Raw genomic sequence first — 72,089 nt, 5'->3', positions numbered from 1 at the left:
GTCCCCTTCCCTCTGCTCCCCAAGAATGTTTCCAGTTGTGTGGGTGCTGCTTCTTCTCAGGGCTGGCCCACTTTCCAGCCCACTGTCTTCTTGCCATCTCTTCTGTGACAGATTTCTCCCTTTTTTAGTGCAACCTCGTCCATGGAGGCCACAAAGTGAGTTTGTGTGTGTGTGTGTGTGTGTGTGTGTGTGTGTTGGGAGGAGTGAAGTGGGGAGGAGCCTCACATCGCTTGGAAATTAGCAAGCCCATCATCATGTTTCCTAAGGAACGGATAGAGTTTTCTCTAACAGAAAGCCTCACTCCCCCAGCAGTCAACTCACACCATGGCCAGCTTCAACATATTTTTAAAATAAAATATCCTCTTATGACATATGATGGCTGACAAACTCACCTTTCTCTCCTCCCTATTACTATCTCTTCCTATTTTTTAAGAAGGCGGCAGTGAGCTTGAAGTGTTCTTAAATCAATCGCACAGGGCCCTGGTGGTACCGGAGGTGTTGTCACGACACCTAACAGTTTTAGTCTGATTTTTAACAGATTCTTGGACACCGGAGGTCCAGGGAAATGTTATCTGGAGGCAGGTCTGGGGTGAAGGCATGACCCTGGAGCCAATCTGCAGGATGGCTTGAAACCGTGAGCCTGTCTCACGTGGCTGGGACCCCATCGCAGAAAGCACTCACTACCCTCCCAAAGATTCTAGTTTCACAAGAACTCCCACTGAGAAATATCCACAAAAGTACCTCCTACCACCAAACTGCCGGGATGCCAGCAAAAGGCTCCATATTGTCCCCATCCGGGTCCACAGCCTGCGTCTCAGCTGTGAGACTGGAAGAAGCTGGGGTTGATAAGCAGCCCTGTGGGAACCAGCTATAAACGCACACATGGAGACAGAGGAGCACACAGGAAAATGGAAGAACTTCACGGCCAGTTTATTTGTAACTAGAGCCAAAGCCTTGAGCCAGCCATGCCAGTCAACGGTCAGCTGAAGTCGGCCTCACTGCGCAGCAAGAGCTGTGGCCGCCACATCATGGAGGAGTGGGAGGGCACGGGATGAAGAAGGGGAAGATGAGAATCAGAGGGGAAGATGAGAATCAGAGCCAAATCCCCGTGGCTCCCCCAGGCTGTGAGGGCGCATCCCTGTGGGTCAGTTCCAGGCCCGAGCATTCCCATGTGTGGGAACCACATGTTTATTAAAACGTCAAGTCACCCAGAACACGTGTGTTTCTGTGCTTAGGTAGCACATTATAGACCGTGTGTTATGAGCCACGCGTGGACTCCAGACTCATCACCAAAGTGGTCTTAAGCACCAGGGTGGTGTCTGGCAAAGGTTTGGGAGTTTAGCCTTCTCTGAAACTCCTAATAGCACAAAGCCATTTACACAGGCTGATCGGGTTCAGGGGTGGTGACTTGGTATAATTTTCCTATCATTGCATGATTCTATTTTATGCCTTTATGTTTTTTAACAGCCCCCGTTTCCCCACCTTACGGAGTTTCTTGATACCATTCCAGAAGGCGCTGTGGTTTGTACCTTTTCTACCATATCCACTCTGCATTCTTCAAACACTTCATTTAAGGCAAATTGATTCTCCCACTGCCGCCTCAGGTTAAGTCTGCTGAAGTCAAATTGCTCAGTCCAAATTCCAAGGTTTCTCCTAATCCTTTGCCACACGCCCTGCAACTTTATCTCTCCCTGCGGCCAGAGGCTTCCTCATGACCTCACGGCTGGGGCATCTGCTCCTGGGCTTTGCTCAAATCCTTCCAGACATGGGGCAACTGTGCAAGCAGGGAGTGGCCCTGTTTAGAGGGCGTCAGAATCAAATTTGCTTTCTCTGGTGATTATCTGTCGGGTAGAGATCGAACATCAGCATGGTAATAGAATCCAGCCATAAAGGCATAAAATAATCCAGCCTATTTAAATTATTTTATAGCTGGCCAATATCAATGTTACACACATATGCCAGTCATCAACTTTTTTTTAAACTAAAGCTTTTTACCTTAAATAAGCCTCATCCTCCATTTCTACTAGATTCTTGTCGTGCAGATAAGAATAAAATACTCAGCTTGTACCTAAACAGAAGTCATAAACGAAAATAACTGATGTTTTAACCAAACTGTCTTCTGAAAGATTGGAAATGTCTAGCGAAAATATTACTGGGGTAGAAGAATGAGGTCTGTGGAACTGCATTTCAAACTCTTTTTAAAATATTTTCAGCCTAGGTGAACAATGACAGTTTCTGCAAGTGTCCAGAATTGTAAAATTTACAAAAAAACAAAAACTTAAATATAAAAACTTGCAAATATCTAAATACAAAAATATCTAAATATAAAAAAGGATGGCCATTTTGGATATTGTTCTTATATAAAATATTTAAATAATACAAAATTATAACCTGGATCCCAGGACCACAGGATAGATCTGTAGTCAATAAAGACTGCTGTGTGAGACATCGTTAGGCATACAGTTTAGAAAGTTCCTCCTTCGATATACAAAAGCAACAATGGAATCATCTTTTCTTCTATTCATACACAGCGACAAATAGAATCTGTTTTTAAAAATATTTGTTCTATGCACCACTTAGAGAAGGAGAATTAGCAGATCTAATTGATCCAACTTCAAATTCTGCACTTCACCAGCCAAGTGGCCCCAAGGAAGTCACTGAATTTCCCAGACTCACTGTATTCTCTGCTGTCTCACAGGTAAACTGCCTGCTTAGACATCCACACTGCTCTTGGAAGTCTTAGTGAGACAAAGAGGTTGAGAGCACCTTGAAAACATCACCCAGGAAACATAAGGACTCTGTCGCATCCCACATTCATTCCTAAAAGTCTTCATGTCTAACCTAGAAAAATGAAATCAATGTTGGAAAGATGAACCAAAGCTCTGTGCTTTCAGCTTTCAATTGATGTTAAGACTTTCTTAATATACGTTGGTATTAAGAAGAACTCAAGTGGGTCACAGACAGAAGATTAATCTTTATGTCTGTTAGGAGCCTCCATTGGGATCTAATTTTGCCTCCAATTACATGGCAGTGTTTTATCAACAGAACACCTTTCTCTTCATCTAGACTGTTTCTCTTTGAAGATCATGGGGCTGTGACTTTAGCTTGATCTACAGGTTTGGCCAACTATCTAATCAGTGAGTCTGATAATGCTTACATCATCACTTTGATAAAGAGGAGAAAAGAATAGCTGAATTTCCCAGAAACCAAGTCTGATTAAAATAAAAATGTGTTACATTCCTCCTCTTTAAACAAAGGTCCAAGCAAAAGAAATGGTGTTGATACCAAGAGGAGTAACGCCATGTCTGGCTGCAGGAAAAAAATCCATATATGATGTTGTGATTCCTACAACATCTATGATTCTTTATTGAAATGTCAGTGTTTTTCTGTTAAAGTCTCAGTAATGGCACGATGAAGGGTCTTGTAATTTTTAATTCACACCAAACATTGTGTTTATTTTAATTGGCCAAATGTAGATCAAGAAACAGAACTGCTAGTCAAATGGGAGATGAAGAAGTAATTCCAATTATGTCATGCCAGGCATGTGGATACACACAGAAGGGGTTCAGATGCCTACACATCAAAAGTGGTGATAACTTGATGTGTTCAGAGAAAGATGGCTTTTTTTTTTTTTTTTTTTGGTGGGGTGGGGAGGAAAAGAGGCCCATATATGTTCATGTAATTTTAGCAGTTTACATCTCCACCTTCTCTGACTGCAAATCCCAGAAAGAGGGAGTCAGAGAGGCCGGTCTCTGAAGCTGACAATTAAATGACGTCCAGGTATTCTTCAGGAAGAGATATCATCCTTGGATACTCTCCATGGAATTCATGAAAAATAACGCAAATTTGTATAAAATACAAAAGATACTGAAGGCATCGCAAAATCGCAGAGCTGATCATCTTCCTAAATATATGGGGTTATATCATGCTTTGAAAAGGAAGGCCCTGCAGTAGGTTATCTGCATTTCAGCACGCATTCTCCTGTCCTGTTACTAAATCTACCTCTGACTGCGTGTCTCCTGACTTGGGGTGTGCATGGACACTAACTTGTGACCCATCAAGAAGGAAGCTACTTACACAACCATTATGTTCACATCTGTCTAGCACAGGATTTGAATGTCACGTTGACGTCTACCTAAAGAATGGCCGTGAGAAAAAAATCTTCATCTTATTGATTTAATATATACTATAAATTTTTAATAAATTTCCCCATAGTGGCATTTAAGAGAATACATTTCAAAGGGAATTATTACACCATTTCATGGGAAAGGGATTCTCGTGTTGACCCCAGATCTATGGAGAACATGAACTCAAGTCAGCTTCCCACTGGGCTCTGTCCACGGTTAACCAGAATCAATTCCTTAGCTTGGAATTCGCTTTGTTATGGTTGTCTGGTTATCTGGTCTTTATCTTTAAAAGATCTTTTCCGCCATAAGATAAGTTTGCAGGCATGGAGTCTGGATTTGTGGTTATTGTGAGTGGGAATGCTAAAGGCCAACATCTATGAATAATATAAATTGAAATGGCCAATACTGGAAATCTGTGTTTCCAGAGATAAAGGTTATTAGAATTTATATGCCTAGCACACAAGGAGAGAAAGTAACTTTTTCATTTTGCTGAGAAACTAGAAGGTTTCAAAATAAGTGAAGTTTGTACTCAGTCATGGATTAATTCAGGGAGCACAAACACAATCTACCGGGCACTCGTCTACACAGAGAGGAGACAGAGGTCGCCACAAGACCCCTGAAGGCACTGATCGATGACTTCCCATGATATCCCCCCATCTCTGACTGCATCAGAATGGATCTTGCAAATGTGCATTTTCTTTTTCTTTTCTTCTTCTTCTTCTGTTTTTTTTTTTTTTTTTTTTTTTTTTGGACAGAGTCTCCCTCTGTCACCCAGACTGGAATGCAGTGGTGCCATCTGGTTCACTGCAACCTCCACCTCCCGGGTTCAAGTGATTCTCCTGCCTCAGCCTCCCAAGTAGCCGGGATTGCAGGCATGTGCCACCATGCCCGGCTAATTTTTGTATTTTTTAGTAGAGATGGGCTTTCTCCATGTTGGCCAGGATGGTCTCGAACCCCACCCCTCACGCCATCCACCCACCTCAGCCTCCCAGAGTGCTGAGATTACAGGCGTGAGCCACTGTGCCTGGCCAGATTTGCATTTTCAAAAGATGGGTTTGAACGATCTGAACCTTGGCAGCAGAAGTGAGATTGGGTTATGTGAGGCAGGACCTTCCATCTCCCTATCCAACACTCCTGGAGGATATGAAATTTCTCCCCGTAAACAGCCTCACTTGGGAAGCCTTCATAGCTACCCACAGCCTCCACGATTAGACCCCAGCTCTTCCACGGGACAGAACCCATGCCTTTAACATCTGCCTCCCTTTAGCTGAACTGGCCTGAGCATAGCCGGTCGAGAGCAAGAAGCGCCGCCGCAGAGAGGAGAGCACGTGCTGAGCACTCAGCATCGCCCAGCCACGCTGCACCTGCGCGTCCGGGGCATCTTCTCCTTTCGTCAGTCACCACCGTGCGCACATCAAGCCGGTATCATTTTTGCGATCAGTGCCGTGGAAGCGTAATTTGTGTACTCTCAAGTGCACTCACCTTCAGGGCACAGTGTAAGGAATTTTTTCTTTCTTTTTTCTTTTTTTGTTTCTTTCTTTCTTTTTTTTCTTTTTCTTCTTTTTTTTTTTTAGACGGAGTTTTGCTCTTGTCGCCCAGGCTGCAGTGCAATGGTGTGATCCCGGCTCACGGCAACCTCCGCCTCTCGAGTTCAAGTGATTCCCGGGCCTCAGCCTGCCAAGTAGCTGGGATTACAGGCGCCTGCCACCATGCCTGGCTAATTTTGTATTTTTAGTAGACACAGGGTTTCATCATGTTGGTGAGGCTGGTCTCGAACTCCTGATCTCAGGTGATCAACTCACCTCGGCCTCCCAAAGTCAGTGTGATGAATTTTAAGAAATGCATACCCCTACCCCTGAATAGCCATCCCCAAATCTGCAACCAACACTTCTGCTAACACAGAGCCTCTGCCTGCAGACTCCCTTCCTGCTCTGCCTCCAGCAAGCCTTGATGGGGTTTCTATCTCAAAAGATGAGTTTGGCCTGCTCTGGCTGTTCACGCAGTGAAATCGGACCCCACCTCTCTTTGGTGTCTGGCTTTTTCTGCTCAGCATGAGACCAAGATTCAAGAGCCACTGGTATGCACTGGATCATTTTCCCACCAGATATTGCTGTTTTATCAAGTAGATACTGAACATTTTAATTACATTGAAATTCCATTCATGACTTAAGAAAACAAAACTATTTAACACAGTAGACACTGGGAGGGAACTTCCGGTTTAACTTACTAAATGGGTAATCATCTAGCAATCATTTTGCAAATGATGAAATATTAGAAATATAACATTTAACAGCAGAAATAACCATCTAAATCTTAACCATATAATATTTGCTGAAAGACTGAAGTTTCAGATCACATACAACTCTGCCCCCTTCTTATTCAGCGCAAAGAAAACCTAAGGTTAAAACATATAAAACATACCCTTTTTTTTTTTTAGAAATACAAGTATGTGGAATGAAATGACCTCTAACTCACAGGAAGTAAATAATGATGGCGGCCTTCTTCACGTCCTGACCGAGGGTGGAAGGAGGTTTGTGGGCCCACAGCAGGAAAGGTGCTGCTTTTATTTCCATTTGCGTGGAGAGACTGGAGCCTCACTCAAGAAAATAACCTGATTACAGTAGCAGAGCATCATGGTCAAATAAACGTCAGCAATAAAATACATTCTAATCTGGAAGCCCAGTGTACGCATATGTGTGTTTACGTACACACACACACAGGCCTGCATGTACACACACGCACACACCTGGGTGGAATAAAGCCAGGCTCCTCTCAACGAATTTACTAGTAACTATTCTGCTAGGAGACCTCCTTCATCAGCACTAGCTGGGATCCTGGATGGGGCATGTCACAGAAATCGTGGTCTCTGCCCATGGAGGCAGAGGACAGCAGGATCCCAGACCCCATGGGATCTGAGGAAGGGCCCTGCCTCCCTCTGGATGACTTCTCAGGCTCAGGCGCTGATCTCTCCTGGGGCTAGCATTGCTTTCTGCCCTTACATTCAGCATCTTCCAATATAAACTTGTCAGCGAGTTTGCTTGCTTGTTTTAACATGATTTGAGCAGGTTTTGTTTTGTTTTGTTTTGCCACCAAATATCCCAGACCAAACCACATGCTCAGTTGGTAAAACGGAATTTTTCAGCTAAAAAGCTATGTCAAGGTATAACTAGAACTCTGTCTGGCGTTCTTCTGCAAGGGAAGACCGTGTGGAAGCACTGTTGTTCTCATTGTGGTCACACTCTTTCCCCGACAGAAAGGTGCTGATGCTGTGGGGTTGGAGCTCTAGTTGAAGGTGTGGCCTCTGATGCCAGGCTGTCACCATCTGGAAGGCTTTTTTGAGTAATCCAGGAAGAATGCAGCTTTGCAGAGATTTTGTGGAAATTAACAAAGATCAGTGGCCCCCGCTCTAAAGATTAAAGGAGCATTCAAGTGTGCTTACATCATAAACTCACTTATTTAACTCCTATCACCTCTGAAAGCTCGAAATCATTTTTGTCCAACTCTCTACTTCTCCCATTGTGGGTTGGACCACTGGTCACCATGGTGTTGTCCTTACAGATTTTGCTCTTGCTGAGCCACATTTTGAAGGTGACATCAGATAATGATCATTGTAATTGGAGCTGGGATCATCTCAGTGCAAAGATGGTTCTTAAACACACAGGATGACAGAGATAAATGGTGTTCACCAATGGAGGTAGTTGTGATTAATAGTACTTCTTCGTGCACTGTCAACAAAGCTGCAAGTTCAATAGATTCCAGTCAATTAGGAAGTAATAGTGATAGATCCAGGCAGCCTTCCAATAAGCGTGCGGGCAGCGTGTTCACCAGTATGGAGTGAATTGAAGTGTTTGCCTTAAGTCTGATTGAAATCTTTCTTTGAACCCTTCCATTGGGCCTCCATGCGGTAGGCCTGCCAGAGACAACCAGCCCAGCCAGACCCTGTGACACTCCACAGACGTAGCTTCAAAATATGCAGTCAATATTGCTAAGGGGTCGTAATGAGCTCTAGACTATGTTTATCCTGGAGATAAATGTGCTGGAAAGCCCACTTCACTCCAAAAGGAGCATAGGCGCTCCCTGTGAAGATGTTAGGAAGCCATGATGTGAGATAAGGATGTGCAGGTATTCTAGAATGTTCCTAGGTGGGGCTATTTGGAATGAGATGGGGTATACCCCTGAGAGCACGAAAGTGTGATCCAAATTGATGGTTGATGGTTATTTTCCTAACCATTGTAATTTCCATTAATCTTCATTCTCTTGCTGAGCAGTGGAGTCTGTTGTTATTTTTTATTTTTTGAGATGGAGTCTTCCTCTGTTACCCAGGCTGGAGTGCAGTGGTGCGATCTTGGCTCACTGCAATCTCCACCTCCAGATTCACGCAATTCTCCTGCCTCAGCCTCCTGAGTAGCTGGGATTACAGACATGCGCCACCATGCCTGGCTAATTTTTGTACTTTTACTAGAGACGGGGTTTTACCATGTTGGCCAGGCTGGTCTCGAACTCCTGACCTCAGGTGACCCACCAGCCTCGGTCTCCCAAAGTGCTGGGATTACAGGCGTGAGCCACTGTGCCTTGCCGGAATCTGTTATTTTACAGTATGTTTACAGATGTCCCCAAATTTCTGTGGGGAGCTGTGACTTTCTATGTCTAGAAACTTTGTGACCACAGGCACGTGGGGATGGCATATGATGGAATCCCTGAGTGTATTTTTCAGCATCAAGGTCTTCATGGATTACGGTGGAATCACACTGCTGGCTGTTTCTCCTCCTTGTCCTGTGGTGGAAGAGAGGTCTTCAGAAAGAGAAACAATGTCACAGAGGCCTGGACAGCTTGAGGATCTAATGATTAGAAACCTTAGAGTGGGAATGGACCTGTGCTTAATACAAAAAAGAAGAAGAAGAAGAAGAAGAAGAGGAAGAGGAAGAGGAAGAGGAAGAGGAAGGGGAAGAAGAAGAAATGAATGAACACATTTTTTTTTTTTTGAGACCGAGTCTCGCTCTGTCGCCCAAGCTGGAGTACAGTGGCATGATCTCGGCTCACTGCAACCTCCACCTCCCAGGTTCAAGCAATTCTCCTGCCTCAGCCTCCCGAGTAGCTGGGACTATGGGCGCATGCTGCGGTGCCCGGCTAGTTTTTTGTATATTAGTAGAGATGGGGTTTCACCATGTTGGCTAGCTAGGTCTCGAACTCTTGAGCTCAGGCAATCCGCCTGCCTCGGCCTCCCAAAATGCTAGGATTACAGGCGTGAGCCACCGCGGCCAGCCTGAATGAACACTCTCTATGTGTCAGAAGTCCACCCACCCCATTTCCCCTGATGTGATTAGTCCTCTTCACATTCCTGTATCAAATTTTCTCATGTAACCCAGAAATATATAAGAGAATCGCTTGAACCCAGGAGTTAGAGGTTGCAGTGACCAGAGATCATGCCACTGCACTCCAGCCTGGGTGACAGAGTGAGACTCCATCTCAAAAAACAAAACAAAACAAAACAAAAAGCCAACAACAGCAAAGAAGATGTCAGGAAAGACAAGGAACAGGCGAACAGCTGCCTTATGTTTCAATCTTTCCTTAAAACTCAAGTCTATAGAGGGGATGGGGTGAAGCTGGATCTCTGTGCACTGTTGGTGGAAATGTAACACAGTAGAGCCACTGTAGAAAACAACATGGAGTTCCCTGAAAATATTAAAAATAGATTTATCATATGATGCAGCAATTCCACTTCTGGGTGTACATCCAAAAAAATCGAAAGTAGGGTCTTGAAGAGATATTGGTGCACATAAGTCTACAGCAGAATTGTTCACAATAGCAGAGAGGTAGAAGCAAGCCAAATGCCCTTCAAGAGATGAATGGGTAAACAACATGTGGTACATACACACAGTGGAATATTATTTATCCATGAAAACAGGAAATGAAATTCTGACATATGCAATAATATGGATGAATGTTGGGAACATTCCACTAAGTAAAATAAACCCATCACAAGACGACAAACGCTGTATAATTCTGCTTATATGAGGTACCTAGAATGGTCAAGACATAGAGACAGAAAGCAGGATGGTGGTTGTCAGGGGAGAGGAAATGGGGAGTTACTGTTTAATGGGTATGGAATTTCAGTTTTACAAGGTGAAAAGAGTTATGCAGAGGGAGGGTGGTGGTGGTTACACAACACTGTGAATGTATTAAATACCCCTGAACTGTACACTTAAAAGCGATAAGACAGTACATTTTGTGTTAGGTGTTATGTTACCACAATAAAAGATAATAATTTTTATTTAAAAAAAAAAAAGCTTTAAAAAAAACCCCCAGAAACTCAAGTCAAAAACTGGACAAGTAACTGAGACTTCAGGAATAAAATACTTGTGGATGTATGTGTAAAAAGGAGTGAGGCCAGTAAATTCTACTTCAATGTTCATCTCCCAGTAGAAAAGTGACTCTATGGCTGTCACTGAAATGTTCTCTAAAGCTAATCCATGAGAAAAGTAATTTATGTTTACCGTCAAAAGCCTCCTACATAAAACTGAATTGTAATTAGCAAATATTGACCCCCCCCAACCCGACACGTGTGTCATATCAAGACACAGCACCTGCCAGTCCAACAGCCCCAAGTGGACAATTTCCATGGCTCATAACAACAGGCTCTGATTATTTCAGTTCCGGTATGCAGTGCTTACAGACAGTTTCTGTACAGCAAGCATTTGACAAAAGCTTAAGTCAAAAGTGTGCAAGGAATTCTGCTGAGTAGAAGTGGAAGTTGGTTCATAGACAAGAGAGACCAGGCATCATGGAGCACTAGGCAGGTCATTGCACTTTTTGAGCTTCAGTGTCTGTTCATTGGAAACAGAATAATCTGTACAACCCTGAGTTGGAATGAGAATCATAGAGATAACATAGTTTTCGAGTTCTTTGTAATCAATGAAGTGATATCAATGCCTCATTATTCTGTGAGCAGAATTTCTATGGGCAGGTTGACATAAGAACACATCTCCACACACTAATGTCAAGTTGGTCACTTAAAAAAACATGTAGTTTAATTGGGAAAGTGCATAACATAATATTCTTCACAACTGCTTAAAAAGTACCAAATTATTTGATAATTCTCCCACTGGGATGTAGGGGTCTATGATTTTTTTTTTTTTTTTTTTTTTTGCTTTGACCCTGGCTGAATGTGTGACTCCTTCAACCAACAGATTATGTTGGATGTGACACTATAGGACTTCCAATATGAGGTCAGAAAAAGCTGTGCAGCCCTTATCCTGTACATGATATGCTTGAGATGTTTGCTCTGGCAAAAGCTAGCAGCATGTAATAAGTCCAATGACCTTGAGACCACCTTTCTGGGAGGTTGCTGTAGGTGTTCCAGTCAACAGCCCCAGCTGAGCTCCAGCAAACAGGCTGCATCAGATGCCCAGCCTGTGTCTGAGCCACAGTCCAGCCTTCAGATGACAACAGCCCTGGCTGATACCTCACCGCAATTGCATGACAGACCACAGCTAAGAACCGTGCACTTGAGTCTTTCCCATGGTTCTGACCCACAAAATCATAAGAAAAAATAGAATTGTTGCTTTAAGTTACTTAATTTAAGGGATAACTTGTCATATGGTGTCTTTGGTCTGCTATAACAAAATATCATAAACCAGGTAGCTGATAGGCAGCAGAAACTTATTTATCTCAGTTCCAGAGGCTAAGGAGTCCAAGATGAAGACACTGGCAGGTTCTGTGTGGTGAGGGCTGAATTTCTGGCTCATAGATGGATGGCTCCTTCTCACTGTGTCCTTATATGGTGGAAGGGGTGAGGATATCCCCCTGACCAGTGTTTTAGGAGGGCACTTATTCCATTCACGAGCACTCCACCCTCAGGTCCTGCTCACCTTCCAAAGGCCCCACCTCCTAATACGATCGGGGGTTAGGATTTCAACATAAGAATTTTGAAGGGGACGTAGACACTCAGGCCATAACTCAAAGCAATAGTGACTAGCAGGGGTTAGCATCATAAACATAAAAAAACATGAGAGTGCAGCAAACATCTTTCCTTAACTAAGGTTCTTCCAGATGCCAGTGGGAAAAGGGTACAGATAACATCCAGCCTCTTGGGATTCCTTTTAAAGAAAATGTGGAAATATGGAAGAAAAAAAGTAAAGGTAACAGATTCAGTGCTATTCCTAGAACATGCTGCTATAAACCCGGCTTTAATTCCACACCCACATGTCTTAGAGCATCACCTTGGATGATGATGCTCTAAAAAAAAATAGAATTTTATATGTATATATATATATATATCCTATGGATTGAACTACTTCTGGATCACCTTGGGGATCACCTTGTAGATCACCTGTCAAGGTGATCTGTTGTGGAGTTGGGTTTTCCTTCTTGTCCCTCTGTTAGTTTTGGGTTGCACCCTGATGAAGGTGGAATAACACTAAGTCCTTTAAACTGTCTGAGTGTGTAGGAGCAGATGCCATGTCACTTACACAGGTGTGCCTTTCACCATGCATCTCGCACTGCACTGACGTGAAGAAGCAAGAATTCAAAAAACAGAGTAGTTCGTTTCAGGGAGTTGAGATTACACCACTGCACTCCAGCCTGGGCAACAGAAATAGTCTCCATCTCAAAAAATAAAAAATAAAATAAATAAAAAAAAACACAGACTAGTAGATTCTTTTCAAATAGCTTTTTTTTTTTTTTGCTCTGTGTATTTGCACAGCCAAAAAAAGAAAGCAAAAGAAGCACTTCTATTCACTCGTTGCACGTGTGACTATCTTGCAGCAATAGAAAAGACCTATAAGGGACTTCTCAGAGCACATCCTAGTATGCTAAAATATTCTACACCAAAAACCACATCAAAAAATATCCTATGGGCTGGGCGCAGTGACTCACACCTGTAATCTCAGCACTTTGGGAGGCAGAGGCTGGTGTATCTCTTGAGGTCAGAAGTTTGAGACCAGCCTGGCCAACATGGTAAAACCCCATCTCTACTAAAAATACAAAAATTATCCAGGCATGGTGGCAGATGCCTATAATCCCAGCTAGCTACTTGGGAGGCTGAGGCAGGAGAATCACTTCAATCCGGGAGGTGGAGGTTGCAGTGAGCCGAGATAGCTCTGCTGCACTCCAGCCTGGGCAACAGAGTGAGACTCCGTCTCAAAAATAAATAAATAAATAAAAAATAAATAAAATAAATAAATAAATAATAAATAAATAGACTATATTTATCCTATGGATTGAACTACTTCTGGATCATCCAAGAGTGTTTGCATTCAGGATCCTCGAATGTTCTGTGCATGAAAAATGAATCTAGTCATTATGTTTTAAGTGCTTCGGTGAATCTGGCCAACGAGACAAAGTCAAGTGGCCAGAGCTTGTGTCATTTAAGAAAAAGCAGGTGATCAAGGCTCCCCTTCAGGGAGTGCCCCATATGTCCTGGCAGGGCTAGATGGGAGGGGAGGAAACCATCAGCGACAGAGACGACGAGCTGTGGAAACCAGGCCGCTGGCCTTGGGAGTCAGCTCCCTTGAGCTTGAATTCTGATTTTGGACTTTACCAGCTGTGTGATTTGGGGAAGATTTCCTAACTTCTCTAAGTGTTGGTTTCCCTCACATATAAATCAGAAATAATAACAGATTCAAGAGGAACATATTTTAATTTCAACAGCAGCAATTTCTCTCCAACCTCATGAGTCACCAGAGGACTTGTGTGGCTTGATCATTGTAGTGTGCGTTCTTGTAGTGGCTTAAGCCTTAGAACAAACACTCCTCAAATGCGGCAGATTTGTAAAATCAACGCCCTGTGTCCACTCCAAAATGCAGTTGATGTGAGTGCAAACTGATGTCACTTTAAGCAAATTTGAGAAAATATATAGAAAGCCTTAAAAACGTATGTGTCCTGTCTTCCAGCACTTCTAATCCCAGCCTTCCCCATCAGCAACGGGGATAGTCACTGTAAGCCGAGTATGCATTCATACATTGTTTTCATACAATTATGTAGACCTTACAATTAAAGAAATAGATATTAATTCATTGATATAGATAATATACAGGCTACATTCTTAGAAGAATTAAAACAGTATGGTAGACACTATTCCACCTTGATAAATTAAAGATGTGTGTGACTGTGAAAATAGACAGCTAGATGCCCCGTGAGCACCCCAGGGGTCCCAGCAGGGACTGGAGGGGAGGAAAACATCAGAGATAGAGATGACGAGCTATGGAAACCAGGTCCCTGGACTTGGGATTCAACTCCCTGAAGCTTGAATTCTGATTTTGGAATTTACCAGCTGTGTGATTTGGGGAAGATTTCTTAACTTCTCTACATGTTGGTTTCCCTCACATATAAATCTGAAATAATAACAGATTAGAGAGGAAGATATTTTAATTTCAATAGCAGCGATTCAACCTCATTTCTCTCCAACCTTCAGTGTTAATAATGAAGGTATGAGGCATGAGTAAATAAACTGGACACAAAACCACTGATCTAGAAGCCTCTGTTGAAAACTCTCCTGATAGTGACCTACACAACGGCCATGTGATGACACAAGAGAACCAGAGTGTTAACAAGCAGAACTCAGAACCCAGTGTCCTTTGGGATCTAGGGTTATGCTGTTACCTTAACCTGCAATTTCCCTTAGAAGAGGAGTCAATGTACCTTCATTTGTATTAATAGAATTTTTCAAGATACTTTGCACATTGTAAATACTTATGTATTTATTACGTAAAAAAAAAATCAGTTGCCTGCATTTTGAAGTTGCTTCAGAATTGTTCATGTCCTTTCTTGGTCTCCTTCACTTTCCACCACTGGTACTTACTCAAAAATGCTCCGTACATATTTCTGATACACCAATATGATTGACTTTTTCTTTCCTCTCCAGCTAGGAAGAAACTGATAGGCTTATACAGGCTGAATATCGCTTATCTGAAACGCTGGGGACCAAAGGGTTTCGAATTTCAGGTTTTATTGAATTTTGGAATACGTGCATTATAAAAAGGCCACGTGAGCATCCCAAGCCTGAAAATCCACAGCCTGAAATAGAGAATGGACACCTGCAAGCTGCGTGCTCTGAGTGCTCACAGTGGTCATTGCATCCACAGGTTCTGCAGATAACGTCGTCTATTAGGGAAAAGCATAATGTTTGTCCCCCCTGCCCCCGCCCCCCATCCCCCAGGAGCCTCTGCTTCACAGGAGTTAGTTCTGACTCTCATCCCCTCGGCCAGGTGCTTTTCCCAGTGACCAGTTACGTTTAGGTTGTGAGTAGAAGTTAATTTGTAGGATCTCCTCTTTGTTTAGCTGTATTTTCTAATTTTTCTATGCCAAATAAATATCACTATCTAGCTTTTTTTAAATTGGGCCCTGAAATGCTCTTGTGTTACTTGTCAACCCCCGTCAGCACTGCCTTACTATCCCACAGAATCAGAGTCGTGATGTTAAGTTTGGGGTTGAGAGAGCTTGGCTAGGTGCCCCTATGTAATCGCAGCCATCTGTTGCTACTGTGGGACCTGTCTGGCAAGTTGGTTGCTGTCTGTTAACGTGACCTGAACAGCACAGAATCGCGAGCTGGATGGAAATCACCAATGGGCGGCTGGAAGCAAAGAGAAAAGCAAGTCAGGAACGTACAGGACATGTCCATTTCTTATCGACCAGGAGCATGGGCTGATTTGTATCTAAAGTAAGTGGCTCTGTCTTCCTCCAAATTCTTTCAAGCAAAAATAATACAATTTTGGTTTTTTGCCTGGGTGTATGGCTAACAAGATATTAATAAATTGTCTTTTTGTCCTGAGCTACACAGGAAACAGTGTCTGGGGAAATTACCTAGACCAAAAATATGCCTCTCCTGCTGGAAATGTAAACATACAAAGTGACATGACAAGACTGCATAGACAGAGAAGAGGTGGAAGAGCAGTGTCATGATGGTGACACTCTCAGGTTTCCACGAACTGCTAACGTTAATTAATATAAGATAAACTCATGTGCAAAAATTCACTATCAAATCAATGAGACAGCAAATTCCTAGGATTTCCATCTATGGTTCCGTATTTTGATGGCATCAGCCCTTTTCATCTGGCATAGCTACGAGTGCATAACAAATTATCCCTTAATTAACTTAATGGCTTAAAACAGCAAATATTTATTATCTTGCAGTTTCTGTGGTTCAGGAATTGATATGCAAGTATGTTTTTCTCCTACTTAAATGGAGAGAGTACAACCTTTTCCTGGAGTCTTTGACAACTTAAGCCTACTAATTTGAACTGTTTGGACCTCAGATATTTTTTGGAAAGCAAGTGAATTTCAATCTGCTCCAGAAAACACACAAAGAAAGAAAGTTGGGTCGCAGAGCCAAACCATGGTCGCAGCTGAGTCTATGCTTCCTGCTGTCAATTATCTGTGACAATCTGTGACCACCATCCCAGATGTTTGCCCTCTAACAAGAATCACACCAGGAAGAGTTAAAGCCAGCTGAGAAAGACGGACTGCGTAAGAACTTGTGAGAAGATGTGGTAGCTACGTTCGAAAGCAACATAAACTCATTGCATCACTCTGATATCATCCTCCTTTTCTCTCTTACATGGGCTTCGAGGGCTGGGGAGGCTATAAACACAGGTGAATGGATTGTGTAGAGCAGGCCTGTCGTGCTCAGTGACAGCAGACCCCTGAAAGAGAGGCCAGAACCAACGACCAAAAAGAAGCTTCCCATGTGCAGTGATGGACTCCTCTCAGGCAGAGCTTGTTCTCTTTAGCCATCTAGAGACATCATGATTACCAGCACAGTTGAAACTTAGGAATTACAAAAGGCAGCAACAGGAGATAGATGGGTCGGGGGGGCACTATTCTGACGGCAGCATGATATGGTTTGGTTCTGTTTCCCCCCCCCAAATCTCACTTCAAACTGTAATCCCTACGTGTCAGGGGAAGGACCTGGAGGGAGGTGATGGGATCATGGTTTTCTCCGATGCTGTTCTCCTGATAGTGAGCGAGTTCTCACGCAATCTGATGCTTTAAATGTGTGGCATATCAATAAAACTTCTCTTTATAAATGACCCAGTCTCAGATAGTTCTTTACAGCCGTGTGAAAATGGACTAATACACAGCCCCAATCCAAGAATAAGGGTGAAGAGCTGCAGAATGAAAACCAACCCAGCACATGGGGTCCTGAGTGCTTATGAAACTGCTATCATTGTCATCTACAACAATGAACCAATTGGCTTTCTGTAGTGCTCAGCGTAACTGCGACGAGGGGGCAAATTAATTCAGGAGCCCAGATGACAGGTCAGCACACAAAACGTCTCTGGGCAAGATGTATCAACACAGGGCCCCTTCTGTAAATGAAGAGGTCCAGTCCTTAGGACTTCTATAAAATGGAAAGAAATGTTAGTTCTTATGTATCTACAAGTTTTAGATTTATGGGCAAAGGCTTTTAAAAATTAATTTGCACAAGTATTTTATCATTATGTGCAGCAGTACTTTGTGTTTGAGGAGTCTGAAGTAACCTACGTTGCAAGGCAGTGTCCCAACGAGGTCAGAACTCGGGGAGGGTTGATTCCTCAGAGTGACTCTTTCTTTCCGCTCCAGCGAGGAAAAAGTTGATGTCGTTCTGCCCCATGAAGTGGTCCGTGGCCTTGGTGAAGAATTATTGCAGGAATGAGAAGTGTTACTAATGAAGATATGAGGCATGAGTGGATAAAATGAACACAGAACCACTGATCTGGAAGATTCTGTTGATAACTTTCCTGGTATTAACACAACGGCTATGTGACCACACAAGAGAATCAGAGCATTTACAAGAGGAATCGAGTGTCTTTTGGGAGCTAAGATTATGCCATTACCTTAATCTGCAATTTCCCTGAGAAGAGGAGCCAATGTACCCTCATTTATATTAACAGCATTTATCAAGATACTGTGCACATCATAAATACTTACATATTTACCATCTTTAAACAATCAGTTACCAGGCCAGGTGTGGTGGCTCATGCCTATAATCCTAGCACTTCGGGAAGCCAAGACAGGAGAATCACTTGAGCCCAGGGGTTCAAGCCCAGCCTGGGCAACATGGCAAGAACCAGTCTTGGAAAAAAAAAAAAAATCAGTTATCTGCATTTTGAAGTTGCTTCAGGATTGTTCATGTCCTTTCTTGGTATCCCTGACTTTCTACAACTTGTACTTACTCAGAAATGCTTGGTACATATTTGCTGGTATATCAGTGTGGTTGACTTTTTCTTTCCTCTCCAGCTGGGAACAAATAGATAGGTGTATATAGGTTGAGTATTGCTTATCCAAAATGTTTGACACCCAAGTGTTTCAGATTTCAGATTTTTTTGGATTTTGGAATGCTTACATCATAAATGTACCATTTGAGCATCCCAAATCTGAAAATCCAAAACCCGAAATGCTCCAGTGAGCATTTCTTTGGAGCATCATGTCGGCACTCAAAACGTTTCAGATTTTGGAGCATTTTTTATTTCATAGTTTTGGATTTGAGATGCCTAACCTGTACTATCTTCTAATTATTATCATAAACAGGCGAATGAGGCTCTCAAAAGTCTGCCATACATATTGACTAAGAAGGCCTGCGCCAATGGCCTTTGTGACTGGAATTTCAGCACGGTTTATTTCTACATTAAGGAGAAGAACTTGAATTAACAGGAAATTTTTTTTTAAGTCCTGCCTCCTTCTAGAATTTGAAGAATACAACGAGAGTTTCTTTCTTTCTTTTTCTTTTTTTTTCTTTTTTTTTTTTTTTTACAAAGAAGCGTGCAGTCTGTAAGCTGCACTCTTTTAACAAGGGCTGAGCTCCAAGGAGCCCTTGGATGCATCCCACGTGATTTAGAAGAGGAAATTCATGGTGGTCTCCAGAGCAGCCATGCCTGTGAGGCCCGGAGATGGGGGAGGATCACCTTTAGAGGGAGCAGCTCCCTGGCGGGCATGACCACCACAACTAGGGGAAATGTCAGCAGAGAAGATAAGTTGAGGACTCCGTGGACAACGGCTTGGGGAGCCAAGAAAGCTGTCAGTGGATGGTGGAGGGAGGGTTGTGGTCTTTGGGGGGCTGGTTAAAGACTTAAATCCCCGAGATTTCCATGGGAACTGTGGCCGAGGCATTTCCTCCAGTGCCCACACTGCACTTGGAAGCTTCTCCCCACTAGGCAAGCAGAAGTTGTCCTGAGTGAGAGGGTGATGAGCTGAGTTAGGAAACTGACTCCTAAATACTCAGCGTCCCCTCCTCTGTTCTACATAGGCATCTCTGAATAGATGATTTTTGACATTTGACAAAATTGATGGCAGAGAGACAGGAGCTGAGTATTGAAAGGTGCAGCGTTTCTCTGCACCCAAAATGTCATAGTACATGTGTCCTGAAATGTGTGGGCATCTCATCCACAGGGAAACGTCCGACGTCACAGCTGCACCTATGCCTTTTATAGCATGACTTTCTACCCCAGCCCCTGCAGGTTAGCAAGCCTTCTGGAAACTAACTCTGACACAGCACCATTTTAGAGAATGTTTTTCACTTCTTAATAATAATAACTCTCTCATGGGCCAGCCATTCCCCGCACAGTTCTGCATGCTGAGTTCACTGAAATTGTCTGGCTCTGTCACTGCTGGTCATGGTATTTTCCTGCTAGGAGTTTCGGTTTCTGTTACAGACTGTGTGTGCCTGAGGTTTGCTTCTCTTGGCTGCTCTTCCACAGTGGAATGTTCTTTTTGAAATCGATGACTTTCAAGGTGATCATTAAGTGCCAGAGACCCCTGTGAGCTCCTTCAAAACACCAAATTTGGACTCTCCCCAGCTCCTGAGCTGGCTGTCAAGGGTGTGAGCTGACAGTTTAGATGATTAAGCCAACTGACATCATGCCAGGAAATGCCACAATTTAGAAATTCATTTCAATGCCCACTCCTCATTCTATGAGGAAGGTCATGTGCAGTTTGCCAGAAATACTATTGAGAGGCACTAAATAACTAGCATTGATGAGTCTCTATTAAAATAAGATAACTTGCTATACATTTCTTAACATATTTATGTTTACACAGGAAAAGCAAAATCATTTGACATTAGTAAGACTTTAATTTTACTCTTTGAGCAAAGCAAGTTATATAACTAAGCTAAAAGGAAAGCAAAGACAATTTGCAAATATAAAATTGCTTTAAGGAGTCAACGTAGAGAATGATGCTATTAAGATTATCATCAGAATTCAATTACAATTTCACCAGTTTTTAGTTATGAAGAAGGAACACATCCAGAAGTGCTGTGCTCGCCAACTGTTTAATATTAATTAGTGAAAGCAGTGTTTCCTGATTTAGCCATGAAAGTTAGTAAAGCGTTTCATTTCAAATAAATTTTTATTGAAAGCAAATTTTAAAACTACCTGGGGTTGTGTTTAGCAAGGCTTGGGAATTTGAACTTTTTCACATGTGAAAGTTTAAACCTTTTTCTTTTCCCTGTTGTGTGCAAAAATCTCCTTTTGTTTGTTCTCCTGTGGAAATCGTTACTTTCACCCATATATGGCTCCAAAAATATAAACCATCTTAGAGCGGCTGTTGAAATTATTCACTCTTGGCCTAGAGCTAATTGTGGCTTTTCACTCCTAACAGTATCTTATGAGAAAGTTGTAAGTGAAAATAGGGTCAAAATGCACATATGAAAGCTGTGTAGCATTCTCAGAAAAACCACACATGGGCTGTTTTTTCTGTTGTTGTTGCTGGTTTTTTTTTTTTTGGAATATCTGTTTATCAAAAAGCTGCCCATGGTGATTCAGAGTCACATTTTTCATCTGTGTGTATATACTGGAGAACTTTGACCACGCTTGCTGATTTCAAAGCAAGGCAATATCTTTTCAATGACATCAGCTTCCACTCCCTGTACCGGGAACTCACCGTTCTCTGAACTGAAAGTTGGGAGCTGGTGCCAAAGGTTGTCTCACCTGTGAGTGCATTTCCTGTAAGCCCAGTTCACCCTGGCATGGGCCTGGCCGATTCTGATAGTGACACACACCTCCACAGTTCTCACAAGCAACAGCCCCAAGACTAACGCTTCAGTCATCTCCAGACTATGACCCAGGCCATGGAGAGCAGCCATACCTGGAGAGGAGCCTGCCCTTGCTCTCCTGGGCTGTCCTGTCACTGGCAGTGAGAGTAGAACTGTCTTCCCTTCAGAATCACTGAATGATCAATAAAAAACACTCGGCAGGGCATGGTGGCTTACGCCTGTAATCCCAGCACTTTGGGAGGCTGAGGAGGGCAGATGACGAGGTCAGGAGATTGAGACCATCCTGGCTAACACAGTGAAACCCCGTCGCTACTAAAAATACAAAAAAATTAGCTGGGCGTGGTGGCGGATGCCTGTAGTCCCAGCTACTCGGGAGGCTGACGCAGGAGAATGGTGTGAACCCGGGAGGCGGAGCTTGCGGTGAGCCCAAATCGCACCACTGGACTCCAGCCGGGGCGACAGAGGGAGACTCCGTCTCAAAAAAAAGAAAAAAACACTCTGCCCCTGTGGGCAGGAAGTGAGCCCTGTAGGTTAACACGTGTGTGTGCCGCAGCCAGAAGCCCCCGTGCCAGCCCCTCTTCATGACATGGTTGGGGCTGCAGTTCCTAGGGACACAAACACATGAGATTCGGGGCCACAGGAGACCCCTACAGTGAAATGACAAAATGCCTCCCTGTGCAGCTCAGGCAGCGGAAACAGTGTGATAACGAAGAAATGGAAATAAAACCACCGTTTTTTGTTTTTTTTTTGTCCTGTAGCAGGAACGTAGGTGCCTGCAAGGCAGTGCATTTCAGAAAGGGTGAATGATAGTGGATTAAAATTATCTCAAAGTGTTAATCCCCACATTTACATTGTGCTTCTACTGTATTGACAGACTTCTTTAGTAAGTATAAGGGAAAATTCTCTCCTGGGATTCAAACGACCAGCCTGCTCAGAAAACAGAGTAGATAAAGAATTACAGACAGACACAGACACACATACAAACACACACAGACCATACACACATACACACACGCAGATATGCAGGCAGACACACAGAGAGACTCACAGACACACATGTGTACACACACACAGACATACATACAAACACACACAGACCATACACGCATACACACATGCAGATACGCAGGCAAACACACAGAGAGATTCACAGACACACATGCGTACACATAGACACACAGACACACATGCAAACACACACAGACCATACACACATGCATACATGCAGATATGCAGGCAGACACACAGAGAGACACCTACAGAGAGACTCACAGACACACATGTGTATACACAGACACACAGACATGTACAAACGCACACAGAGCATACACACACACGCAGATATACAGGCAGACACACAAAGAGATTAGCAGACATACATGTATACATACAGACACACATATACACATACATGCACACACACAGATACACACGGACATACACATATATACACATGTACATACACAGATATACATACACACGTACACACATGCAGACATATAGGCAGACACACGGAGAGACACACACAGACACACATACATACACAGACCTACACACATGTACACACAGACACTGGGATATATAAGTACCTATAGACCCTGTAGAATGATCTTAACCATTCCTCTCTTCCTCCAATAATTCACATTTCTAAGTGACTCTGATTTTCTTTAGCTTTAAACGAAAAAGCAAAATGCTTTCTATAAGACCTCTTTGTTTGAAAGTATATTTTTAAAAAGATTCTGAATGGAAGATATTTTTTTCAAGTCCTCTCATCTTTTACTTTTCTGCTGGTGATATCCTCCCTGAGTCCATTTGGACAAAGACCGTGGAGAAGCCACGAGCGTGACACCCGGCATGGAGCCTGCCCTTTCAGAGCAGGTCAGAGCCAAAATAGACAGCAAAGGAGAACTAAATCCAGGTTGAACAATGCTGGCCCAAAAATAGCAACAGCGTTTATGAGCACAGCAGCAGGAAAGGCTGCTAATCATTTGCCAGGATCTTTTATTTGGGTTTGTCACTACTGAGAGACACTGGGGACTTGAGGCCCCTGTTGAGTACACAAGTCCAGAATTCCAAATATGAGACTCTAATAATAATATCTGGTGCAGAACCGTCCTTCCATAGAGAACTAAGGAGCCAGCGCCTCCCGTGCTCCCCAGGAGCTGGCAGGAGGGTTTCCTGGGCATCTGCTCTGCAGGGGCATCCCACCAGGCTCTGGCATGAATCCTCCATTCACCCTCACAGCTCTTGTTCGTAGCTTTCAGTGCTCCATGTTACCAATGAGGAAACTGAGGCCCAGAGAGTAAGACGGCCCAAGGCGACACAGCTGGAAAGCTCTTCCTGTCACACCACGGATCTCAAGTGTTCTGTGCGGTAGGGAAACAGTCACCTTAGACACTCTTAACTACAGAGCGTGGTGCAGCCGAAAGTGTAGATCGCAGGGTAACTCTCCAAGAGCACACCCACAGAGTGCAGGAGGCATGCAGAAGGGACAGAGCTGCATCCCCTCAGGGATGGGTGGACAGAAGTGGCTCTCCCAGGTGGTCTGAGCTCTGTGGAAGGCATCACCCTCATCGGCAAAGGCAGCCAGCAGGACAGTCAGTCCATATAAAAAACAAGCCAGAAGGAGAGAAGTGAGTTTACAGCTCTTGACCACACTGTGGGCTGGGATGCAGACGGATATGGCTGGAGCTATGGGATGTTATAGGGAGGCAGAGCTAAGTAAGCCTGGAGGGGGCTTGAGGTTTGGCAATTCACAGCCAAGATTCCAAACCAAGTGATGCTGCCTGGAGGGATGAGATCTTAAAATGGGAAGTGAAAGCAGTGTGCAGGCATCGATCAATCTATGGCAGGAGGATTATTCTCCTGAAGCACAGAGCAGACTGGCAGAGAGAGGGCCTGGAAGGGAGGACCAGCTGGAGACAACTGCAGAACTCAATTATCAGTCTGATTTGAAGTGAAGCAGGAATGGCAACCCTAGTTGATATCTAGCCACAGACATTTGATGAAACAAAGCAATTCAGGAGTAGACTCTGCATTTCTCGTGGTCTTCGTCGCACCCAGAGACCCTAATTGGTTCTAACTGGTAGGGAAGGATCAAGTCATTCTGAACTGATGGAAACCTCAGCATCAGCCTGGGTCCTCTTCGGCATGCTCGCATTGGGACTGACCCATGGCCACAGAGAAGCAGATTGCAAGCTCATTCCCTGAGGGTGGTGCTTCCTACAATACTTGCAAGTCTCTCCTTGGGAACATCAGGTTGAGCAGCAAACAGGGCATTTGGAAAGTTGTTAGTGGTCACATAGCAGCATTTTCTTCAACAGGTTTATGTAACTGAGTTTCAGGTAAAGCAGGCTGACCACATGGGAGTGTTGGAACTACTCACAGGTCCACAGGACCGTGATGCATGAGACCAGTGGTGACGGCTTCACTGATTCAGCTGCAGTCACACGTAGTTTATAGAGAAGGCAACCCTGGGCTACGACAACAGGAAAACAGGGCCGTGCCCATCCTATTCATTCTTTATAACCAACGGCAAATATTTACTTAGCAATCATACAACGCCCATCACCAGATTAGACACTTATGTACAACTTAGAATTGTACTGAATGCAAATAAGATGTTAATTATTACAACTGAATGATGCCTTTATAGTTAGACTCTAGATGCATTTTTAAGATACACTTGAGGGAGAAACGTGGCCATAATGTCATTCATTATGAGGATTTTGAAAGAGAAATTGTTAGGACCCATATGCTTCCATATAAGCAACAGGATTTTAAAATTCGGGCAAAACCATGACTCGGTTTTGCTCTAAGATTCCTTTTCATGGCAGGAAATTCCCCTTCCTTCTGATAGGATGTTGTTTCCTTCTGGCTCTAAAAGGAATGTGACACCCAATTATTTGCCCAGTGGCTTCCTTCAGGACCTGGAAGGTCCCTGAAATGCCTCTCATTCTAATGAGAATCTGACCCAAACCACATGAACCTCAGAGACAGCCTGGGATGGTGTTTCAGAGGTGGTCAGACCGGAGGCCTCAGCCCCTTTCCTCCCAAACCCTCCCTCCAGGTGTGTCTGCAGAGAGCCAGCTGATATCTTCCGGCCGATGTCACCAGGTGCAGGGTCTCGAGTCTGCAGCTGTTGAGCTGGAGTTATTTGTAAAAATGGTAGCAGCAAGACAATAGATAGACATCTCATCCTGAAGGCAGCAGGGCAATGACTCACGCGGATGAATCATTTTAAATTAGTCCAGTGGGTCTCGGGGGAACCAAATTCTAAATTCAGGAAACATCAGGCTCTGACCAAGCAAAGACTGCCAACTTAATTTCATGATTCTAGAAAAAGAATTAAGAGAGTTTTTCGCTAGAAGAAAGCATAGAGAACATGTTATTCAATGGCATAATTCTGTAGATGTGAAAACGAAGTCCAAGATCCAAAAGTCACTTAGCAAAGCCAGACAAAACTGCAGGTCTTCTGATTCTCGGCTTGGGAGTTCTCTCTGCCATGCCATTGGGGAGCACTGCTCACTCTTTGGAAAACTATCGCACAAGCGTGTGAGAGCTCTGGGGTGACATGAGCAAATTATGAATTCCTCAGAGAAAACTGAGGCATTATTTTATGTAGCTAGGCAAGCATTACCCTTCCATTAGGGAAGCATTGGTTACAGCATAAATAATAAACAAGGCCACAGCCAGAGCCAGAACTGCTCACCAAAAGTTTCTTTTTTGGTATGAAAACTATGAGTGTATTTTCCCTAAGAACTTTCTGGCAACATGTACAAATAAAGCCACATCCACAGTGACAAATTGTGCTGGTTAGAGTTTAGCAGATGACACTCTTGTTATTGAAACAGGAACTGACTCAGCCTCAGCAGCTACAGATCATATATTTTATTCCGTTGTGTTGTCTCATTTGAAAAAAAACCTATCACATGGCAACACTGTTTGTTTTCTAAATAATACATTTTCTTCAGAGTAACATGTAAAATAGAGATAAAGCCTTTGAGATTTTAATTAATGTTTTCTAGGAACCAGGAGATAATTTCTCATTTAATACGTCAATATTTAAATACCGCAAAATATGTTTTCACAAATAAAATCAAATGAGTATTTTTCAATGAAAGTAAATACATGTTTAATGTTTTCGAAGGACATAGATTCTAGTGTTTGAATCTGGTTGTAAAACCTTTTATAACACTGAATAGTAGCATTACTGCTATTAACTAAAAATGGATTTTTTTAAACACATTATAATGTACTTTTTAAGGATTTTATTAACTTCAGAAATTTTGTTCATTATGACCAGGGCTGGGCTGAAGTTTGTCTTTGTCTATTAAGCTTTGACATCTACACAGTGCAAACTGATAATCTAAAAAATGTATCTCAGGACAAGGGCTTAAAACACTTAAATTTTCAGGTATACACCCAAGGCGATTTGCCTGTTGCATACTGAGAATCTGTTTACAGTTCACGGGCTACTCCAGAACAATGCCTGTGCTGCTGAAAAGTGCTGAAAATAAATAGAAAAAGATTCTTTAAGTTCTATGATTAGATGTTCACTAGTACACCCACCCAGACTTAAATGATTCAAATAGCAAGGCTTTCCTGTCTCCGTAGTTAGACGTGTGACATTTCTTGCAAATCATGGGCTTCCCTAGTGAGATAAGTCTCTGCCTGACGTACCATTTATTTTGTAGCGGGGTCTCCCACTGCTGGAAACTATTGCAAGACCACGAAAGATCAGAGACCCAGGGAGGTGATGGCTGTGGTGTCTACGCACAGAAGCCACAGAGGCCTCCCTGAGGCTGAGACTGTGTCAGAATCAGGCCCAAACCCACAGCACATCTTCCTCGCCTGCTGGCTTCTCTCTGTAAACACCAGCTCCCTTTGTGTGGTTCAGTTATCTGCAGTGTACGCAGCCATTAGAAAGACATGGACTTTTTTGTTGTTTTTCTGCTTTTCCCTCCATAAATCTCAGAATGAATAGTTTCCATCTGTAATTGTTGGTTTTATATTTTTAAATAGTGAACTAAGAAACATAATGTCTCATTATCTCTGAAATGATTCGAGCATTTGCTGCGTGCAACTCTGTCGATAACAGCACAATACAGTCATTTTACTTTGTCTGGGGGAGGGGAGATGCTTCAAGAAAGTTCCTTTTTTTTCCTCTACTAACTCTGTATTGCTAGTTATCTGCTGTTTCCACACTCTGCATAGATCTAATTTAGGTATTTAAAAAAAAAAAAGATACTCCAGACATTATCCTGGATTGGCAGTTTAGAAAACACATGTGGCTTCAAGCCTTCGTTGCAGATCTGAAGCAAATTATTTCTGTAAATGTGTGAAAATTTGACTTTCCTAAAAAATGGCTTGTGGTGCATATGTGCTCAAATCTATTCAGAAAAACCACAGCGCCTGACATTTCTTCTCCATTATTTTCCTTGAGACATGAAGAGTCTTGTATAATTTTAGTTTTTTTAAATGACAGGTTCCGTCAGTTTGCTTTTTAGAGTAACATGTTTTCTTGTGCTCTGTCATGTAAGATTTTACCTGAAAGCACTAAGGAAGCAACTACCTGCCCTGCCATCTGGTGAGGGCTTCTCGACTCGTGAGAGTGACTCGGGATTTCTCACCACAGAGGCTGCAGTCACTGTGGGAATGTGTTCATTTCAGATAGGGCCAGTCACACCTTAACATTTTCACGCTACTATGACAACATGCTACTTTAAAGCACCTTTTTTTTTTTTCTTGGTCAGGCGGTTCTGGGATTTAACTCCCAAGCACATGCTGCATTTGAACAAGATAACCTTTTAAAATAGTGTTATAAATAGCACATCACCAAGCGGATTTTCTTTCAATCGCACGGTATCTGAGGACAGGAAATTCTAGCCAAATGTTTACTGTCTACTCAGTCCCCAAAGTTAATCATTAAAACTAAGACCTGGCATGTTTTTATTAATCTGTTAATCACAACAATACTTTATTTGAAAATAAATCTAAAGCTTTTAGGTTGGCGCAAAAGTTTTGAGGATTTTGCATTAAAAGTAATGGCAAAAACCGCAGTGACTTTTGTACCAACCTGATAACTCATGCAGGGTATAATTTGCCTTCAGCCAGCTGACAGACTCCAGCATCTCATGAACTAGTGGCCACAGTAGCCACAAGGCCCTCTTGGGTGTGAACGAGTGTGCTTGTGTTTGTGCCTGTGTGTCTGTGTCTGTGTGTGTTTGTGTCTGTGTGTGTGTCTGTGTATGAGTCTCTGTGTGTTTGTATATATTAGTGTGTTTGTGTGTGTCTCTGTGTGTGAATGTGTGTATCTGTGTGTGTCTATGTATATGTGCAAACGTGTATGTGTGCCTCTGTGTGTATGTGTTAGTGTGTGTATGTGTCTGTGTGTCTCTGTGTGGGTAAGTTTGTGTGTGTTGTGTCTTTTGTGTGTGTTGTGTCTGTGTATGTGTGTGAATATATATGTGTGTGCCTGTGTGTATGTGTCAGTGTGTGTATGTGTCTGTGTGTCTCTGTGTAAGTCTGTGTATGGTGTGTGTGTTGTGTCTGTTGTGTATGTTGTGCCTATGTATGTGTATGAACATGTGTATGTGTGCCTGTGTATGTGTTAGTGTGTGTATGTATCTGTGTGTCTCTAAGTTTGTGTGTGTTGTGTCTGTGTATGTGTGTGAACACGTATATGTGTGCCTCTGTGTCAGTGTGTGTTTGTGTGTGTTGTGTCGGTTGTGGGTCTGTGTGAGTATGTGTCTCCACTCCCAACCAGGATGTTTTCTAGGGGAGGGGGGAATCAAGCACAGAAGTCTATGAAGATAGTCTATGTTTGAGACCAGGTGGGAAGAACAAGTGCCGAGTCAGAAGGAGGGGTTGAGTGGAACTTCGGGGACACAATCCTGCTAACTGTCTCCCCCTAAGACCAGGAAGTCACTGCTGTTGAGAGGGACATTTTGGTAGATCCCTGGGGCTTGTGGGCATCTCAAGGACAATATGTGACCCAGTGGATCGATAACCCAGTAGAGATGGAAATGTAGAAAACGGAACCAAACCAAGTGCCTGTCCTCCAAGTATTTGCCCCGGCTCTTCACCCTCATGGCACCCAAGGGAAGAAAAACCCACCGCTGTCAGCAGGTGACACCACCACCCAGTTTCACATATGCAGGATCTTCCAGGGAGCAATTTGTCACCATGCTGTGAAAAAAACAACAAAAAAGAGCATTTACATTTAGTAGAGCTTCTATTATGAGCTGACCATACATCATTTCACTTAATCCTAAACCAATCCTGTCAGGTCAGCACGTCTTTAGAAGAAATTAAGAGTTGGGGAACATGTCTGCTCTCGGGTGGCTGGTCAAATGGCAAAGGTCAGCCTCAAGTCCAGGCTGGCCTTCAAAAGCAGGTCCTGTTTTGATGGCACCGAATGACATTGAATAATGACATCAGTTTAATGTCTGTTATGAGAGGTGATGGATCCCAGGCTCCACAGGCGAGCTTCCAAGTTCTATGACAGTCAATAGGGAATAGCAAAAACTCCTCAAGCCCTTTGCTGTCAATTCTGTTTCTGGAGCATGATGCCTGTAACTCTCATCTCAGGCCATCTTTCCCCCAGAGCCCTTCTAACGTGTCAAGGGACCCTCGAGCTGGGAAGGAGACACACGATTCCCCGTCAGTTTCAACTTTGCAACTCAGATGTCGCTTTGAGGTTTGGAAATGACCATGTGGACATCAGGGTGTTCTGGGCTTTTGTGAGACCCACCGGACTCCGAACTGTGAGGATTTCCTTGTTTGTGTCCAGCCACAGTGAGACAAGGAGGGATCACCAAGTGAATCAGAAAAGACCTGAGCATACACTTCCACCAAACCTGCACCAGGCCAGCTTGTGTCTGGTCCACGCACCAGAGCTTTCGCACCACAGAGACAAATACTGGGGGACATTCCGGGAGGAGGTGCTGGCCTCTCTGGAATTCTGTTTCTAGGAGAGCTTCCAGCAGGACTTGGGGTGTTCTAGGCTCTTTATCTGATCAACAAAACTGTAAAACGGGGATGTTGTAGTGGCCGTAGGATTGTAAAATATACGAGAGCTGAAGGGGCTTTTGAAGTGGTAGAAACTGCTCTAAGCAGTGGCTGACCGGCTCTCCTCATCAGAGTCAAGTAATCTTCCAAGGCACTGGAATAGAAGGCCCTCCCCATGCACGCATGAATGCTGTGTTTTAAAAAACTTATTTCTTCCAAGAAGTTCTACATAGGTCCTCATGACCTCCCTGCAGTTTATATTTGAGGTTACCTACAAACAAATGTTATCTAATAAAAAAATTGCAATGTGTACATAAAGAAATACCTCAATGGATATAAAATCCCTAAATATCTTTTAAAATTAAGACTAAAAGAGAAACTGTTTATCACTTTGATAACTACATCCTGCCCACACTTCCTGGCAGATAACGCTACACCTCACTTTCAGCCATCGCCTCACTTTTCATTTTTAACTCAAAAAAAATCTGATCGACACATAATAATTGCACATATTTGTGGGGCACATAGTGATGTTTTCATACATACGATGTAAAGTGAGAGTATCAGAGTAGTTCGCATATCCATCATCTCAAACCTTTATCATGTATTTGTGTTGAGAATATTCAGTATCCTCCTCCTAGCTATTTGAAACTGTAGAATATATAGCTGTATAGTTTCAAGTCCTCCTTCTAGCTATTTGAAGCTATGTAATATGTACTTATATAGTTAACTATATATGTACAGTTATTATACAACAATAACTATATAATATGTGATTAACTATAGTCATCTAGTACAGAACACTAAAACTTATCTAGCTGTAATTTCGTATCTTTTAACACACCCTTCCTTGTCCTTCCCCTCCCCATCTCTTCTCAGCTTCTAGCATCCTCTTTTCTTCTTCTTACTTCAATGAGACCAACTTTTATTTAGCTTCGACATATGAATGAGACTATGAGGTGTTTAACTTTCTGTTTCTGGCTTATTTCACTTAACATAATGTCTTCTAGTTCCATCCATGTTGCCATGAATGACAGGATTTAATTCTTTCTTATGGCTACATAATATTCCTTGGTGCATATGTACTACATTTTCTTTATCCACTCATCTGTTGTCAGATACACCGGTTGATTCCATATCTTGGCTGTTATGAATATTGCTGCAATAAACATGGAAGATGCAGGTGTCTCTTGGACATACTGATTTTCTTTCCTTTAGATAAATGTCCAGTATTGGGTCATATTTCTATGTGTGTTTCTGAAGAACCTTCATATTGTTCTCCACAGTGGCTGTACTAGTTTACATTCTCATCAACAGTGTACGAGAGTTCCCTTTTCTCTGCATCCCAGCCAGAATTTGTGATTTTTGTCTTTTTGATAATAGCCATCCTAACCAGGGTGAGATGATACCTCACTGTGATTTTGATTCACCTTTTCCTGATTATTAGTGATGATGAGCATTTTTTCATATGTTTCTTTTTCATATATGTGTTTTCCTTTGAGAAATGTCTGTTCAGGTCATTTGCTCATTTTTTAACTGGATTGCTTATTCTTTTGCTGTTGAGTTGAGTTCCTTGTATATGCTGGATATTATGCCTCTGTCAGATGAATAGTTTGCAATTATTTTCTCACTTTCTTCAGGTTGCCTTTTCACTCTGTTGATTGTGTTCTTTGCTGTGTGGAAGCTTTGTGGTTTGGTGTAATCCCAGTTGTTTATTTTTGCTTTTGTTGTCTGTGCTTTTGAGATTCATAAAAATCTTGCAATCATAAAAATTTATAAGATCTTTCCCTAGACCAATGTATTCAAGCATTTCCTCTGTTTTCTTCTATTAGTTTTATAGTTTGGGGTCTTGCATTTAGATCTTTGATTCACTTTGAGCTGATTTTTGTACAGGGTGAGAAGTGGGGATATAGTTTCATTCTGTGGCACCTCTTCATAATAAAAACTCTCAATAAATTAATTGAAGGAAAGTACCTCAACAAAATAAAAGCCATATATGTCAGACCCACAGCTAACATCATACTGAATGAGGAAGAGATAAAAGCTTTTCCTCTAAGAACTGGGAAATGACAAGGATACCCACTCTCCCCACTCTTATTGACCATAGTCCTGAAAGTCCTAGCCAGAGCAATCAGGCAAGAGAAATTAGTGAAGCACATTCAAATTGGAAAGGAGAAAGTTAAATTGTTTCTGTTTGCAGACGACGTAATCTTACATGGAGAAAAACCTAAAGATGTCACAAAAATAAAACCGTTATAACTGACAAATAATGTTGCAAGATATAAAATTAATACACAAAAATCTGCGGCATTTCTATATAGGAACAATAGACTAGCTGAGAAAGAAATTAAAAAGGCAGTATCATTTGCAATCGCTACCAAAAAAATACCTATGTATAAATTTAACCAAGGAGGTGAAAGTCCTCTACAAGGAGATTTATAAAACACTGCTGAAAGAAACTGAAGAAAATACAAACAAACGGAAAAACGTCTCATGCTCATGGATTAGAAGAATTAATATTGTTAAAATACCCATACTACTCAAGCAATCAGATTCAGTGTGCTCCCTATCAAAAAATACCAATGACATTCTTCACAGAAGTAGGAAAAAAATTCTAAAATCTGTATGGAACCATGAAAGATGCCATATAACCAAAACCATCTTGAGGAACAAAAACAAACAAGTGAACAAAAGAACACAAAGCAGGAGGCATCACACTACCAGACTTCAAAATAGACTACAAAGCTATAGTAATCAAATCAACATGATACCGGCATAAAAACAGACACAGGCCAATGGAAGAAAATAGAGAATCCAGAAATTAATCCAAGTAGCTACAGCTAACTGAGTTTTTATGAAACTGTCAAGAACACTCATTGGGGAAAGCGCAGTCTCTTCAATAAATGGTTCTGAGAAAACTGGATATTCACTCTTCTTTCTAGACAAATGTCACCTCATCAGGGAGGCCCTCCATAAACATCCTGAATATTCACTAAGTCCCCTTGCCCACCATTTCCCATCCTATCCCATTCATAGCATTGTCTTCACCTGAGACATTATGTGTTTACCTGCTCCTTATTTTTCCCTCCACCAGAACATGAGCTGTGTGTGAGGAGGGACTTTGTTTTGATCACTGCTGCTTCCTGAAGACACAGACAATGGCCAACGCATAGTAAGTGCTCAAAACAAAATATGCATTTATTTAAACTCTTTGAAGTCTTTGCAGAAGAAGAGCAGTGTATTGACTGGTGGAAAGGTGCTACCAGATGGCAGATAATTTCTGACTCATCTGGATGTGCTAATGGAAATGAGAAAGTTGCATGGAAGAAGATAAGATCTTCTGAATTGATCTAAGTGGGATATCTCTTTATTCAGGAGGGGATTTCGGTTTTCAAGAGAAGCACCACAAAAATTGGATTTGTCAGAATCTCAATGCGGGCCTTCTGGTGAAAGGAATCTCATTTTGGGTTCCTTTTGAAATACTAAGAAAGGTTAGAACTTTGCCTTTTCATTTCATCCTTTCTTTCCCTCATTCTTTCTCTCCCCACTCTGTTTTAAAATGTCTTAGGCTTAGCAGGGTTTGTAAAACCTAGTACATTAAAATGGAAATACAATAGATATCTATCTATTTTATATGCTAAGATAAAAGCATAACCATGAACACATGTTTAACTCGATCATTTTGGAGTTCTTGAACTTATTTGTTGATGACCTTCAGGGTCTCTGGTTTAAGTTAAAGAACCAGGACTATAATTGTGTCCCCATTCTCTCCAGATCCCACTGAAATAAAAATATAGCATTACAAGAAGAACCATATAACAGGAATTGAATAGGGAGTCACTACCATACACAAGACTTCAATAAGGTTCTAGAAAACAGAAGGTGGGTGGCAGAGGGTTACACAAGGTTAGCAGGCCAAGAAGTTTGCAGTCTGGGGGACACAGAAAGCAGGTTTCAGAAGAGGTGGGCCTCAGTCCACCCAGGAAGCCCTGAGATGTCTGTGCTCAGATCAGCACACAGACTGTAGTATAGGAGTTGGAAAGGGCTGAAGACAGAGGAGCAACTGAAGTTCTATCTGTGGGGCAACTGTTTCAGTCAAAACCTCACCCTCTTTCCCCTTTTCTACCCATCAGCCATGAAGCTCAGGCATTTATGTTCCAGCAAAACACTCCTCCCAAAAACACTCTCCCCCAAAGAAACTAGAGAAAATGTTGGAGACAATATCTTTCATTGGTTAAATCTGCAGCCCGTGGCCAGCTCCCTGCACACATACTCTGAATGATTTGCCCTTTACGGAGTCCTGGATAGAATTCCTACCGTGAAGAAGTCAGTCAGGACGAAGCCTAGGAAACCATAGACACCAAAGTATCGCCAGCATAAAAGAACCAGAAATGAGAAAAACTAACCAGAAAAGCCAAGTGAAACACAGAACTGAATCTGAAACACAGTGGAATTATCTTCAAAGGCCCAAGAGAAATTTATGCCAAGATTTCTATATTCAGTGAAATTATTAATGAAGTGTATGAGAAGATTTTAAAAAATTGAGAGAGTCAAAGACACAAAAAGGCAACCTTCCACACATTCCTCAGGAAGTTACTACAGGATGTACTCCAGAGAAACTAAGAAATAAATCTAGAAAATATGAGAATGAAATTCACAAAAAGTGGGGCACCCAGGGTCAACCTTAACACATGAGCTAAGCAAGCTTTGTCTGGTTATTTGTAGTCTAGAGGTCTCTGTTCAACAGTCCAGTAGATTTTCCTTCAACTTCTTCACATGCAATGAAATACAAAATATTTGACATTTCTGAGTTGGCATATAATTTATCCCATGGATATGTACTTACTCAGGACCACATCATACATGCTGAATTTCCTAAGTGCAGACATTTAGAATGTGAAATTAAATCTGCTGTGACTTATGAAGGATAAAAGAGACAATGTTTACTTACATTTTTATATAGGCATAAAAAGGAAGGAAAATGAAGCAAAATCATTAAGGAATTAAAAAACTTGTGTCCCAATTGACAACAATCAGACAATACTTTGAAGTTTCATCTTTAACCCATGGATAAATTCTGTATTCATGCGTATAGTCATTCAAGAATTCATTCACTCAGTAAGTATTTATTGAATAGCTGGGAGAGTCTAGACATTTATAAACACTGGTTTTAAAAAGGAATACGTACCCTCTTGTGTTCAGGCTGTCAGAGGAGACAAGGACATAAAGCAATAACCAAAGCCAGAACTGCAAGAAGAAGGTAGAGACACCATGGAAATATGAGTAAGTTTCATTTGTTTATTTAAATAGTGTATTACATACTTGCAGGTGCTTCCAACCTGAAGACCATCTACCAGTTTCCCCTCCTTGTGAAATTTCCTTGGAAAATTTTTAGTGATTACTAAGTTTTTAGAAGGCATTACTGGTAGCTCATTTTATTTAGAATATAGTCGACCAAAATAAGATTAAAAGTATTCAGGAGCAAATATAACCATAACTTATTTAATTTACAGGGGCAAACTGTATTCTTACTTGCAATTGTCAGCTTCAATTCTTTTACTCAGCTGTAATTTTTTTTCATGTTCTCTACTTTTTTTTTTAACAACTTAATACTCAGTGACGGGTTTTAGATTTATACCAATGCATCAATCACTAATCTTTGGCAATCTTCCCTTTTCTTTTTGCCTTCTTATAAAGTCTAATAGTTCTGAATCTTAATTTCTAGAGGCTGTTTTATAGACTAATAGATAACACTAGTACTTTAGGAGGGAAGAGAAACATTCACAAACAGCTGTAATACAAGACATACAAGACAACAATACCCCTATAGACAGGCAAAAACTCAGGGAGTTTACCTCCCAAGCACGGTTCTGCAGGAAGTTAAATGAGTTGCATTTCTGACTCAAGCTATCGACTCTGTCCACTTCTGCACGCCCCATAGTGGCAACGGGATGTGGAGATGGAAGTCAGTCCCTTCCCTTAGAAGCTCACAGACCTAAGAGGAAGGCACAACAATCCACCAAGACTGCAGGATCCATAGCGCCCAGGGAGACCAGTGTAGAATCCTCAGGATCCACAATGAGAGCACCAGGTGGTTGCTGCAGAAAGTGAGGGAGGACAGCGAGGGGGGAAGCTGCTCAGGGCACTGGGGAAGTCCAAGGGACAGGTGCACGGGCTCTCAGTGAATGCAAGGGAGGACACACTCCTGGCTAACTCAGAAGGGCACGGAGGAAGCAGCGGCATTTGGATGAGTGACCATCCCTGTGGGGGTCCCACAGCACTTCCTAGTGCCAAGGGCATCTGGCCCGAGAGCACAGTGAAGCAGTAAAAGATCCTCTGCAGGCCTCGCAGCCCACAGTGGCCTCCTTGGAGATGGGACTATGGCTCACCTCATCTCCCTGGTACCAAGTTCTAATGATAATCATTGGAAACAAGTCTGCAACCTTCTCCTTCAATTCTCTTTGTTACTATTACACAGTGGTGGCTGTGCCTCAGCCTTTGGGCTCAGAGCCCTGGGTTCAGATCCCGGCCCCTTATTCTGTTCAAGGCTGCAGAGCTGCCCTGTGAGCTCCTGGACTCCCTCCTCCTCTACCGGCCACCTGACAGTCAGTGACCTCAGGCATGTTAGTTCCTCTCCCCCACTTCAGTTTCCAGGTCTATATAGCAGAGATCATGCTGGCATTTATCTCAGAGGGTTGCACTATGGAACACCCACTGAGTGTCACCTTTCCTTATGACCTTTCCTTACCAAAGCTGGGTGGCTGAGCAAGCTAAATACTTGCTGTGCCTCGGTTTCCTCGTTACTCACAATGGAGGTGGTGGGGCCATCCTGAGAATTACATTAAATAAATCCAAGTCAAGTTCCTGGGAAGTGCTGTGGTCTTCACACCTGTTTCCATTAAGCCTGGCTTTATGATACCAGCTTAAGATTTACTGTGATTGTCCAGAGCCTTCTTACCTCTTGCCTATAAGATCTTGCAATATTTAATCCATTATACTACTGCTAAGCACTATTGAATACACGTTAATTTATATGGTTTTGCTGAGTGTGGCAGGACAAAGAAATGGCCTCCCCAAAGATATCCATGTCAAATCCCTGGAATCTGTGAATGTGGCTTGACGTGGAAAACAGATCTTTGCAGATGTAATTAAATTCAGCATGTTGAGATGGGCATATCCTGCATTATCCAAGTGGCCCTATGTCCAATGACAAGTTGTTCTTATAAGGGAAGCGAGAGATACACTTGACACCCATAGAAGGGGAGGCAGCAACATGACCAGAGGAGATACTGCAGTGATGCAGCCACAAGAAGCTCAAAGGGGCAAGGAACAGATTCTCCCCTGGAGCCTCCAGAAACAGCATGGCCCTGCCCATGCCTCAGTGTGGATTTCTGGCCCCCAGACTGAGAGAATTCATTTCAGTTGTTTTAAGCCACTAAGTTTGTGGTGTTTGTTACAGCAGCCACACAAGACTAATACATTCTATTAAAGTACTAATTTTCTACTCTGACTCATTAGATGCCTTAAATCTGCATAATATAGCTATAATTAGTTACAAAGACAGGGATTCTAAAGTTAACTCCAAAATAATCTGGCTTTAAGTCTTCCTCTCAGCATCAACATAGGTTTCAACAAAATGGTTCAGTCGAAATTATGAGACCCTGAGCATGGTGAGCAAAAATGCCAAGCCTGGAACCAAAGGAACCCCCGACAAATCTGGGCTCCTCTCTTCATCTCCCTTTCAGCTTCAGTCTCATCTGTACAGCAGGGTGCTCAATAGAAATGGCCTCCATGGTGCGCTGTTGGGAGGAATAACTTAGTACCAAATAAGGGCCTGTAGAGTGCCTGGAGAGCAGGTGCAGGCAGTGGGCATAATTATTAGTGCATCTTATAGGCTAGGAAACCGAGGTTTAGATGTGCTGGACAATTTACCCAAGTCCCATGGCTGTTAGGTTTCAGAATTTGGAGCTAGATCTCATTAACCAAGGTGTACTGCAGCATGGCTCCTCATGTTCCCTGCTCTAGCATATTTCCCCCCAACTTCTTATCAAGAACATTTTCAAATATAAAGAGAAGTTTAAAAGATCAGTAAACACCCAAACACCCTCCACTGGGATTCGAAAATTACCATTTTACTATATTTGCTTTGTGGCATATAAATCCATCCACCCATGCATCAATCACGGATCCATCCTTCAAGCCATCTGCCCCTCCCTCCTCCTCCTCCTCTTCTTCCTTCCCCTTTCTTTCTCTCAATTTCTTGAAGTTTCAAAGCATACGGTATGCCTTAGCATGCTTCGCCTCTGAACACTGCAGCTTGCATGTTATTACTGTGAGTTCAATATTTGTCTATGGCTCTCTTTTTTTGGTGGGGGAGAGGGAGGTAAAATTTGCAGAAAGTTAAATGCACAAGTCTTAAGCATACCAGCCAATCAGTTTGGGAAAAATGCAGTCTCCTGTGTAACCCAAAACTCTATCCAGACATTAAACATGCCCACCAGGTCAAGAGAGCCCCCTCATGCCCTTTCAAGTCAATCTCCACCCCTGCTCACCATGGCAACTGACATGCTGGTTCTTTCCACTAAACATCAGTTGTGCCTCTTCTAAAACATGATCAAAATGAATCTTGCAGTAGGCATTCTTGCATGTGAAGCTTCTTTACTCAGCCAAATGTATCTGAGACACACTCGTGTTGCTGCAGGCTCTTCTGCTGCTGAGCAGCCTCACATCATACAATTCACCACATCTTCTGGTCATGGACTCCTGGACAGGCTCCATTTTTGACTATTCTGGATAAACTGCTATGAATGAGGTTGACCAAATCTCTTTGTGGCCATATTCTTTTAATTCTTTTGGTTAAATGCCTGGAAAATGGAAGAACTGAGTCACAGGATAGGTGCATGTTTAGTTTTATTAAAAACAGCCAGACTTTTTTCCAGAGAGCTGGTGGCATTTTACCCTCCCACCAATAGTTGAGGAAAGTTCTGATGGCTCACAACATGTCCTTGTCAACGCTTGGTATTGTCAAAGTTCCTACTTTTAGCCATTCCAGTGGCTTTTATTTCACATGTCCCTGAAGACAAGAAATGTTGAACACAGTTTTAAGTGCTTATGAGTCATTTGCATATCTTTTTTGTGACGTGTGTTTTCAAATATTTTGCTTATTTTTAATTTTTTCAAAATATTTTTATTATTGACTTCTATATGTCATTTATATATCCTGGATACTTGTTCAATACTAGATGGATGTTTTTTCATTATTTTCTCTCAGTTTGTGACTTACTTATTCATGCTCTTAGTGTTGCCTTTTGATAAAGTTTTAAATTTGATGAAATCTAATTAATCATTTTTTAAAAAATGTTTGCTTTGTGTTTCCCATCCAAGAACCCCCATCATGATTTTCTCCTGGTTTTTTTTTTGGTTTTTTTTCTGAAAGTTTTGTAGTCCTGCTTTTTTATGTACTCTATCATGTCTTTACTTACTTGTATGTATAATGTGAGGAGGTAGGGCTGAGTTTCTCTCTGTTTTTCCCTCCCTCTCTCCCTCCCTTCTTTCCTTCCCTCCCTCTCTCCCTCCCTCTTTCCCCCTTTCTTTTTTCTCTTTTCTTTTCTTCTCTCCTTTCTTTTCTGTCTCTCTCCTTCCTTCCTTTCTGCCTGCCTCTATGCCTCCTTTTTTCCCAGGTGTCCCAGCATCATTTGTTGAAGACTTTCCTCTCCCCATTGGATTTCTCTGGAACTCCACTTCTGATGCATGGAAAAAAAGCCATAAGAGAACACTGCTTCCACCTCACTGACAAGAAAAACTCAGCTAGTCTACAAAATCCTATTTTTCTTTAGCCTATTAAAGAGCAAGGGCCACAGGCGCCCAAAACATCTGAAGAGAAATGGTGCCACAGATTGTTTTGCCTTTGGAAAAGTAGAAGGAGGAGCTGCCACAGAAGAAAGCAGCTTCCATTGCAATAATCTGTTAATGGGTAAGTGTGGGCTGGACCGCAGTTTGGAATAAATGGGATTCCATTCTCACCTACAAGCTCTTCTCCACTGGCTTCTACCAGGTGCTCACAGGGAAGATCGGTGGGTAAGGCAGTAGGCCCCAGAGCCCCCACCTGCATCCCTAGACCCCTCCTCTAAGGAAGACAAAGCCTCTCGGTGCAGGACGGCAGGATGCTCCCTCAGGCCCAGGTCCTGCATGCCAAGAAGCAAGAGGGGCAGGAAACTCCCTCCCACCTACCACCTGTCCTCTGACAGATACAGATAGTTTGGCTTGATGAAGGAGAGGAGGCAGGGACACTGAGAAAGCTCTAGCCGGAAAGCCCAAAGGCACAGGGCCATCCTGAGATCAGAACTTAAAACACACCCTGCCCTCTCCAGGGGCCCATCTCCTCACTGGCACACTTCCATCACAACAGGTGTGCAGCAATGGTCAAAGTCGGTGTGCAACAGGCGCACTGAGGGGCACCCAGGCACCCCAGTCTCCATGTTAATTGCAAGGTAGCAGCAGCCCAGTGCTGGAGAGTTTTAACAAGTCTCTCATGCATGGAAAGGAACTACAACAATGACAAAACCAAAACCTAGCTCAACTACTGACTGAACAGGCAGACTCAATCCCTACACCAGGGATTGGCAAATTACAGTTAGCCAGCCACATTTGGCTTGTCACTTGTTTTTGTAAATAAAGTTTTAATGGCACACAACCATGGCCATTCACTTACTTGTTGTCTATGACTGGCTCAGGGCTGCATTCGCAGAATCAACAAGTTACAGCAGAGACCCTGTGAGCCACAAAGCCTAAGGTATTTACTTATGTGGCCCTTTACAGACAAAAGTTTGCCAGTTCCTACCCTATAAAGACAGCTAGAGAGAAGGGATGTGCCCATTTTCAGGAGAAATTTCTACTGACATAAGTCTCTACTATTCTGCTCAACGTATGTTCTATTTAATCAAATGTTAAGAGCCACACAAAAAGCAAGGCAAACAACACATTGTTAAGAGACAAGCAATAAAATTGGGCCCAGAGATTAACAAGATACTGAAACTATCAAAGAAGGACTTTAAAATGGCTGTGATTAAAAGATTAAAATAATCTAGTGGGGAAAATGTAGATGACGAAAAGATGGGGAACTGCAGCAGAAGGAAACTATGAGAAAGAATCAAATGGAAATGTAAGCAATATAAAAAAATACTATCACATCTAAGGAATCCCTTCAATGGTCTCATCAGCAGACAGGATTCAGCATAGGAAAGAATCAGTGAATCTGAAGACAGGTCAATAGAAATTATAAAAAAATAAACACATTCAGGAAAAAGAATGAAAAAATGAAATGGAGCATCTGAAATCTGTGGAACAATATATCCAACTGTTTAGCACATGTGCAATTGGAGTCCCAGAAAGAGAAGAGAAACAGAATGGGACAGAAGACATATTTGAAGTTACGGTGATCAAGAACTTTCCAAGATTTAATGAAATACAATAAACCACAGATACAAGACCTCAGTAAACCACACAGGGATAGGTTTAGTACCTTTTTGAAAATTTTTTTAAAAAGTGTATAAGAATGATGGTATTTCTGAGCTCTATATTCTGTTATATTGATTTAACTGTATCGATGCCAATGTCACACAATCATGTTCAATTTTGCTTTAAGTCTTGAAACACATAATATAAAACTTTCAAACTTCAGGACTGGTTTAGGTATAGCTCTCTTCCGCATTTCCTATACATTTTTAAATCAGCAGGACAACTTCAACAAAGAAGCCTGCTGAGATTTTGATGGGAAGTGTGTGGAATGCACAGACCAACTTGTAAAGAATGGATATCTTAACCACACACGTGGTATAGCTTGTACCTGTAGATGTTCCACAGGGAGCTCTTTCTGGAGCCCCTATTGTGAGCTGAGCTTTACAGCTGTCCCATTTTACAATTATATTTTAAAAGAGGGCTACTAAAACAAAGGTCTTAGACAGACAGAAGTTCTCCCCGATCAGTGCCCCAGAGGTATCCTGTCATTGTACTTATTACCTTGCCTATGTTGACAGTAAAATTCAACATCTTTTGAAAACTATCAATAGGGCATTTTCCTTCATTATTCTTAGCACAAATGGTTAAAAAGTGAATCTACTACACCTTACCTGTTATGTAAAAATGCTACAGAGAGAAAAGGCAACTCACTATTTAAATAGAACTATCTGCAAATGAGATAATTAAGAAATGAACATCACGGGGCCAGGCGCAGTGGCTCATGCCTGTAATCAAGCAATTTGAGAGGCAGAGGCAGCCGATCACTTGAGGTCAGGAGTTCAAGAACAGCATGGCCAACATGGTAAAACCCCATCTCCACTGAAAACACAAAAATTAGCCAGGTGTGGTTGTGCATTCCTGGAATCCCAGCTACTTGGGAGGCTGAGAAAGGAGAATTGCTTGAACCCAGGAGGCAGAGGTTGCAGTGAGCCAAGATTGTGCCACTACACTCTAGCCTGGGCAACAGAGGGAGACTCCATCTCAAAAAAAAAGGAACATTTTACACTTACATAGGATCTATCATGTAAATATTCAGAAGTACTTTCTTAACAATTATATTTTGCACACCCAAAATAAACAGATGAAATAAAAGGTTAGTTTGCTCCAAAATAGGCAATATATTGGTACAGACACCAAAACCAAAACAAAACAGAACAACAAAACTGGCTTCTTGCCCCAAAATTGGAGCATTCTCTGTCAATATAATTAGGGAGCATTATTGGAATTATCCTCAGAACAGATTTGTAAGACTTCCCCTAAGAGCCCATCTTGAATGATCTAGAACAGGAAGATCAAATATACTCAATACCAACATGTCATCCCATTAATCTTTAAATTAAATTTAAAATTAGATTTCAAATGTATACTTTTATTTTTGAGAGGCAACAAAGAGAGCTTCCTGGTATGAAATAAATGAGCGCAGCCTGGAGGTCTAGGAGGAGAAGGAAAAACAGTGGAGGAGGACATGGAGGTGTAAGTGGGGACTGAGGAAGTAAAACCGGGGTGCCAGGGGGGTGAAGTGGTCCCCAGGAACGTGGAAAGGAGCCTACGACTGTCACCCAGAAGGGATCTTGACTTTTTGAAGATAGTGGCAGAGACTGGAGCAGCTCAAGGTGAGCAGAGAACGAGGGTCACGTCCGACAAATGGAGCTGATTATTTTCTCTCGGAGACTGCGAGAGTGAAAACAGAGCAGAGGTCTTCGGCGACCGGCAGGAGGAGGAAGCACCTGTGGGGTTATTGGACAAGTCGAGGTCCAACTCTGTCTCTGATTTGCTTTGTGGCCTGCAAAGTTGACTTCATTTTTCTGTCTGCATTCACTCATACGTTAAAAGAGGGGTGGGAGATTATAAAATAATTATCAAGAGCAGACTTAGAAATGGCTAAATGGTGAATAAGTGAACACTGCCTTCAATTTATTGAATGACTATTATTTGCTACCAAGCAGGGATTTTAATCCATTAACTCTTCTGATTATACCAAACTCATTCTAACAGCCATTTTAATCTCCTATTTAAATACCGTGACCAGGGCCATGCGCACAGCACGGACAACTAAAGTGTAAAGTCCATCGTCTTTTTATATCCTGCCATACTTCCCCCTTCTGAATTCATCTGGCCCTCTGCGATTCTTTGTTGCTCTTCTTAAAAAAACCAGGCGCAACTATTAGTGTTCAGATGCCATGCATATTTTGTCACATCAAAGAAAATGATATTTTTTCACCAACTGGTTACATGCTTACTCGTAATAAGGACTTTCGTTTTCAAACATCTACATACTCCTGGCAGCCCACCTCTCCCACACCATAATAGGGATTTGTGCCTGTTTTGTAAATTTCTGTGTACCAATACCTGGCCATTGATAGGGTGTGAATAATGTGTGTTAAATGGTCAATGAGCGCAGCAGGATGCCATAGGATCTATTCTATTTGAAATTTAGTGTTCATATGTACCGTTTTCAAATCTTTTTTTTTTTTCCTGAAAATGACAATGGCCATTGTACTGTATCTGCATTATGACTAATCAGGTTCCCTCTTGTAAAAATAAACTATATAATCTTCATAGTGCCGGGCAAAGCATGTTAAGAGACAAGGATGAATTTAAGTTCTATAGGAATGCGGATTTATTAAAAAACATGAAGACAATTAATAATTAATTGTCCCAAAGATAAGCTGGGATACCCTCACCAGGACACCCACACGCCTTGCAAAGACAGCCGTCCTGGCCTCCCTGGCCCAGACAGAGCCTTCCCCCTTCATCTCGGGCTCCCCCTGATCCAGCGTGCCTGGCCCTCAGCGGGGGGTACTTGCTCCACACTCCTGCTTACTTAGGAACTAGCTGGGCCAAGGTCACAAGCGCTAATTACTGAGAGAACCCTGCCCCCAACACAACGGCTGCCCAAATGCTCTCGGCTGCCAGTCACTGGGCCCCGGCCAATGGGCGCTTGGGCAAATCTGTGGATGGTTCAAAACAAAGCCATTTGCATTCCTGGAAACAGAGTTAAGGAGCAGGTCCCCAAGAAGGGCTGGTCCTGGCTCTCAGTTGCTGGGGTAAATGTGATGAACACGAGCCAAGAACACTGTCAGTTCATCCTGCATAACCTTCACAGCCCACGTACCACAGGTACAAGACAAACCACCTTTCTCCACTCCAGACTCACTAAGGTCCCCACCTAGTCTTACAGCCACATGCTGCTGCCGGACCCTCTAAAATTTAACATACAAAACCCTCTAATTTTTTTTACATAGTCCATTCTTTCAAAATGTTTAATGTTCATTAAACTATTTTGAAACAAAAACTATAATAGTTACGATTCAGTTTTCCATTTTGGATTTTAAAATGCTCTGGTTTGTGTTCTCGACATTTTTCTTAAAAATGAACATTACGGTATATTTTAGGAGATAATTTATACGGAAAAAAACACACACACTAAATGTCGGCTTGCACCTAAATTGTTTACACATTCATGGGAAAACCTAGCTGTTAACCTTGGTGAGGGCTGAGATCGCCCTCTACAAGATAAACACGTTTCTCCCAATTCCAAAGGGAGCCTGCGTGCTCCCCTCCCCCACTCTGGTGGCCCTGAGGACAGAGGGGACCCTAGGACTGGAAGGGGACGGAGAGGGGCTCAGGGATGGAGGGGGACACAGAGGGACCCGGAGGTGGAGGACAGAGAAGGGAACCCCAACGTTAGAGAACAGAGGGTGACTACGGGATGTAGGGAAACAGAGCGGCGCAGAAGGGGACAGTGGGGGACGGGGCGGCCCCAGACGTAGAAGGGGACAGTGGGGGACGGGGCGGCCCCGGGCGTAGAAGGGGACAGTGGGGGACGGGGCGGCTCCGGACGTACAAGGGGACAGCTGGGGACGCGGCGGCCTCGGGCATAGAAAGGGACGGGGGAAACGGGGGGCCCCGGGACCGGACGGCCGCCCGCGGGGTGAGCTGCCGGAACCGGGGCTCGCGCGGCGACGGGGCCCGGCTTGGTGACCGGGACGGGCGTGTGGTGGCGGGACCGGGCAGCGGGGAAGAGAGACTGGGACTGGGGACGGGCGACGCGGCCCGCCCCGGCTCTCCCGGCCCCAGCTCCCTCAGCTCCGGCCGCGGGCGCAGCGCAGCGCTCGGCCGCGCACCTCACAGCGCGGACTCCTCCGGCGCGCGGCCGCCCGCGCCTTATATACCCTGCTAAAAATAGCCTGCGAGGCCACTCTCCAATCAGAACGAGCAGAGTTCGAATTGAGCCAATGGTGCGGGCCGTGATGGAGGGTCTCGGTCACGCCAGGCGGGGCCGCTGTGTGTCGCCGCCTGCGATTGGCGGGAGCTGACATCATCGGCGCGCAGCCCCCGGGCCGGGAGCCACGGGATTGGGCCGCGCACGGGGCGGGCGCGGGGCGAGTCACGTGGGGGGAGGGGGAGTGGGGGGAGCCAGGCGGGGGCGGAGGGGGAGGCTGGCAGCGGAGCTTTGAATAGGGAAGTTTTGCAGGGGTTACGTTTGCAGTCAGTCCGGTGTTTGCAAATATTGTGTGGGCTCCGCGCGCTGCGGGCTGCGGGAGGGTCCGGCCGGGCGTCTCTGCGAGCCTGGAGTTTGCATGAAACTTTCACCTGCGCTCCGGGGAGACTTTCGGCTCCGGCTCCCACCGCGCGCCTCGCCGCCCTCGCGACCGCGGGCTCCGTCCGACCTGGCCCGACATGGACGTGCTCCCCATGTGCAGCATCTTCCAGGAGCTCCAGATCGTGCACGAGACCGGCTACTTCTCGGCGCTGCCGTCTCTGGAGGAGTACTGGCAACAGGTAAACGCAGCCGGCCGCGGTTCCCTGCGGGCGCCGGGGTGCGGGCCGGGTCGGCTGTTTGGGGTTCAGACCCGGTGCTCTCTGCGGTCCGCTGGGCCTGGGCCCCGCGCTGTCACCGGGGGAGCGGGCGCAGCGCCCCCGCCGATGGATCCTCCAGCCCGCGATCAGCGTCCGCCCAGGGAAGCCCCAACTCCCGGCGCAGCCCGGCCGAGCCCCTGGCACGAGTTCGGAGCCTGTCCCCGCTCCAGACGCCACAGCTGGAGCTTGTCATGGGGACCAACTTGCTCTGCCTGCCAAGGTGTTTTTTTTTTGTTTTTGTTTTTTTCTTAAAGGGATTTTGTTTTTGTTTTGCTTCTTGATGCTTGTACATAACAGTTTTTTTAAAAATATCACATTTTGCCAGCAGAACGTAGACCAGCTCTCTTTTTTTTTTTTTTTTTTATTTTCGTCTTTTTTAAACGCTAGACCATTTCCAATGTGTTTTCTCCTCTTTGGAATGCCTAACATTTCCCCTAGATCTGCCTTGTCTTACCTGCTTCTTTTGTTGACCAAGAAAAATAAAAATAAACAAAACTGTGTACACCCCAGTGACTTGTCAGTCTTGTGACAATGAGCCCGTCCAAACTGCTTCAAGTCTTAGTTTGGGAAGAAGGACCTCGGTTTCCGACATTGTCGTAGAACTGGAATTTGGGGGCATTGGAAATTTAAGAAACTTACCATGTCCCCGTGCTTATAGGTAGCATCGCCCGAGGGGAGAGAGACTGACACTCGTCCCATTGTCTCTCCAGCGATCGCAGGAGGGTTTACTGTTGTCTCCCTACCCTGCTGTGCTGTTTGTTTTTCGTCACAAAGTGAATTGCCAGATCAAATAGAGGCTGTGGGTTTCCAAGCCTCGAAAGCTTTAAGGAGGATGAAATGCAGGGTGTTGCAACCTTCACACGCCTGCTTAATTGTTCACAATCCTCTCCTGCCTTTTTCCCCCTCCCCCTCCTGTTTTTTTTCTCCTCAAAGAAGCTGCTCCCTGGGACGTGATTGAAATTGATCTAAGTAGTTTCCTTCGGGCGTTTGGGATTTGGGCAAACGGCCAGACCTGGCTCCTGGTTGCCTTCGGAGGCTTTTAAACTCTCCGAGAGCTTCGTTCAGGTCCCGGGTGCTCATCAGCGTAATGGAGATTTTAAATTGGCCGGATTATTAAAGTTTAACAAGATCTCCATAAATATGCTTTTCTTTCTTCTTTGTTAAATCAATAAAATACATCGCTGCTGCCTCTCTTCAGAACGCTGTAGTGTGCATTGTAACTCAGACGCCTAGTTTCGGGGGAAAGGGGAAAGCATGATTTTCCCGTGTGCTTGCTCACACCGGCTGTGTGCGAGCCTGGGGAGGGGGAGGGGGAGGGATTGCCTGTGGCAGGAGAGAGGCACACTGCTAAGTCAGCCTGAGCCCCTGGGGTAGGTTGCGCTCAGGAAGGTCCCTGCCCGGAAAAATGATGTGCTCACCAGAGCCGTTTGGTGTAGAAACTGAAATCTGTAGAATTGCCAGTAGTATAGACAACCTTATATGGACATGCAGGCAACTGATCCTCGTGAAAATCAGGGCAGACATAATTTAATCCTAAAATGTTTCCTACCATTTTTCTTTTCCAGTGGCTAGAAAGTTTGAAATGGTGGGGAGAGGGGATGCTGATCTCGGCAGTTATAGCTTCTTGAAAGGTTGGTTGCGGGGCTGGGGAAGGGGCACTGTCCATGCCACACTGCATGTCCATTTGAGCTGGGTCCTTATTTGGCTGCTGATGAGAATTTCAAAAGGAAGTCTCCTTTGGCATTGCGTGAAAGAAATCAGAGTGATGACTCATGCAGTTGTACTCTTGGCCAGTAGATAAAGTTCTTGTTCATTGTGGGACTCCCAGCAGGGCCGTGGAGTAATTTCCCCTTGCATCCTTCACAATAGCAGATGGCCGTGCTGGAATTATTTCTGCACTCCTGTTGTTGAAGTTCCTTGTTTTTCTCCGACCACTGTAGAAGTAATTAAAGTTCTGTGTCATGCAAGGGCCTGCACTTGGGAATGGCATTCTGTGAAAACATAGGCGGTCTGGGCTACACAGGAAATGGGTGGTTTTTCTGCAGCTCCATTCGATGCCCCTGAATACAGACAGCTGCTGTCTCCTCTCCCCTGTGTTGGCCCTGTGTTGTCAGCCGTGTCCCCAAGGGGGTCCCTCAGAACACGCTGTGTGCCGTGCAGTCTTTCTGTCCTGTCGTGTGGGTATCTGTGGGGTGTGAAGGGTGGATGGCTGGGGCTTTCCTTAAAACACATAGTTCTTGACAATGTCAGATAATCTGGTTGAACCTGTTGGGGAGGGGTATGTGTGTGGGGCCAGTTCTCTTCCTCTGGTTTCATGCGAAACATCAACACTGGTAACTACCACAAAAAAACCGGCTTAGTGATCATCACTCATTGTGGCCCTTGGCCCAACATTCGGAAAGCCAGGAGAGGTTTCACCCTCCGACTTTTCCTCTGAATTCTTACGGTTCTAGAAATAGATTTCCTCTAACTTCCGTAAGGACACGGATGCTTAATTACAAAAGGTTTTGCCCCTGTAGTGACCGGGCAGCAATGTTATCTGTCCTTCATTCTTGCATGTTTTTGGAAATTGCTTTTGCTTTTACTTTTGGTCGTCATAGCAATCACGTGCCTTCTCTGGTTCATTTTGCACAGACCTGCCTAGAGCTGGAACGTTACCTCCAGAGCGAGCCCTGCTATGTTTCAGCCTCAGAAATCAAATTTGACAGCCAGGAAGATCTGTGGACCAAAATCATTCTGGCTCGGGAGAAAAAGGAGGAATCCGAACTGAAGATATCTTCCAGTCCTCCAGAGGACACTCTCATCACCCCGAGCTTTTGTTACAACTTAGAGACCAACAGCCTGAACTCAGATGTCAGCAGCGAATCCTCTGACAGCTCCGAGGAACTTTCTCCCACGGCCAAGTTTACCTCCGACCCCATTGGTGAAGTTTTGGTCAGCTCGGGAAAATTGAGCTCCTCTGTCACCTCCACGCCTCCATCTTCTCCGGAACTGAGCAGGGAACCTTCTCAACTGTGGGGTTGCGTGCCCGGGGAGCTGCCCTCGCCAGGGAAGGTGCGCAGCGGGACCTCGGGGAAGCCAGGTGACAAGGGAAATGGCGATGCCTCCCCTGACGGCAGGAGGAGGGTGCACCGGTGCCACTTTAACGGCTGCAGGAAAGTTTACACCAAAAGCTCCCACTTGAAAGCACATCAGCGGACGCACACAGGTCAGTGCCCACGCGGGCCCCGGAGGGCGGCCGCTGGTGGGCGCCACTGCATTGCACCAGCCCTGGAGAGAGCTGGGGCTGGCTCCACAGGATGTGGTCAGAGCAGACAAATCCTCACTTCCTCAGATGTTTTCCACCAAAGCATTGGGTCTTTTTGGAGTTCAGAGTAGAATCCTAAAGACTGGACTTTTGAGTTGGATAAATGTGTAACAGTTTTCAGATTAAAGAAACAAGAGACTAGATCCTTTTCTCCATGGACACCCAAACCTCCACCCCCTACCCCGTAGCAGTGCCTGGGTTCCGAGGCCACTGCCCCTTCACCAGTGCACTCACATGAGGCTACCTCGAGCGGCCCTGGGGTTTCTTAAATGAAACTCAAGGGTCAGGACGGAGGGTTGCTGGGCAGTGTGGAGTGTGTGGGTTTGACGCTGACGGCCCGAGGCCCGAGTGGGACCGGCCTGCTCTGTAAGCAGCAGCATTGATCAGCGAGTGTTTCCTGAGAACTTCTCCGTGTCTCATGCAGCCTTTGTTTCTGATACCGCTTGAAACAGTTTCTTAATGAAATGCCATACCTTAGGTGAAAGGCCATTTAAAAATACCTTGACATGTTCTAGGATAATTGGTGAGGAATCACAGAACGTTTAGAACTGGGAAGGGTCTTAGTGATCACGTTGATGCAGGCTCTTCTCTTATCAGTAGGAGAGCAAATTGCTGAGAGTCAGTCCCAGACAGGCTTGGTGACAGCTGAGATTGAGATCCGGGTGGCCCGAAATCTGGGCCCAGGCCTGTCTCAACATACAGTGGGATTGGCTTGACAACTTTGTTTTCTCAGGTAGCACTTGTAGTAAATTCATATTTACGATTTGACCAAGGAATGAAGTGAACCCGGTTGTTCAATTGCCATTTAGAGAATGATTCCGGGGCCCTGCACTGGGGCTTTCCAGAAGCTCGTAACTTCAGCTTTGTAGAAAGGTAGAACGTCCCTGAGGAAACTGCAGAGACGCATTCCATAGGGAAGTGAGGATGGAACAGAAGTGTGTTTGGGAGAAACAGTTGCCATGAAGAAAGCAATAGCTCTGCTTTTGCGGGGGCTGTGGGTCCGGCAGGCTGACACCTCATCCCGCAAGCATTTTGCTGGTCTGAGTCGTGGTCGTTCGTCCACGTTAACTTTGATGACAGCACCATGGGCTTTGCCGAAGCTGTGTCCCTTGGACAGCAGTGGGAGGCCTGAGACTGGGTCAGGAGAGAGCTCCTGTTGTCTCTCTGAGGCTGCCAGTTGTTGTGTGTTACCGATGCCAGAAGCCACTGGGTCCCTGACCTTGCATCCCACCACTGTGTGTGTTGTTGAATTTTCCTCTTCCGTCTGCGGGTCAGTGAAGTCACGGGCCGCTTGTCCTGTGCTCTCTCCCCAGGAGAAAAGCCTTACAGATGCTCATGGGAAGGGTGTGAGTGGCGTTTTGCAAGAAGTGATGAGTTAACCAGGCACTTCCGAAAGCACACCGGGGCCAAGCCTTTTAAATGCTCCCACTGTGACAGGTACGTGCCTGAAGACGATGCTGGGCAAGGAGCGTGGGGCCTTGGGAATATGATGACCAGGGTTGAGCAGGTGTGCAGGGCACCTGCGAAGGAAGGCATGCAGTTTCCTATGTTTCATTTCTTTTCAAGCCTGGGACTTTTTAGAAAGTTTCTGGTGTGCTCATTGTCCATGATTAGGAAGAATTGTTCCACATACACCTGACATTGGAGTCAGTTTATTGATATGTTTGGAGATTGACCTTTCAACGGTTTTCATATTTCAAGAATTAGAAATGAAGTCCGTTCAGATTCTTCAAAGAACCTCCAGCCACTGGTGGGAGACATTCTTAATTCACATTCCTATCAGTTGGTGTCTCCTGTCCCTGAAGACACTGATGAGGCTTGGGAGGAGAATCCCACCTTTCTCTGCAGGGGGTTAGGCTGGGCCGGGCAGGGAGGTGAGGGCGCTGGTCTGACACGCTGGCAAGGGATGGGAACCTAACTTCTTCTGTGCTTCTGATTTGCCCTTGCAGGTGTTTTTCTAGGTCTGACCACCTGGCCCTGCACATGAAGAGGCACCTCTGAGGGAGCAGAGAGGTGGATCCTGTAGGCTAAAAGGCTTCCAGGCTGAGAGCCGGCCGTGGAAGGAGGGATGCGTGTTCCAGCCAAAGCATGCCGTTCTGCACCCTACCCAGTTGCCTCCAGGGCCTCTCCTTGGAAGGTCTTTTGAGGGCTAAAAAAGTCCTGTAAGAAGCGGCATAGCACCCGTGGTGCATGGTATGTGGGTGACCCTGGACTCGCCACTGGTACCCGACCTTCCGAGTGGCGCCTAAGCCTTTGCCGTGAGCATGCACACTGAGAATGTTAATGGTTGGGTTGATTGTATGTTGAGGATCTATTACTGACTGTATGATGAGGCCAACTTTTTTTCCTTGTGGTTAGCAAGACTGCAAGAGATGGAAAAAAAGTAGTTTGAATGTTTTGTGTGTAAGGAGTATACCATGAGATGAGCTGACCACCAATCATTTCCTGGGGGGGGAGGGGGTGTCTGCACCTTAGAAAAAAAACAAAAATCAAAAAAACAAAAAAACAAAAAAAGAAGGAAAATCTTGGAGGGTGGGCGTGGGAACTCAGGACCCCAGAGTGGCGAGTGGTGTGGGGAGGGAGAGCCTCTCCCCCTTTTCTGTGTGAGAGGAGCTCTTAGTGTCTGGTGCAGCTATTAAATGTGCAATGTGTCAAGTAGCTTGTTTTACACGCTACAACATAGCTCATTTGTAACCCATTGTAAGCTGTGTATTTACAAATATAACACAACAATTTAACTTTTCCTTAGAATACAAAAAGTCATGCATGGTCTGGGGAACTATATGCTTTTCCATTTTTAAGTCAGGACTGCAATACTGATTCCAGTTAATGAGCAGCTAAGATCCAATCTGTCTAATACAGTGACCCCCTAGCCATCCGGGCCTGGCAATATACAATTCTTTTTCCCCCTCCGAGTTTGTAACACTCCCCTTCCAGAAAGGCATTGTGCAACACAGGATTATTTTTAAATGATTCTGAATTTGAATTAACTTTTTGGAGAATTTTGTGATGCCCTTAGAAGAAATTGGACACGTATTGAGTGTCACAAAGCTGGGGCCGGGAATTGCTGGTCTAATGTTTCATTAGACTAAGAACCTAAAATTTTTCTCAGTTGGGTGGATAAAACCACTAACGCTTAGAAACTGTTTTCTCATGCAGCTATGTTTCTCTTATTTATGCCTTGAGGACTAATTTCTGGTTTTCTAGCTGTTAATGCACTGTTGACCTTCATAATGGTGCCTTACGCAAGCGATCCCTTCTGTGGGGGTCTCATACAGGGGTGTGGGCGATGCATGCTTTATTAAGGCTCTTGTTTCACCTGGCAGTGTACTGTATCAACGTATAATACAGAAAAAACAATCTCTTTAAGGTCCTCCTTCACGAAGACATAGAGTAAAACTCCCTTTACATGTCAGTATTTGTTCCACACTTTAGGCAACTTGACTGTCAGTGTTAAAATGGAAAACATGAAAATGGAAAAATCTGACCAATTCTGCCACCTTGAGACTTTCATATAGACCTTGCACAACAATTGTATAGATCACACACCGGCTGTATTTAATATGTAACATTTTCACACATATTAAAGATACAGAAGTATAAAAAAATAAACCCAATGTTAATGTATTTGCTTAAAAGGCACAAGTTTCACATATCTGTCTAGCTATCTGTTGGTAATACAGAAAGTATACTACTTTTTTTAAAAAGTGGGCAGAATTCTTGTGTATGTATATTTGTGTGTATAGTATGTGTATGTGTGTATATATATATATTATATATATAGATAATATATAAATATTTTTTTTAAGGAGAAACTAGAATGTTTAGCTAGAAAATTCCACAGCCTGTGAAGAAATATTTCAAAATGGCCATAAAGGAGGTAAAAATGAAAACCATAACCTAACTTTTATAGAGGCTTTATCTTTAATTTAACGATGTGCGGAGGACTTTCTTCTTGCTTGAATCTGTTCCGGGCTGTCTGCTCTGTCCATCAAATGGGCAGGTCTGGAATGGGGCACCTTCGGCCGTTCAGAAGTGGCCTGAACAGAATGCTGGAACCCAGGCTGGACTCGGACACACTAAGGTTTTGATTTTGAATTTCAGCCTTATTAGAAGATCTAACCTAAGAGTAAGCTAACCACAGGGATTCTTTTGTAGAACACTTTTTATGCAGATGAAGCTATTTTTTCCAGCATGTAGATTCTTCCAGTTTTTCCGAGGAGTAATTTCCCCGAATTGGCATACCACAGCGTGGACAGCTGATATTTCACCCAGCTGCTGGCTTGTGGGTGTGGCTCTTTGCTTTATATATATATACACACATGTGAGTCTGGCTGGGCTGGTATTTTGTTTGATCTTCCTGGAAATGAGCAGTGACTAACACTCACATAACTGGTTTTTTTTATCTGGGCTGATGAATACATTTACCTAAGGAACTCATTTCATTTTGCTTAGAGGGGAAGTACAGTTTTCTTTCGGCAGTTCAGAATCCAAGCACTTGATTTGCTGGGTTTGGAAAACTCCTTTTTTGGCCTTCTATGTGCTTAGCCATAACAATTCTATTAAGCAAGAAGGTAAACAAAAGACAAAAAAAAAAAGGAAAAAAAAAACTTGCACTGGCTTGTCTCACTTACGAAACACGTCGGAGCTGTTTGCCTGGGTGGGGCTGGGTACCGTACCTGTCAATGCCTGTGATTTTCATAATTAGCACGTACATAAAGAAGTACATTCTGTTCAGGTGATAACTGAGCCTCAATCAAGCAGAAACTTTTTGCTTGAAATTAAAAAAAAATTTCTATTAGTGAAATTTCTTTTTTTTTTTTTTGGAAGCACCCTGTTATCTAAAGAATCTTTGTAAGATTTTTGTAAAATTTTGTTTTACAAGATTTTATTTGAAATTGTTTTTTGCAAGATTGTTATATTTCTGTATGAATGTATTTTTTATTGGAATAACATAAAAGAATTCTTATCAGCATCTTGAGTCTGGTTGTTTTTTTTGGGGAAGGGGGTTGTTGGAACAGATTCCTGCTGCATTCATCACCCTGGCTTCCTCCTGGGGGAAATCTTCATTGAGCAACCCTGAGAACGACTCACCTACCTCAGCCCCTTCCTCTTTCCACAGCCTGTCCTGGGAGCTGGAGAGGATGTCAGCGAGCCTGACATTGCCCTCCCTGAATGCATCAAATGCTCTTCTCCAAGGACTGACAAAAACAACCCCTGGGCTGTGGGCACAGTAGGGAACCATGCCGGGTTTTATCTTGCATTGCTCAAGCCAGGGAATACATCTGCACAACGACAAACTTGAGTGGTTCCCTGCCACTTCTGTGCCTCCACAGCCTGCTCCAGTTCTGCAGCTGCAGCTGGGCCTACCATCCCCAGCCAGACCTGCCACACACCTGGCTGAGGCGTGTCTGGGAGGGGTGGAGGAGGCAGAGGGACTCCAGGCCAGAGGGCTGTTCTCACCTCACTCCACTGGCAGTCAAGGAGGGCAGAAAATAAAAGACGACATCATTGCCAGATGAGTTTATATCTCTTTTTTTAAAGGCCAATGAGATACATTAAATGTAGAGTTTGTTGGAAAATAGGCAGCCTTTTGTTTTTTAGAGCAATGTTTAGCAAGTAGCCTCAGCTTTGCTTTACTGTGTGGACTAGGACAATTTGATCCTTGTAGGAGTCCATTTTCAGATTACACTAAGCCAATCAGTAGCAAGGGGGTAAATCAGTGTGTTTCCGTGGGAACCAGCTTCTTAGTGTGACAACAAGGATATTCTACTTGAGGTTGCTTAAGCGCTCCTCTCCATAGCTCTTCATTTTGCTAAACGTGGGGAATTTACAGTGGTTGCTTTTAATTTTATAATTGGAGAGGGGATGGATGTTAAGATGTGTGCCCAGACTAAGAATGTTAATTAATTTTCTTTCTATAACTGTGGTAAAAATGTCCTCAGTTTGGAGGGAGCTGTGGTAGGGCAGGACGTGGGGAGCAGACGACATTATTGCAGGGATTCGTGGGCGTGTTCTATCCCCAAGCACATGTCAACATGACTCATGGTTGGATTGCCCTGACTGTACAGTCTAAATAAGTCTTGATAGTCATTCATGGCTACTATTAAGACTTGACCACTTTGTCATGGAAAGACTATGCAGTACAGCTAAGTTATGTTCAAATAAGGCTGTTAGCGCTGCCGTGCAAGGAATCGGCTGCAACCCTAGGGTATTTATAGAAGTATAAAAAATTTCAGTCTGCTTAACAAATTTTTTGAAACCTAGCTAAAAGAAAGGAAATGTTCTAGCTTGAACGAACTGTGTGCTTTGGACAATTTGCTGAGCTACACCGACCCTCAGTTTGCTTATTGCTAAAATAGGGCTAGGTCACATGTATCCAGCATTCTCGATAGCACTACAATTCTGTGTTCTGTAAGTATAGGGTGCACTTCAGATTACACGTTCGCCATCTTCAGAGTGCTGGCCTCAGCTTGAGAAAGCTTTCTCTTGAGCTACATGAAAGAATTGTTGAGGAAAACTGTGCTCAAATGGAAAATAGGACTTTCTCAAATTGCCCTTTGCCCCTCTAATTACAGTTAAGTTATTTAGACATTTGTTGCGTTACAGCGTACCATTTTTTTAAATTAAAATCACCATTTTTGAAAAGTGCTATTGTGGCCGTAAATGGACCCAAAGTCTCCCAAGTGTCCCCACTTTACCGGCCCCATTCCCTATCCAAATTGACCTGAGTGCTCAAAGGACAACACAGGCAATCGGAGGAAAGTGTCTTCCTTTTCTGCTCTAATTGCTGTGGAGAAAGAACACAACTTTCACACCTAACTCCCCTCTTTTCTGTTAATATTATGCCACCAGGAGCTACTTTTAAACAACCATGCTTGCCAAAGGGAATTACTTTCCTAGCAAGATTTCATGATGATGCAGATAATGGTATCTGCTTCCTACTTCTTGTGCTATAGATTACAGGACCCCAACCCCCAGGCCACGGATCGATACTGTTCCAGATCAGTGGTGGTATTAGCTTCTCAAAGGAGCATGAACCACCCTATTGTGAACTGTGCGTGCGAGGCATCTAGGTGGCATGCTCCTTATAGGAATATAATGGCCTAGTGCCTGATGATCTAAGGTGAAACAGTTTTATCCCCAAACCGTCTCCCACCCCCACCTATCCCTACCCTTCTCCACCCCCAAGTCCCACCATCCCTGGTCTGTGGAAAAACTGTCTTCTGTGAAACCAATCCCTGGTGCCAAAAAGGCTGGGGACCGCTGAAGTAGATGTTATATCCATTTCACAGATGAGAAAAACTGAGACCCTGAGAGACGACACAACTTTCCTGAGGTCACAGCTAGGAAGCAGCAGGCTAGGCATACTGGTCCAGGTTTCTTAGATGCCAAAGACCATGCTTTTTGTCACCATCCCACACTGTCTCGCCCAACCTTTGCTGTTCAATCTGCAGGAGCCACCCTAATATGACGTTACATGTATGAAATGCAGACAGGGCTTTCTCGCAATTCAGAAGCACTCCAGCTATAAATTGTGCTGTAATCCTGAGAAAACAAAAGTAACCATTTTGAATTGCTTTCAAGATATGAGACAGATGGCACATATTTATTTTTAATGTTTAAGAAGATAGAGAAAGCAACTGGAGATGTGACATCTTGCATTAATTGGCATGAATCACCTAATGCACACAGTTAAGACACAGAGAGACGAAAATGAGGCCCATGCGTCATGCAAATGAGGCAACACAACAAAGTGTGTTTAACTAGATTTATTTTACAACAAGGTCTTTCTGTTTCTAAGTAATTTTAAGGAGAATTCTCTAAATGTCTGTGGATGAAAAGAGACAAAGAGGAGAGCAAATATGGGTTCCACATGTCCTGAGAGAAGCCACGCTGAGTGGCACGATCACAACAGAATCTTAAAAGACAGATTTAACCAGAATGCCCAGTGTCCTACGAGTCCCTTTCCGCTGCAGTTGCTAAGTTGCATTTACTTTCCTTTACATGATCTGTACAAAAAACTATGTGTGCGTGTATTTGTATTTAAATATATGTGTATATGTATATATAAAATGTACATACATACACACAAATACACATGTATGTTTGTATGTACATTTTATATATAATATACAAATATATATATATTATATATATATATATGTCAATCATCACATGATCTCTGGAATTATTTTTTAAACTAAGAGCCCCGATTCAGATCTGCCATGAACAAACAATGAGCTTCTTTCGAAGCTCCAGGGCTTGGCTAATGGGTAACTGAACACAGGGTTGCATGCCATTTTTCCAAGATTTGCCCTTTGTTGATGACAAGCACATTTATGAGTGACTTGCATGTATCAACCAAGCGCAGTTCCATTCCCCTTGATTTCTTAAGTTTCGCATTACCACATTTCATTTGGTTGTGCAAGATCTGCTTCCAGATGTGCAAGATAGTTAATGACATGCACTGACATTATTGGTTCACTCACTCTAGAGCCAGGCGGCATGACCCAGGTGGCATTTTTCTGTTGGTGAGGAGACAAGAAAGTGGGGCAGGTCGGGCTGCGGTAGAATGCAGCCTTCTGAATCCTTTCAGATGGGAATGGAAAATCCTTCACTATCATCCCCGCCTTCCTTGTGCAATGTGCTATCCTCCCCAAATAGGTGATTTATTCTCAAGTTCAGAAGCTAGATCAAGTGGGCTCACCATGACACATATGTGTGTTTGCTGGGGTTTATTTTTATTTTTTTAAAATCTAACTCCTCATGGTAAATTGCCTTTGAGCAACATTCAAATATATAAATAATTGAGTTCATGTAAATTAAAGAGAACTGAAGTGTTAGCTACCGATTTAAAACAGTCAGCTTAGGATCCACACTTCAAAGCCACGAATTCAGAGGTCATCATGCCCTGCCATAAGGTGGAGACAGGAGACAGGAGCTGCTCCAGGATGCATAGGGCAAGAGACCACTAGAAAGTTCCCCATTTCTGAAGTGGCTCCCAGCACGCTCCCCTAGATCTGAGGGGAGGTACAGTAAGATCAATGAACGCTAGACAGAGCCTTGACTGCATTTGGAACAGTAATGTCCACAGATGGTACCAAAGAAGATGGCACAGACCTTCCGGCCTTCTTCGCTGTGTGAGCAGCTCCTTCTCAAGGCTCAATGATGGCAAGGGGAGGGAGCTGCGGGAAGAAGGCCAGTCCCATTCTCCGCCCTACGAGAAAGGTTTATAGGATTTAAGAGGGGAAGGCATGCCTGCAGCTCCTGGGTCACCATCAATCAATTGTGCCTCACCCGCTGAGCTCCCTGCACTTAGGGAATCAGAAATGTTGCCTTTTAAGGATGTGTAGGTTTAGTAACTGCATCAGGAAATAATCCATACAACAAACCCCCATGACAGGAGTGTACCTATATAACAAACCTGCACATGTACCCCTGAACCTAAAATAAAAGTTTTAAAACCAAGACAAGGCACAAACAAACAAAACAAATCAAAAACTTTAAAGATGGCATTCAAATAACTTGGGTTTATCAATTTAAAATATTAAAAATATTTGCAACACTGTAACTTCAAAAAAAAAAAAAAAGGGTGACGTATCTTCATAACCAGCCTAGGGTAACACCTGGAAGCCAGGCTCCTGGATAAGAAAGTGGGGAAGCTATTACCCAAGTACCCCATGGCCATTTCTTTAAGCTTGTGAGTTTCCTTAAAAACTTTCAACAGTACTACAAGCTAGGAGTTACTGTTTTTAAGGGATTGCTAAGAATGACATTTGCAAAGAGTAGACATTTACCCTGAGCAAGCAATGAGGAGTCTTCCTTTATGGAACCTACAAGTAAAGATTGCACCGATTTCTGTCTTTGGGATTGTTACTTAGACCCTTAGAGCTGTGTTTTTCTTCCCTTTAAAATGGGGATAATGGGAACCTGTTCAGGATTATTGCAGGATGAGAGGTAAGGTATGCAGAGGACCGAGTCCATGTCCTGAGACACTACAAATAAGCCATAGCGGATCACAATTATTACAGAGTGGTGGATATTTACTTTTTAGGAAAATAATTCTTGTTTTTCCCATTGAATTCAGTTGAAAATGGATTTTGTTTTTAATTTGCAATAAGAAAGGTTCATTTGCATTTAGGTTTCACAACATGATTTTCCAGTAAATTCAGGGAAGGACAAGCAAAGAACACGACGCTAGGTTTGTATGATTTATAAGGTAGTTTCCTCTTGCAATGCTTGCTGTGCTTCTGAAATCTTGCAGGAAGGAAGTTCTGCAAGTCTTTGAGTAAAACTCTCTGTCAAAAGCCGAGTCATACTGACCAATGGTGGAATTGAATTGACCAATAGATTCAGTGAGTTGAATTCCCTATGATTTTGACAAAAGACAAGGAACACAGATGTCCCAAGAGTTACTGCAGTTTTCTATTTTTTTTTTTTTTTTTTTGAGACGGAGTCTTGCTCAGTCACCCAGATTGGAGTGCAGTGGCGTGATCTCGGCTCACTGCAACCTCCACCTCCTGGGTTCAAGCGATTCTCCTGCCTCAGCCTCCCAAGTAGCTGGGACTACAGGTGCCCGCCACCACTCCTAGCTAATTTCTTTTTGTATTTTTGGTAGAGACGGGATTTCACTGTGTTAGCCAGGATGGTCTCGGTCGCCTGACCTTGTGATCCACCCGGCTTGGCCTCCCAAAGTGCTGGGATTACAGTCGTGAACCACCGCGCCCGGCCTACAGTTTTCATGAGTGGCTGTGAATCCAGAGATTGGTCTAATTCTTCTGAATCAGGGCACTCTGCTTAGGGCACCATCAAATAGATGTCTCACCGTGATCCTCTGGAATAATTGCATTATTTGTTACATTCTTTGCAACTAAATGAATTATGTGGGTAGAACACCACTTGAATCACAAAGTATCAGTCCGTGTGCTAGAAGCCAATTTGATTTGACAAAGGTTTGTCCAACGACAATTATTATGCTTACATTCAGATATGCTGGTTGGTTCATTTTATTTTGTTCTGTTTTGATTAATTGAATTTTGTTGTTTGTTGGTTTATTATTTTCACCACCTTTTTCCCTGTATGCATAACTGCCACAAACATGCCTTCTACGCCATCGTTATCCTTAGTGGAAATGAAATCCCAAATATTTGTGGAGGAATTGATGTTGTAGTTATTGTTGCTTTCAGTTGCTGTTCTTCACTTGTTTGTAAAATAGTCTCACTGGCTGTTTTCTGGGTTTTTGTTTTTTTTCTTCTACTAATAAGTGCTTCCTCGGGGCCTAATGCAGGTGGCCCGTCTGAGTAACAAAAGTGCTTGCTGTGAACCTGGGAATGGCTCTCCCCTGAGATGACCCAGGGTTGCACAGGGCAGTCGTCATTATTCTCCTTGTGCAGGGGTGAACCTGAGACACAGCCAATTAACCCACGCAGCCCTGCAAGAAAGAGCCGGAGTTATAACCAATTCATCTCTTCGACTACCATAATATACACTGTTTAGCCATTTTATCAATTTCTCAAATTAGATGCTGCAGAAGTCACAGGTGCACCTTGATAAAATATGCGGCCTAACCACATCTACGCCCTATTGTCTTCCAGTGGAGCCCATACTCACCCTCTCACCTCTAAGCAACAGAACCCCATGCCAGCCAGCGATGGACGATTCTGCAGCCAAGTATGCATTTTCTTCATTCACCCACGCAGTAAGTAGTGGGTGTCTCCAGGTGTCAGGCACCATGCTGGGAGCCCCTCTGTCTCTTCTTGCATGTTGGCTACCCGCGGAGCATGAGTCCGAGTGTGAGGCACCTTTCGGCTTTTATGCATTGTTGACAATGCATGATGAGGGACCTGGTCCTTTTGAAGCAAAGGCTGTGTGTGTGTGTGTGTGTGTGTGTGTGTGGCCTCAGCTCGATATCACAGTCTTCATACAGAACCGGGCTCAGTACCTACTTTCTTGCAGTCATGACCATGATGGTCAGTGTGCCCATTCCATGTCCATCTGTGGCTCCTTCAACGCTGCCTTCACAGCCCCTTCTGAGTGGTGTGGGATCAATCAGGTAAGAAGTCACCAGGGCCATTCATTCTGGCCCCAGATTACACCTTCCCTGCTCAGAAATGACACCTGTGAGAGAAAGAGGCAGCAGAATGTCCTCATTTATGGGCAAAGGTTGAAGTTTCTAACATAGAATACTCAGGGTAGAGCTGAACAAGGTACAAAGAGCATTTGTTTTCGTTTCTACTACGTGGCTGTTGAGCAGTAGTGAGTGTCCGGCACGATCTCCCTGAAGCATAATGACATTCCAGAAATGGATGGAATGTCCTGGGAGAGCCAGTGGCCACCTCTACTCTGAGCATCTTCACCCTTCTCCCTTCCTCCCTGGAGGATGAGTCCTTTGGACAAAGAATTGTGCACACAGTTGTCCCCCTTATACCAGGGGGACACGTTTCAAGACTCCCGATGGATGCCTGAAAGCATGGAAGCACCAAACCCTATATATATATATACTATGATTTTTCCTATACGTACATACCTGTGATACAGTGTAATTTATAAATTAGGCACAGTAAGAGATCACCTATAACATAATCAAATAAAACAATCACAACAATATACTCTGATAAAAGTTATGTGAATGCGGTCTCTCTCTTTCTCTTTCTCTCTCTCTTCTGCTCTCTCTTTCTCTCTAAATTTCTTCTTGTACTCACCTATTTTGAGACCTCACCTATTTTGGGACATCAGTTGACCACAGGCTACTGGAACGGCCAAAGGCAAACCCACAGATGAGGGAGGATTACTGGATAAAATTTAATGCCTCTTGACTCCTCAGCCCCTAGGAATGCTCAATGAATGAATGAATGAATGAATGAACGAATGAACAATGAGCCTGATGTTGTCACTACTTTGCTCTCTTCTCCAACAGCATGGACGCATTAATTCTAAGCAGGATCTCTAAATAAAACCAGCAACTCATTTGATCCAAAATATCAGACCCCCTCTGGTGTCTGTTTTGCCTAGAAGGGTTTACATAAGACCAATCACTCATTTTCCATTTCATTCTCTTCCTTCTCCCCTTTCCCGTTAGATGGAAAGCTTATGGGAAAGACGACGTGGTTAGACATCAGAAGACAATGACCAGGGACGTCCACACACCTGTCAATTCAGTTCTCAATAGTGCAACACCAGGAAGAACCCCCACCTGGGAAAGAAAGGACCTGTGAGTGTCCTTTATTTTGACTTCATATTAATTGAAAGGATACTCCCCAAATTGACAAATGCATTTAATGCTCCAAGAAGATTCACAGGCCCCTGAACACAGCTACTCAGGGAAATGAAAGTGAAATCTTATTAAAGCAGATTTTTTGTTTGTCATTAAAATTTAAACAATCGGGTGTTTCGATGCATCCCTTCTATGCTAAATGCAAAACCTTTGTAATTCCGGATGTGAGTCTTTTGCACACGAGACACACATCGGGTTTTCCCAGATGACTCGTTAAAACGTCTACAAATCCCAAACCTCCTTTTTCACAAAGTGCTGCCTTTTCCTGCTTTTTACTTGCAAGCCACTTGATGTTTATTTGACTACATTAAAACAGAATGGTTGTCTTTTTTCTTCAAGGTCAACCAGACAGTTAAGCTGTCACTGTTGATCATGTATTCGTCTTAACGCAGAACATTGCAAAGTGCATGTTCTTTTTCCTGTTAAAGGTAACGTGTGATGCAGTCAGTGTTTCAGATGGAAAAATGGACTTTGAATCCCCGCGTCCCATCCAAGGGCAGGCTGGGTCTGCCCCTCCTCCACCAGTGCAGTCCCCTGGGAGGGTTGCTGTGGGTAGTGAGCGAGGAGGCCAGGGCCGTGCCCAATACAGTCTTGACGAGCCCCTGACCTCGCTCCACTTTTACCCCAATGGCTAACTTAGAGGCACGTTGTTTTGTTTCCAGTCCCATGTTCACCATTCCTTTTAGTAACTCTTTTCCATTTCATCACGTTTTTGTGATCAGTCACAAGGAAATACTCATTCAGATCTCAGCAGCAAATTAAATGCACTGAAACTCAAAGGCCTGAGTTCCAGACCCCAGCTCCCTACTAACTCTGCGATGTGGGCCAACACGCTACATATCTGAAGGAGAAATCCTCATCTTCCTAAATTCCTGAGTTGGTGTGGAGCTCTCAAGAGCAAATGCATGGAAACGCAGCTTTAACTGCAAGAATTGTGCTCAAATATGATGCAGCTGCTTCATCACCTCCCTCTGCTTCAGTTTTGTCATTTGTAAAACTGGGGTTGAGGATAGCAAATGTGCTGGAAGATGGTCAGGATTAAAAATTGTATCTGCAAGAAGCTTAGCCCCAGTCCTGGCACAAAGGTGGGGGATGTATGTCACAGCCCCATGGGATCCAGATTGTAATTGTAATTTCTTCTTTGTAAAACAGGGAAAACGATGTAAAAAACTACCCTCCTACCCTTGTCTCAGGTGTACAGGACTCAGAAACAGAAAGATTTTGGGTGGGTCAAAAGCAGACACATGTACCCAGTCCACATTCTCAGGATGTCTTGAGCCCTTCACTGTTTCTAGAAGGTGCCTGTGCTTTGCTGTCCCTGCCACCTGCTCCCTCTCTTCCATCAAGTTACCCTAAAATATGACAGACAGAAATGGGGACTGCAGCCTTTGGCCATGAAAACAACCGCCTGCTTCCGGCTTGCAGGGAATAACTTGTGGTTTCCTCTGCTGCACATGCAAGTCTTGAGGACGGTTTTCACGCTTGCTTCATCATCAGTCATAGCTCTTACGATCTGCCCACTTCTGAGGGTCCTTTTCTTAGAGAGGGACAGGTGCTGCTGGCAGAGGAGGAGCTCTCAGCAAAGAAAATGGCATTACTAAGCATTAGTTGAATTTTGCAGTGACCTCCTTGTTTTGAAACGATCAAATCAGTCCTTATTTGTGTAACTCAGGAGTGCAGAGTGCATTGCCCACACTCTGTCACTGTGAAGGTCAGTGCTTGCTGTGGTTGAGGGATGAAGAAAACTTTGGATATCAAGTGGCCTCAGGGCAACAGAACAGTTTTTCAAGGGACTATCGCCTTTCCCTAGCAAATAACAACAGTGGCAGCTACAAGGCAAATACGGAAATGATCTTTGGTGTGCACAGATCACAAAGTTTGCACCTGCACAATCAGCTGGTTATGAACTTGGAGAAATTTCTGTCTCACATCCTGACTGTTCTTTCTTAGCCCATTGCCTGTGTGGTGGTCCATGCCAGCAGCCTCTTCTGTCCTGTATTTACAAGTGCAGGGATGTTACTGACAAGCCCAGTCTCACACCCTGTATGGGCAAGTGCCTAGAACAGGGCTTAAATGAGAAGACGGATGTGCTTCAGAGTCCAACAGATCTCTCAAATGCCAGCTCCAGAAGTTTCTAACCATGAGAACTGATGAACACATGGGAGCTTTAACCTCCCTCTTTCTAAAGTGGGCACGGGGATGTCTACTGCTCAGGTTTACTGAGAGGACGGGTGCATTTCTGTACTTGCCGTTCAAATCCAGGACAACCCCGAGGCTGCTGCCCCAGATCCCAGGAGCTCAGGGTGCCTCTGTCTGCAGAGGCTGGAGAAAAATTTACCTCTTGGCAGAACTCAGCACTCAGTGAACAGAGTATTCGGGTCAATTTCCAGTTCAATCCTGAGTTCTAGTATCTTAAAGATAGAGACCTGAGACCGTTCAGATACTGTGTCTAACTCCTGTAGAACTTAGAATCATAAAAAGATCTTACGCAACAGGTTCTGTTCAGTCCCTTGGCCAATTTCAGCATGGTGACTTTTTCTCTGCCTACGCATCTAAAATACGATTTTTATTTAATCTTACGTAATAAGATCACAGTGTCAGCATCAGAGCTGAGAGGAGAACTCAGGATTCCGGCTCCTATTCCTGCTTGCTTCCTACTGATATCACGTTCATCACAGCTTCTGTGACCTCAGAAACCTCAGGCAACTCATGTATGGGGAGTGAAGAACGGATTGCAATGGCGTCAGCTCTCGCCTTATCTACCTGAATTTTTGACTTCCCTTGTTACTTCATGTTTATACCTTTATTTCCCTTCCCATCATCCCTCCCCAAATCAAAGAGCCTTTACCTTGTATTTTATATATGTCCCAAACATAAGCTACCCTGGCTTCTAGAAAAATAGTGGCTGTGTACAAACCATCCTTCTGTGTGGCTGTCAAACTAGCTAGGGAATCCTCTGTTTGGCTACTAGATTTTTGCCTTGATCATAGAACATTTGAGATCTTTGATAAATGAATGGGTGTTATTTGAATTTTCTATTTAAATTTATTTTTACACCCAGAAGCTGATCTCAAGCAAGACGTTCACATGCTAACTATTGGGTTCGGTGGCAGGCACCATTAAGAGAAGCAGCAATTCTCCTTCAGGTACTGGGGCGTGAACAGAAAAAATCGTCATTTGCTAAGTTGGTTTTCTACGTTAGGGTTTGGGTATCTGATGCTAAACCTCTTTGTCCAAACAACAATTTTGATTTATCTTTATAATCTCTGATTTCTCTTTATAATCTATAATCAGAGGCAGATTTTAAGCTTTCGGTGGCCAGGAACAGTGCTGGAAGCTTCTCTCTGCCTGTGCCTACAGCAGCATTGAAGATGGTCAGCAGTTTCAGCTCCTGAAGGTGAAGAACTTGGCCCAGAAGCTGCCCAGACAATGGCTCGAGGTAGTGCTTTCTGCGTCACCCTCCAGAGGCATCAAGCCGTGAGATTTCTCTTTCTGGATAGGACTACAGGCTCTATTTCTGTTGGGCCACCATATTGTTGGGCTTGCCATATTCACGTTAGCCAAAAGAAATGCCACCGTGATGGTACAATGGCAAGGTCCCCAGAGACGCACCCACTGGATACCTGAGTGAATTTCGAAAAGCCAGCAAAAGAGAAGCGAGTGGTCGCGGGGTAGGTTTAGCAAATATTCTTGTCTGGTGAAACAAAAACTTTGAAGATGTCAGTGATGTCTGTGCCTTTTTGTCCCCAGTGGGCAAATCCAAGGAGCCCCGTCTCAGGTTAACGTGTTTTTATGAAGCACGCCAAGGTGCACGGAGCCCACGCTCCTCGGCTCCTAATAGAGACTTTGAAGAGGGGATGGGGCGTTGTTAGGAGGATCCTGGGTGGTTAATGGCTTAAAACAAAAGAAATCAACTCTGAATAACATCAGATAAACAAACAACAGCGGCAAAAGCTAACCTCGTTGTTCCTCAGGCTGCCAAGACAGTTCAATCCTGATGTTTCTGGTTCTTGGTCGTGCTACCACATTGACCACCTCTACATATCAAATATTGTCTTGCTTTCCCCTCCCCAAATCCTGTGAGGGCAGGAATTATCGGCCGCATGTTAAGATAGAGTTCCCTAGGGCTCAAACATGCTCATATCCCCAAACTAGAAGCGAGACCATCGTCCAGATCTTTATTTGGGTTACATGCCCATGACTCTGCAGACCGCAAATGACCAGGATTTTACTCTCACTGAGAGCAGGCCTTCATCCTGGAGCAGCTTTTGGGGCCCAGGAGCTGACCTCTGCAGGCGGATTGAGCAAGGCTGCAGTGACTCACCTCCCTGCACTCGCACCCACAGATGGTCCTGAGTCAGAAGCCTGGCACCTGGGTCGGGCTGCCGGGTAAGAGTGTGCACCTTCATCGTCTATTCATACCCGTCCTGGGAAAATCTTTCCAGTCTGGGAAATAGCAAACTGACACGTTTCACCAGGACTCAACTTCCTGAGCGTATGCACAGAAAACCCCACACCCTTCACCTTTATTGAACAAGGAGGGAGCCCGATGAGACTCCCTGAAGAAACGCGGGGAGTGTCCCGCACAACCGGATGGGTGTGGGAGGCAGCGTGGGGGAGTAGAGTGACCTGGGGCGGAAGAGGTGTCTGAATATTTGCGTGGCTCCAGCGGCTCAACCCTTCCGAGTCTTCAGTGCAGTATCTGTGAAAAAGAGAAAAACTCTGTAGACTAGATATTCTCTGAAATCAGCACTGAGCAGACACCCATTCCCTTTCCTTTCGCATTTGCAGAATTTAATTTTTCTAGGGGAGCAGAAAGAATTGGTTAGTAAAAGGCTGTTAAGGAAGGAGGTAAGTAGACAGAGATGGGGTTTGCTGGAAATAATGAGGAAAAAGCTCGGGGCCACTTATGCACCTGCTGTCACGATTCAGCTGGGACCTTCTGAATCATACGAACCCAGAAAGGACAGCTATGCTGTGTGCGTCGTACGAATGACCATTTGCTAGAATAACGTATTTCCAGAATAATTTGTTGAGGGGCAATTTTATGTGTGTATATAGTATTCACAAATGTTTTATCCCCACAGTTAATTCAATGAAGGGACAGTTAACCCTTTTTTTCCCAGGGAATTTGGGACTGACCTAAGGACTCTCTGGCATCCACTCCTATTGCCACACAAGTTTCTGCAGAGGCAGGAACCACCATGCCTTCCAGTGACCTCCAGTCAAAACGAAGTCTGCAAACAATTTCAACTGTAGTATTGTAAGCCCAATAAATAAAGAGCACTTATTAAAACATACTGACTCGAAAAATATTTGACATGGTGTGTTTGTAACAGGAGAATGGGAGCTCAGGCCTTTCTTCTCATTGAAGATACCTCCACTCACCTTGTTCTCTATGGGGAAAAAACAAATGAACAACAAAATGATTTTGAAGCCACTGTCCTTTCTAACAGGCAGGTCGGTGGGAGGATCCTATGCAAACTGCAGGTACAAACCCTACCCCTACTTCCCAGGACTAACCTCAGAGCCCAGTGTCATTCTTCAGGAATTCCAGCTCAATTATTAGCATGAAAGAGAGCACTGAAGGCTGGAAATGGTCAGCTCCTTCTTTTCCAAAGTGCAGAAAAGCATACACCTTTGACCTCCTAATGCTTTACAGAATGGGTGTGAATCAAAAGTTCGACATCCAAGGAATTTCAACGTTGTTTGTGTGTGTGTCCTGCATTTTCTAACCATGCTGGTTCAGCAAGTCAGGGGTAAGAACCGAAGGATAAAAAGCTTAGCCAGCTGGGCAGGGATCTCTCACAGATTACCTCAGCTTCCAATCTTTTGTTCAACCCATTTAGCCTTGAATTTGTAATATATTTGTCAAATTTATTTATTTATTTATTTTTACCTACCATTTCTTTCAACAGAGTCAATGATGACTTTATCTTGGTGTACTTTTTTTAAAAGCCACAAAGTGTTTGGCCTAGAAATGACAGAAAATGTTAAGGTTTAAGGTGCTTTTTGCTTTCTAAAATATGCCAGAATACCAAGCTAAGTAACTTCAAACTAAGGTGATGTCAGATGAAGAGCCCCAGAAGTGGGACATTTTATCTTCCTGGTTAGTCCATTACATGCAAAGCAGGGGAATGAGGTGTTTTTACTATTTTATTGCTTTCAGAGTCAATTCTACATCAAGAGATAGAAACCAAGATGACTCAAGAGCTCTTGGAAAAAAAAAAACATTCTCTTAGAGAACTGCATGATTTTCTTATGGCCTGTGTGGAGGGAAAGCTGTGAAGAAGGACCTGTAATTTTTATTTGCAGACTTTCACTTCTGCTCTCATTTTGTTGAAACCATTGGTTCCGTCTTTCATTTCCTATACCAAGCGCATCATTGAGACCAGCTTCTGGGTATTTATTTGTAGTCCTGGTTGGCTGGGGTTCTGATGCACGAGGCCCTGCCATCTTCTCTGTGAGAAGTGTTGGTTGGTTTCTGGATGGAGGACTCAAGCTCATTTTAGGGGCTCTCCTAGAGGTAGGGGTGAGTGCTCCAAGGGTGGAACATACGTGAAGAATTGGTTTGCTCTCCCTCAGCTCTGTGCATAACCAAAGGTTTGATACCAAATGCAGAAGTTGCCAATGGAAGAAAATGCCACTTCAACTGCATGTGGAACTGTGGTTTTGCACCCAAGTGAAAATCAGAAGATTCTGGGGAACTTGAAAGTTACCCGATGTGTTTGGCTCAGGGATTAAAAATTCAACTTATCTTCATTCTAAATGCAATACAGAGTCTGACTCCTGCACAGGCTAAAGAAAGCAAGAAAGAGAGAGAAAGAGAGAGAGAAGAAGGAAGGAAGGAAGGAGAGAGGGAAGGAAGGAAGGAAGGAAGGAAGGAAGGAAGGAAGGAAGGAAGGAAGGAAGGAAGGAAGGAAGGAAGGAAGGAAATGTATGTTTTTCTGCACCTTGAAGAATAAAACGCTGGCCACTATTAGCCTTCACTATTCTCCTTAATGCTAATAATTAAGCACAGATTCCTTAGTTAAGTATAAAACGGTTTTTGGAAAAAAAAGTGCTGGGAACTCAGAGGTGGGAATGATGATCTCAAAAGTTCTCTGGACTCTGTGCATCGCGTTCTCACAGCCTTTCATTAACCGTTTCCCTCTCACCCTCAACAGGTCTGAAAGGTAGAGAACACGTGCTGTTACTCAGGTGTATCTGAGAATTATCTAGGCATATTTGTAAAAGAAAACAAAAAGCCCCTTTTATGCTTACAGTGATCCATTATCTCCAGTGTCTAATTTGGGAGCGGGACCAGGAGTAAAGTTCGTGAAATGTTAGCTGGGTCAGAGGCCACTGAACCATCCTCTGCCTGACATGGGCATATTGAAACTGCCTTGTGGCCACGCACTGCATTCAGGGTCTTGTCCCAGGAAAAGAAACAAAAAGGGACGTGAGAACAGGTGGCAGTGTCAGCCGATGATGCTGGCCCCAGGCACCCAGAGGCCTCCAGAGCAGCTCAGTCTCGGGACCTCCTCTTATCCAGATGGTGGGACCCTGATGCGCAGAAATCGCTCTGCTCCAGAAAGACCTGGGAGCACTGGGAGGGGGGTGGACACAACGCGGTGTTTGTACAGATTTGCCCCTTACTTCTCAGTCACATCTGGGGCTAAAAACTCACGTCAAAAAGAACTAACCTGGGGACTATTGCAAGGAGGCATCTTTTCATCCTTGACTCTGCTGTCCTTAAACCACGGACCTCCCACTTTCCCTTTTGGCCCTCAAAGTCACTTGGTCCTGCCTCCATCCCTTCGGATTCTGCTAAGGATTTTTTCCTACAGAGCCTGAAAATCGCACACGACAGACACCCTTGGACTCACCTCTCAGAGCCTCCTTCTTAAGAGATAGGCTGCGTCCCTGAGCCGCTCTTGTGGAAATCTCCTTTTATCCCACGGTTAGAGGAGACAAAGAAGTTCTCTGGGCACAACTGGTCCTTCCAGGTGGAGACCAAAAACCTGTTTTGCTAAATCAACTTTCTCAGCACTCTTCCCTCCCTCTTCTTCCCTGTCCTTCCTTTTTCTTCCTTTCCTGAATTCCTCTCCCTCCTTCTGCTCTCCATGCTTTGCTTTCGTCTTTTACTTCATTTCTCTCCCTCCTACCCTCCCTCTCTTTCTTCCTTTCCTGTTCTCCTTCCTTTTCCTTTCTTTCTTGCCCTCCTTGCTTCCCCTCTCTTTCCTTCCTTTCTTCACTTTTTGCCTTCCTTCCTTTTGCTTCCTTTCTCTCCCTCCCTCTTTCCTCCTTTCCTGTTTTCCTTCCTTTCTTCACTTTTTGTCTTCCTTCCTTTTGCTTCCTTTCTCTCCCTCCCTCTTTCCTCCTTTCCTGTTTTCCTTCCTTTTTCTCTGTCTTCCTCCCTCCCCTTATCCCTCCCTCCCTAGTAGCATGTGTGTGGTTGACAGATTGCCTGGACTTGAATCTCAATACCGTCACTTACTACATGCATGAGCTTGGGCAATTTGCTGAAGAGCATATGTCTCTCTTTATCTGTAAAATCGGTTAATAATTGTACTTATCTTATACAGGAGAAGGACTTAGCAGAATGCGTGGTCCAAGAGAAGCTCTCCATAGGTGGTGGCTATTATTATTAGCTTTTTATTCAGCCCCATCCTGGGCATATCTCTCTGCAAGGTGTGAGATGAACACAGTGGTTTCGAACTATTGTTTGTTTGTTTGTTTGTTTGAGACACAGTCTCATGCCGTAGCCCAGGCTGGAGTGCAGTGGCGCGATCTTGGCTCACTGCAGTCTCCGCCTCCCAGGTTCAAGTGATTCTCCTGCCTCAGCCTCCCAAGTAGCTGGGATTACAGGCATGTGCTGCCACATTCAGCTAATTTTTGTATTTTTAGCAGAGAGGGGGTTTCACCATGTTGGCCAGAGTGGTCTCAAACTCCTGACCTCAAATGATTGGCCTGCCTTGGCCTCCCAAAGTGCTGGGATTATAGGTGTGAGCCATCGCACCTGGCCAAGATGAACACAGT

General features: G+C 43.9%; 1 protein-coding gene and 1 long non-coding RNA gene across 4 annotated transcripts; one reads left to right on the top strand and one right to left on the bottom strand.

Moving 5' to 3' along the window:
- Positions 1–26,353: 26,353 nt before the first annotated feature.
- Positions 26,354–48,520, bottom strand: LOC129048147 (uncharacterized). The gene is made up of 3 exons (XR_008510246.2): positions 47,125–48,520; positions 29,212–29,283; positions 26,354–26,602 (listed from the first exon to the last, which is right to left on the bottom strand). It is a non-coding gene; the product is annotated as an uncharacterized LOC129048147 (long non-coding RNA).
- Positions 46,010–54,767, top strand: KLF6 (KLF transcription factor 6). Of its 3 annotated transcripts, XM_002820476.4 has the most exons (4): positions 46,010–46,407; positions 49,120–49,693; positions 51,106–51,229; positions 51,742–54,767. In XM_002820476.4, the coding sequence occupies exons 1-4, from the start codon at positions 46,306–46,308 to the stop codon at positions 51,791–51,793; spliced, it is 852 nt and encodes a 283-aa protein (XP_002820522.1). In that variant the 5' UTR covers positions 46,010–46,305; the 3' UTR covers positions 51,794–54,767. The 3 variants fall into 3 exon arrangements, with proteins under 3 accessions (XP_002820522.1, XP_063583537.1, XP_063583536.1); XM_063727467.1 differs by lacking the exon at positions 51,106–51,229 and having other exon boundaries at positions 46,064–46,407; XM_063727466.1 differs by having other exon boundaries at positions 46,064–46,407; positions 51,106–54,767.
- Positions 54,768–72,089: the final 17,322 nt, after the last annotated feature.

This window comes from Pongo abelii, chromosome 8 (genome assembly GCF_028885655.2).
Source record: "Pongo abelii isolate AG06213 chromosome 8, NHGRI_mPonAbe1-v2.0_pri, whole genome shotgun sequence".
NCBI lineage: Eukaryota > Metazoa > Chordata > Mammalia > Primates > Hominidae > Pongo > Pongo abelii.
Note: the sequence above shows the minus strand (reverse complement) of the source record. Positions and strands in the feature narration are given on the sequence as shown.

What these genes read in the sequence shown, in the direction of transcription:
- KLF6 (XM_063727466.1), top strand. Translation starts at nt 46,306, where the DNA reads ATGGACGTGCTCCCCATGTGCAGCATCTTCCAGGAGCTCCAGATCGTG. An exon ending in TGGAGGAGTACTGGCAACAG is followed by an intron (nt 46,408 to 49,119) that starts GTAAACGCAGCC and finishes CATTTTGCACAG; the next exon opens with ACCTGCCTAGAGCTGGAACG. An exon ending in ACATCAGCGGACGCACACAG is followed by an intron (nt 49,694 to 51,105) that starts GTCAGTGCCCAC and finishes CTCTCTCCCCAG; the next exon opens with GAGAAAAGCCTTACAGATGC.